The sequence below is a fragment of the Peromyscus maniculatus genome, chromosome 9, assembly GCF_049852395.1.
Source record: "Peromyscus maniculatus bairdii isolate BWxNUB_F1_BW_parent chromosome 9, HU_Pman_BW_mat_3.1, whole genome shotgun sequence".
NCBI classification, from domain to species: Eukaryota; Metazoa; Chordata; class Mammalia; order Rodentia; family Cricetidae; genus Peromyscus; species Peromyscus maniculatus.
In genome coordinates, this window is record NC_134860.1 from 60,621,198 (window position 1) to 60,692,845 (window position 71,648).

The window sequence follows — 71,648 nt, forward strand, 5'->3', positions numbered from 1 at the left end:
TCCCTTTGAGCAGGAGGCAATTGCAGGACTTCTCTGCCACAGCCTTGGCAATCCATTTAGGGATGATTGCCATGAGGTCATTCCCAACTACCTGGATGCCTGCACTAGCTATGTGCTTCTGCCAGGCTTCCCAGTCATCCTGGCCAGAGGGGTCTTCAGTGGACCCCACTGGATACTCCCGATGAAGGACTTATACAGGTCAGCCAGCTGGTCAGGCAGGATGTACCTGTTGGAGTCGTAGGAGACTTGAGTCCAGGTCATACTTGTCAGACCTGAAAAACTCAGAGGCAGCCATGTCCATGCCGATGACACCCTGGTCAGTATAGTCAGCCTTCACAATTGCGGCCTTGAGCAGCTCCAGAGCGTCTCTGTTCTCCAGGTTGTTAGGTGCAAACCCACCCTTGTCACTCACATTGGTGACATCCTTCCAGTGTTTCTCCTTGATGACATTCTTCGGGTTGCAGTAAGCCACTGCTCCAATGCACGTGACTTCCCAAAAACTGGAAGCCCCCACAGGCAGGATCATGAAGTTTTGCAAGGCCAGCCGGTTGCCAGCATGAGAACTGCCGTTGATCAAAGCTGGGAATGGCAGGATGACTTCAGAGTTGCCAGCCAAGTAAAGGGATACCCCCTTTTCCGTGGCACCAGCTTTGTAGACAGCCAGGGACACTCCCGGGATGGCATTTGCACCAAATTCAGATTTATTTTCAGTGCCATCCATCTCGGTTTGTCGGTCTTCTCTTGTTCCACAGCATTCAGTTTCTTGCTAAGCAGAGCAGGTGCAGCAGTTTTATTGATATGCTCAGCAGCACTTGAGACCCTCTTCCTCATGTAGTGCATCTGTCTTATCCTTGTCACAGAGTTCTAGGGCCTCGTAGATGCCAGTGGAGGCTCAGAAGCTTGGAAGAGACCTTCTGAGGTGTGGAGATCAACGTCAACAGTGGGATTCCCCAAGAGTCAAAGATCTCTCTGGCATGGATCTTGAGAACAGACATGGTGAATTTCTGGATCTCCGTACAGAAAGAAAAAAAAAAAAAAAAAAGAGGTTTCTGTAGACACTGAGGAGAACATTGAGGAGAGACATGCACATGACCCCGTTCCTGAGCTGCCAATGAATCCTCTTTTAAAATACACATATTCATTCTATCGGATCTGTTCCTTAAGAGAAACCTGACTAATACAGTTTGAAAGCAACCTTATACAACAAACGTCTCACACAGACGTTGGAAACAACCTGTGGCTATAGCCTGATAACATGTTTGGCTTGCTCTTTGCTGTTCTGGGTGGTAAGGCGACATCGTTCCTAAGAAAACTCTGTTAAAGATTTCCATAGCGAATCTCTCATCCCTTTCCCCACGGCATGCTTCGCGTGCTGCTCTGGGAGTACAGAGCAGAGCCCTTTGTTAGGGCAGACAAAAATCACAAGCACCACACAGGTGACAGAAAGGCTGGCAACCACAAACTACGAGCAGACAGAAGACACCGAGATAGAAGTGGAGAATTCGAATGGGTGCTTTCCCATCATCAAATTAAATCAAGAATCATTTTGTTTTCACTTTTCAATGTGAGACCAATGTGTTCTGGTGCCTCAAAGGTTATCTTTAATGTGCTAAGCAATGCACTTTGATTCTTTGTTGGAAAAAAACAACAGAAGAAGCATTTAATTTGGCTCGCACGTTCAGAAGTTTCAGTTTGTGGTTGCTCAGCTCCATGGTTTTCAGCCTCGTGTCACAGAGGGTGTGTCAGGGTAGAGATGCTCACCCAGTGGGGACAGGATACATCCCCAGTGACCTACTTCCTCAACTAGACCCCACCTTCTAATTGTCCAATTAACTATGAATTCACCAAGGGAATGATGAGGTTAGAGCCGTAATGATCTAATCACTTCTCAAAAGCCATCAGCTGGTCACCAAGCTCTCGGCACATTAAATTTCAGGGCACATTTTTAGATTAAAACCACAACATAGCAAACTGGATGTCTCTGTACCAGGCTTTTTCCTTTGGGCTATGAACCAGCTCCCAAATCATGACACTGAGGCTTATTATTAGTTTTGAAAAGCTTGGCCTTAGCTTAGCTCTTATTTTAATCTGTTTCTCTTTATCCACATTTTGCCTCAGGGCTTTATACCTTCCTTCCTTCCTCTCTTTCTTCCTCTCTCTTCTCTCTCTCTCTCTCTCTCTCTCTCTCTCTCTCTCTCTCTCTCTCTCTCTCTCTCTTTCCTGCTGTCTCCATTTCTGGATGGCAGCTGTCTGACTTCTGGCCCCGGCATGTCCCTCTCTTTCTCCCTCATTCTCTTCTCTGTGCTGAGATATTGTGTACCCTAATAAAATTTGCCTGAAGATCAAAGAACAGAGCAAGCCGATAGATTAAGCATAGAGGCCAGGCAGTATCACCTTTAATCCTAGCACCCTGGAGGCCAAGCTCCATCTGGATCTCTGTGAGTTCAAAACCATCCTGAACTACATGAGATTGATTCCGTCTAGGAGAGAAACAGAGCCAGGCAGTGGTGGCACACACCTTTAATCCCAGTACTTGAGAATCACACACCTTTAATCCTAGCACTTGAGATCCAAAGGCTTTTCAGCTGGAGAGCTTTTTCAAGCTGAGGAGTCTAAGAGGTAAAATGTGGCAGTGGCTTGTTCCTTTGTCTCTCTGATCTTCAGGCAAATTTATTAGGGTACACAATATGTCACCATACTTCTTTTCTTTCTCAAGCCTAGATTTCTCCCCCTACTTGTTCTGCCCATCAGCTCTGCCCATCAGCTCTGCCTATCCCTCTCCTGCCTAGCTATCGGCCATTCAGTTTTTTATTAGACCAACCAGATGCCTTAGGCAGGCAAGGTAAAACAAATGCAACACATCTTTACATAATTAAACAAATGCAGCACAAACAAATGTAACACATCATTACATAGTTAAAGTGATATTCCAAAACACTTCTCCCTTAAAGAACTGCTTCTTTGTTTAATGAGCACCAAATTGAATATAACACATCCATTTTTGCTTGTTTGGGAAAAAAAAAATTTAGATTTAGGAAAGGTTTGTGGTGGGTACACTCACCTGACTGTGAGACTGCATATCCACTCTGCTTTTGTTTACTGCCTCTCTCTCTCTCTCTCTCTCTCTCTCTCTCTCTCTCTCTCTCTCTCTCTCTCTCTCTCTCTCTCTCATATAACGTGTTTAAAATAAAAATCAGAAAGCAATGCCAATTCTGTGAAGTGGGAAGAAAGGTCGGAAGGAGAGGAAGAAAGGAAAGAAACAGTATTGCTCCTCATCACTTGTCCCACGGGAGTGACACCTCTGTGCAAGCTGAGATAGGACTTCAGCTGGTTAGGCTTCGCCTGGGACGCCGACCGCTCCCTGTAACTAGTATTTGGCAGGTATCAGGACTCAAACTGTTTACAGACATGATCCCGTGTAACCCACCACGGAGGTACAGGAAAGACAGCAGTAGCCCAGTAGGTGAAGAAATTAAGGCTGAAGGAGGTTAAATAACTTGTCTGAAAAGAAAAGGTAGCTGGTTTGTAGCTGGGTGGTAGAGCTTGCGCAAGGCCACTGGTTCGACGCTACCCTTCAGAAGAGAAGTAAGTGCCTTCCATGTCATCTAATGACAACACCACCAGAATTAAGTCTAACTTGCTCTTAACCCACCAACAACAACAACTTGCCTCACCTCAACCTACTAGAGTGAAGATGACCTCCTGCTACCTCAAGTAACCCACCCTGAAGGATGGCGGGGTTTAACATCCACCACCCTCTTGCTGCCAGATTCCTTGAACGCAGGCACATCCAGACCTCTTCGTGTTGTTTTGAAACAGATAACAAAAGAATGCATTCACTAGCAAGTTGGGTCAGTGAGAAGCCATTCAGCTCGGTTTGCACGCTGAGCAAGGCGATAATGAACTCAGCTTCCGCAGATCACTCAGGTGTCTTAACTGATCCTCAAATGGAGACATCCCACCCTGCCCTGGTTGTGCTGGTGGGTGTTTTCCCGGTGCTGCTCGCTGACTGAGGCTGGAAAAAAATCTCTGAGCAAGCCCGGGGACTCCGGACTCTTGACTGTGAGCCCAGGGGAGGACAGCTTTGCTGCGTCCACTCACATCTACTGCCCGCTCTAGAGAAAGCACAGCCACGGGGCACTTACTCAGGTGGGTGCAAGATTGAACACTGCACGCCCACTACACCTCAAGTTCATAGAGACAGGCCACCTCCCCCACCTCCCCCACTCACGCTTGCGCTCGTGCACACGCGCGCATCCCGTGCGCACGCTCGGGTCCTCGCCTGGTGGCTCCCGCGCGCCCGCGCAGCGCCGAGCGGAGGGCGGGGAGGGCGCGGCCGCGAGAGGGCGCGGCGAGCTGCTGGCGCCCGGGGCCGGGTCCTTGCCGGGCCGGGGGTACGAGACGCTCGGAGGGACCCGGGGCCGAGGGAGCGCGGCGGGCACGCGCGCCATGAACCCGAAGGCAAGCGGTGAGGAGGAGGACTGCGTGGACTCGGGCGCCGAGACCGGAGGGTGAGCCGGACCAGGAGGGGCGGGATCCCGAGCCAGTGCAGCGCGATCGGGATCGGGGCTGGGACTCAGTGTCTGCGGGCTAGTGGCGTGGTCCGTGGCTGCCTGGGGCAGGGCGGAGAGGGGCGGGAAGGGCCCCACCCTGGGCTGGACGGTGGTGGGACCCGAGGCTCAGCGTCATTCCTCGCAGCCCTGTGGCCCTCGGTGCCAGGTTCAGCCAGTATTCACTGTGAGATAGAGATGCGCCTGCACTTGTTCCCACCAGCTGGGGAACTCGATTTGCTCGGGAGCCTCCCGGGAATCGGGCCCTGGAGATGAGGAAAGCAGGTGGAGAGGGTGGGACACCTGGCACGAATAAGACTCCCCGAAGCCCGCTAAGAGGGCTGCATAGCTCACTTACACTGTGCTGCTGAGCCGCCTCTGCACCCCGCCAGCCTTGGGTACCCGCAGGATATTGTGAATGGGGGTCTTATGTGCTTCAAAGGACTCAAGTAATTAGCTGAAACCTTTGGAGGCTAATTAGCCCTCTCCCAACAGCAGTTTTCCTGAGTAAGACAAAAGAATGCGTTTGTCAGAAGCGAATGTCCCGGAATGGTTTCCACCCAGCCCCTATCTAGAGGATTTTCCTGTGCACACTCAGCACTACATCCAGGATGCTCAGTAGGAAAGGGTGTCTTCTCCTATCTGGAGAAATCCTGCTGGAGGTCAGGGGCTACCCGGACTACAGAAGACCTCGGAATTCCTGGAAGGTGGAGCGGTTTCGAGCTAATTTTAGGATCTGGCAATCTACTGAGGACAGGGAGAGAGAGGCCTGTTCCAGAATGGACCTCCGTTCTGACCTAACCCAACTGAACCTACAGTGGGTTTTCCCTGTTACCCAACTGTGGTAACCATGGCGGAGGAGTAACTTGACTGAAGTCCCCCACCCCACCCACCCTTGCTTTCGATTCAGTTCTGCTGGTGTGAAACTTGTCAATTTAGTTTCTTTCTTGATTTTTGTGGCACTGGGGTTCCAACCTAAGGCCTCATGCACAGTAGACAAGAATTCTTTGACTGTTCACACACCCCCTCCCCCACTGTTACTTACCAGCTTCAGTTGACCATCCTCGGCGCCCCTCTCCTCCGTGAATAGAATGAAACAGAGCAACGTTTGCCAGCTCTTTTCTAACTGCTGTGAAGCAGCCTCTGACCCACTAGTCTTGAACTTGCGCGGCTCTCCTGAAGCAGATGTTTGCCAGAAGGGCCTTGGCCTTGGAGAAGAGGGAGTAAGCATTGGCTTTGAGGGGTGGCTTCACCCCAGGAGGCAGGCCAGCATGGGAGCTACCAGGGACTCCTGGGGAGGGCTAGTTAATGTGGAGACACCCAAGTTCTGTTTTCTGCTTGTCACTAAAGAGTCTTGCTGTACCAGGACAGAACTGTTTCAAGAATTCTTATTGCACCACTAGCAAACTTAAGTTAAAATGTAAAATGGTATTATTTGAAACAGAAGTTTCAGTTCATGCCCCTTAGCCCTGTATTTGCGATCTACTCCGTATACTTGGACTTCTAGCTTAGCTATCAAACCTGCTGTTAGTAGTTGGCTCATTTTCTGGTGTTTCCCCTTTCTCTTCTGGCCAAGTTACGTATAAAGCACACAGAACTCACTCATTAAGTGTTGGCTACTTGCTGTTGCTGTTGTTGTTGTTGTTGTTGTTTGGAACAGGGTCTCCTGTAGTCCAGGTTGGACTCGAAATCACCAAGTAGTTGATGACATCCCTAATCTCTGTTCTTCCTGCCCTGCTTCCCAAGGACTGGGATTATAGGAATGTGCCCCCATGCCTGGATTTTCTTAGTATTGTCGCTCTCCCTTCCAAGCGTCTACAGCTCTTTTGTCTATTAAGGGCAAGAACTGAACATGGCCTTGGACTGTGAGCTCCTCTCGTGGAGGGGAGCTTTCCTTGATCTCTGACTTGGCCATCCTGACATGCTTTTCTGATGCCTACTTTTGCCACACTGCCCTTTCTGCCAGCTCTGCCCTTTCTGTCTGGCATTCCTGTCTACCAGGTGAAATTCTACTCTCTCTCTCTCTCTCTCTCTCTCTCTCTCTCTCTCTCTCTCTCTCTCCCCAGCTCAAGTGACATACCCACTAGGATGTCAGTCCTCAACATGGGGTCCACAAATGGATTCAAGACACATACAAACTAATAGACCTGGTAAAGCTTTGTGAGAAGAAAAAAAAATTTAATTGGATTCTCAAACTAGCCCATGATCCCGTCTAAACCAAGTTAGGGGAGAATGTGGGACACTTCAGCGTCAGCAGAGGCAGTAAGACGAGACATTAAGATGAGCAGTCAGATGTTGGGTATCTTTGGAGTTCAGTGTGGATGGAGGTCTAACATGATGATGTCTTTGGAACTTCCCATGAAGCCCTGGTAGAGATGAATTCAACTGAAGGTCATAGCAAATGTTTACCCAGCATCCACTGCATGCTGCCTGCTGCTCTAAACCTTTGCATGCCTCAGTGGCTCACAGAATCCTTAGCCAGCTCAGCACAGCTGGCTGTCCTTAAGCCCAGACTTGAGAAGCCATTGTGTCAAGATGTCAGGCAAAGACAAGGAAACCGATGGCAGAGCCCAAGAAGGAGGAACAGGCTGTCCTGGAACCCGAGAGAGGCTTAAGTTTTTGAGAAATGAAGGTCAATAATGTCTGACTGAGAGTCTCCTTAAGATAAGGACTGGGAAGTGCCTTTTGATTGATGGAGATACTGAAGAGAGACTTTGACAGTGGAGTGGTGGTGAGAAGCCAGACGAGCTTGGCTCTAGAAAGGAGTGGAAGGTGAGGAAAGGGTGAGAACTGAGCCGTTTGTCTAGAAAAGTATCCAGAAAAATGATGACTAGAAAGGTGTGCAATTTAGAATACCCCCGCTTCAGCCTCCCAAGTTCTGGGATTACAGGCACGTACACCTATACCAAGCTCCATACATTCTTTATACCCAACACAACAGACACACAGATACTTTCAGACACCTTAAGGAGGCTGGTCATCATCCTTCAGAACATCCAGGCCATGCCTTGGTATTGTCATTATTATTTTACAAATAGGATGCAGCATCTCAGTGGGGTATGGCTATGGGTCTGCAGCCCAAGGCTTTTGCATCCTTCCCACCTAGTAACCATTCCCAAGGAACCATTCCGGCTATAATCAGTCCTTGTTTTCTTTTGGAGGCAATGCCGCCTTTTCTAACCTACCTCCACCTCACATGAGCCAAGTCTAAAGGCGGACTAGTAGTATCCTGTGGCAATTGATGTCGTTTGGAAGCTCCGCTGGGAAGCAAGCCTGTGCTTCTGTGTGCTGTTAGGAGAAACTAGCAAGCCACTTTTGGCAAAGTCACTTATGACACAGAATTTCCTAACAGAGGGACAGGCAGTTCCTTGAAAACACAAATAAAAGCCAGTGCCAGCAACGACAGTTTCATTAGTGAGTCTCCAAGACATGGCCTCTACCCTGCTCTTTCACATGGGACCATACCTAGTGAGTGCTTTTCCTTCAGTAGTTTGGTCTGGCATCAGTGGAATTCTACCTCTGTATCAGCTGTCGCCCACCTTTTGGCCCATGGCAGTGTCACGCTTTTCAGGGAACTACAACCTATGCTTTACTGCAGCCTACGGGAAGAGGCGAGCACTGAGAAGCGGAACAGGTAGATGGGAAAGAATAGGTACAATAACATTTTAAATGGGCCAGCATTTTTTTTTTTAAAGGAAATCTTACATAGAAGGAAAAATGACTTTTTAGACCTGTATGAAGTTTGTGTCCAAGGCTAGTTAACGCTGTTACCATGACCTTCAATTTAGTGCACTCAGAATAATCAGGGAAGGCCATGACACAGGGAGCCATGTGTTTGCAATAACAGGAAGGCCAGTTTTACAGAAAGGCCAATTTCAGTCCTTAAGGCCATAGTTTCCTGGAAAGGGGAATCTAGGAAGACATTCCTTTTATAAAATGAATATATGTGCAGATTGCCTAGTAAGACCTCCATCAGCAGTGAACTATCTTAATTACAGGATACCTTCCCATATAATCCTAATGCAATTAATATACAGATATTACATACACATATATACATATACATATATATACATATATATGTGGTGGGAGAAAATAATCCTTGTGTTATTATATGCTATCTACTGTATAGGTTCTAGAATTTTACATCTTAAAATTCCTGTGTTTACCTTTCATGCTCCATGCTGTGTGCAGAGCTAGCCAGAGAACCCTTTGTGATATGAGACCAAGAAACAGAAATCTCAAGCTGTCCCTACCTGTCCTTAAGGGGTGAGAAGTCCTTCAGAGCAGTCTAGGCAAACACCTGATTGTTTTCTGAAACTATTTTAATCTATTTCTTCATGAAGTTGTCTTAGGCTTTACAGTTCATCCTTCACTGGCAATACCATTCAATAATCTTACTTAGAATATGAGCTAGAGAAGTGGAAATCTTGACTCGGTCTGTATTACCAATCATGGTAATTTTTCTAAGGACAAGGAAGTAAATAAATATAAAGCTTTATTCATACAGATCTCATCACCCACTATTCTGCAAATGTGACCCATGAACAACCATGCAGCCATTTCCAAAGAGAAGGGGTTGAGTAAACTGCAGCATGCCACTTCATCTGAAGTGGTAGATATAGGAGCTGCCAAGCAGCTTGTTCACACGGTTAGAAATGAAAAGAGCAGTTCTCTCTATCATTTTGGCGATATGCAGATTATACAAACTTAGAACCAGAAGCTGGAGAGCAAGGTGAAATCTTAGATGCCTCTTCCGTTTGATGTGTTTTAATGGTGTGAGGGCCACAGGGCTGGGCAGAGACCACCCTTCAGTAGAGAGAAGGGGTTGGAGTTTACAAGTCTGCCAGAGACAGGCCAGTTGGCAAGCCTAACCCCAACTTACCATGAAAGTCTTGAGAGATTTAGGGGGACCTCATGGAGGAGTGTCCTTTATGTTAGCACTTATCCTAAAATACTCTCAATGTAATTTTCAGTCTATGTCCATATCCATCTGTGTGCAGCTCTTGACAACGCCCGCCCATGTAAATTTCATCTTTGGCAGACCCTAGCTAAAAAGACTGGCGCATTCTTGCTAGGAGACATAGTAATATTACACTCTCCATGTCCTATGTGGATAGTTGTACGATTTCTGGAATGTCTGGCTCTGATTGTGGTGTGATGCAAGGGCTTTGCTATTGATCTATAACAGTGGATGCTTCTTGGGCACTCATTGTACTTTTTATAGCTAGGGTTTCTCAGCATCGTCCTAATGTGTTGTTTCTGTACTGTCTGGCTCCGGAAAGAATTTCATGTGCCAATACTGGGTGCAGGAATCCTGGGTTTCAGTATGTCACCAGTCCTTGATGCTTTCATTTCCCTTAGCCAATGTGGCACTATGCCCTAGCACAACCCATCCTGCTTCCTAGCTTGTTCATGACCCATCCACGCTGCCCGGTGAGTGCAAACCCTGTCCATTCCTCACTTCCTGGTCTCCTTACCCATAGTATCACTTTCCACTGACTAGGTCAACCGACTAGACTCAGAATCACCTCAGAGACACAGCTCTGGACGTGTCGGTGAAGACGCTCCCAGAGAGGTTCAGTTGAGCAGGCAAGGCCTATCTTGAATATGGGTGGCACCATCGCACAGGCTGAGGGCCTCTATGAAATAGAGAAGATGGAAGTGTACTGCATCAGCACCAGCATCCATCTCTCTCCACTTCCTGTCTGAACACAGTTTGACCAGTTGCCTCACACTTGTTCCCACCTCAGACAGACCCTTCTTCCCTTCCTTAAGTTGCTTTTGTTAGGTATTTTGTTGTCATGACTAATATGACAATTGATCAAATAAAATCGAATTTGACACATGGGAGGGCAGTTTACAAAGAGATGTGCAAATCCCTTTTGCAGTTTTTAATCTTTCCAGTTTGAAACAACAGGATTTTAACTACAAAAATATTTCATTTGAAAAAGAGAAAACCGCCGGGCGGTGGTGGCGCACGCCTTTAATCCCAGCACTCGGGAGGCAGAGCCAGGCGGATCGCTGTGAGTTCGAGGCCAGCCTGGGCTACCAAGTGAGCTCCAGGAAAGGCGCAAAACTACGCAGAGAAACCCTGTCTCGAAAAACCAAAAAAAAAAAAAAAAAAAAAAAAAAAAAAAAAAAAAGAAAAAGAGAAAACCAATGTCCTTTCCCTTCCATTTTATTCCTTCCCAATAGTTCAGGGTGTCATGGTCTGAGCAGTGTAGTAATTATGACACATAAAAAGCAATTTAAACAAAAAGTTTTCTATGCACTTTTCGAATGTAGTAAATGGAGTGAAAATTGGATAATTTAGGAAAGACAACTGGAGACTAAGGTGATAGATGGGGTGTATACCTATAAAATTAAACACAGTGTAGCAGTTTATTTGCCCGACTACATCCCCTGACTGCCAGGCACTGTGAATCCCTGCATCCCTGAGGGATTAATTTCCTACTGAGAATGACTTTGGGGATGCAAGAGAATAAACAGCTTCTACGACAAATTCCTTGCCAAAGAGGAAAGTCTCAACAGCCCTGCCCATGGGGCAGGGACTTGGCAGACCAGGCAGAGCAGGTTCTTCGCAGGAATCCCATTCTCGTTGTGACTGACTGCCAGCCACTGAATTCTCAGCATAAAACCCATATGGACCACTTCTCCTCAACTGTCCTTCCCCACCACAGTCCACGTCCTGTGACTCTCCTATCTAGCAGGATTAGGAATAGAAATCAACTGAAGTGCCCTGTGCTGAAGGTCCCTGCTGGTCAGCCAGTCCTGGAGTGTGGACACAGCCCTACTCCTCAGCCCAATTCTATCCTCCTTCCTCAGGGGTCCCTTCCATCATGTCATCAGAGAAGCATCCCATGTCATCAGAGAAGCATCCCAGGGGTGCTGTGTGAACATTGGGAAAGTGTCCCTTAATGAGAGTGTAACCTTATGGGGAATTGTGAATCTGTTGAAAACTTGGAGGCTTCCTCACCAGAAAAATAAACAAACAAGTCCAGAGGGCTTGAGAATCTCACAGGGTGACCCACAGAGGCCATGCGCAGGCTCCATCCAGCTTTGCCCTCAAAATTTTGCACTAATTTGCACCAGAGAAGCCTCAGCACTGTTTTTCACGGGCAACAGCTTTAGCAGGCAAATGCTACTACCTACCTAATCCCCACTAACAAAGCTTTTAGCTCAAGGGGTTCATTTGGATAAAGGAAAAATGATATCTGATCCTACTTACATCTTACGTTTCAGGTCCGACTACAGCCATCTGTCCTCCACCAGCAGTGAGTATTCTCTGAATGTCCTTCAAAGTTGTCTTTTAAATTTTTAAAATATAGTTACCTCATTTTCCTACTTGCTGTCCTCCTCCCCACCCCTCCCATGTACCCCCAGCTCCCTTCCAAATTCATAACCTCCTCCTTCTTTAACCATTGCTGTTACATATGCATATAGACAAGAAACGTAAATAGACCCTGCCCAGTCCATGCTGTGTTGATGCATGTATGTAAGCTTTTAGGGTGGACCACTGAGTATTAGATAACCAGCCAGGGGGCTTATCCAGGAGAAGACGAATCCTCCATCTTTCAGCAGTTGTTAGTTGCACGTAGCCCCTCATCTAGGGGTGGGTCCCCCATGAGATTTCCCCCATCTATGTTGGATGTCAACGGGTGATGGAGGGGTAGCCATGGTGTTGGGATTTCATGGCTATAGTCTCTCGTCATAGCCAGAAGCCACAGTCTCACTGCAAACTGCCTGGTCTCCTGGTCCAGCCCCTCTCCCATGATGTCCCCTGGGCCTTAGACACAGGAGTTGTGTAGTAGAGGTATCAATTAGGGCTGAGCACCCCACAGTCCATTTTGCTCTGAGTTTTGACTAGTTGTGCTTTCTGAACTGGTCTCCTGCTGCAGAAAGAACCTTCTTTGGTTAGAGTAAGATCTACATTTAACTGTGCGTGTAAAGCTAGGTATTTAGCGTGTCGTTGGGAGTGATGCTGGATTAGGAGAAGGGCCTTGTTATAGGTTCTCCTCTAAGATCCATGATTTCACTAGCCATGTGTAGTTGGCTAGGTTTACAGTAGCAGGGATGATTTCCCTCCTAGGCAGTAGGCCTTGAGTCCAGTTAGACAGCCATTGGTTTCTGCTATGATTAAGTACCACTATTGCACTTTTAGGGCTATCGTGTCACACTGGCCGTTGCTGTGGTTCATAGGTGTCAAAGCCAGGCAGGCTATTAATTGCTTCCACCCCTGAACAGTTTTCATAGTGCTTTCTGGGGCTATGAAAGCTAGTTTCTGGGGGGAGGCGTTCAGCTCAATTTTATCTGCAATCCTCTGGGTCCTATGTCCAAAATGTGTAGTGTCTTTGGCAACAGAGGCAACCAAGGACACTGACTGACATTAGCCTATAGTGTTGTAGGAGCCTTGTGAACTCCCTTGCCCAATAACTCAAAAGGAGGTTTCCCATGCCTGATACTAGGATTTCTATGGGTCTTGGGTGGATTATTATAGCTAGCCCAAAGTGGTATAACTGCATTTATACTGTGTGCGTATTTATATTTATGTAAGCACATATACTTATATGTTTTATATGTGATTTTAGGCAAATGTAAAATAATAATTCCCTGTGCCCTTTCCAAACATCCGTAGTGTTATTTTACCCCTCCTCCTCCCTCTCCTGTATTCATAGCCCTCCCCTGAGTTATCGATCTCTTCCCTGTTTTTTCCATTTTCCCCATCCTGTCACCTCTATCCTGCTATCCCCCTCTCTGGAGCTCCTTCCCACACACACCACGGACATTTTACTTTCCTGGTATCTGCTGTTACTCAAGATTATATACCCACATCTGAATATTTGGAGCTAGGAACCACAGATAAGAGAGAACACGTGGCATTTGTCTTTCTGGGTCTGGATTGCCTCACTCAGTGTAATATTTTCTAGTTCCATCTATTTACCTGTAAAATTTATTATTTCATTTTTCTTTACATCTGAGTAATATTCCATTGTGAATATCTACCATGCTTTCATTATTCATTTGTCAGTTGGAGGGTATTTAGGTTGTTTCCATTTCATAGCTATTGTGAATAAAAACTGCAGTGAAATGGCTGGGCAAGTATCTGTGAAGCAGGAGGTAGAGTCCTTTGGGCATGTGCCAAGGAGCTGTGTAGCTGGGTTACATGGTAGGTTTATTTTTAGCTTTTGAGTGTCCACACTGATTTCCATAGTAACTGCACCAACTTGCAATCCCACCAGCAGTGAATGAGGGGGTCCCCACATCCTCACCAGCATTTGTTGTCTGTTGTTTTGTTGATCTTTACCATTCTGACTGGGGTGAGATGAAATCAGTTGTTTTGATTTGCATTTCCCTAATTGCTAAGGATAAGGAATACTTTGTTGAGATGTCTCTTATTCATTTTTATTTCATCTTTTGAGACCTCTTTTTAGATCTAAAACCCATTTTTAAACTGGACCATTGGTTTTCTTGAATCTTTGTTTTGAGTTCTTTATGTATTCTGGATGTTAATCTTCTGTCAGATGTATGGCTGGAAGAGATTCTGTGGGATTCCTCTTCTTCCCATTCTCTGGGCTTCCTCTTCACTCAGTAAATTTTTTTTTCCTTAACTGTGAAGAAGCTTTTTAGTTCTATGAAGTCCTGGGTAAGTCGAGTCCTATTTAGAAAGTCTTTTCCTGCATCTGTATCATGTAAGATACAGACTATGTTTTCTTCTAGCAGTTTTGGTGTTTCAGGTTTTATGTTAAGGTCTTTGATGCATCTGCAGTTAATTTTATGCAGGTGATAGATAAGGGTCTTAACTCTGTCCTTTTACATGTGGACATTCAGTTTTCCCAGCAACATATGTTGAAGATGCTATCTTTTCTCTAGTCTATGTTTTTGGCCTGTTTGTCAATAACAGATGGCTGTAGTTATATGTGCTCATGTTTGTGACTTCCATTTTGTTCCATTGGTCTATATGTCTGTTTTTATGGAACTACCATAGTTTTTATTACTATGGCTCTATAATGTATCTTGAAATCTAGACCAGTAGTCCTTCCAGCATTGTTCTTTTTGTTCAGGATTGCTTTGGGCTTTTTTTTGTTGCTGTTCCATATAAATTTTAGGATGTTTTTCTCTACTTCTGTGAAGATTGTCATGGGGATTTTGATTAGGATTGGATTGAATCTGTAAATTACTTGTAGTACAATTGTCATTATCACAATCTTAATTCTACTAATCATGAGCATGAGATATCTTTCCATTTCCTAGTGTCTTCCTTAATCTGTTTTTTTCAAAGATGTAAAGTTTTCATTGTAGAGGTTTTTCACCTCCTTGTTTAGATTTATTCCTCGATATTTTCTTTTCTTTGAGGATGTTGTGAATGGGCGTGTGTCCATGATCTCTTTCCCAGTGTGTTTGTTGATGGTTATAGAAAAGCTACTACATAAGTTGGTTATAGACAATAGAAAAGTGGATTTTGTTTCTTAATCCATTCAGTTAAACTGTGTCTTTTGATTAGAGTTGAGGCCATTAATATTTAAAGTTATTACTGAAAATTGTGTTTTGGTTGCAGTCATTTTATTGTGTATGTGTGTGTTGTTGTTGTTTTGCTGTTGTGTTCTAGTTATACTTCATATTTCAGTAATTACAGCTTCATGTGTTTTCTTTGTAGAGAATCTTGACTATGTTCATTCCTCTCTTCAGTCCAAAATACTGTTTCCAGTATTCTCTGTAGTACTGACTTGGTGGGTATGAAGTGTGTTAGCCTATTAGTATCATGGGAAGTTTTCCTTTTTCCTTTAACTATAACAGATAGTTTCCTGGTTGCAGTAGTCTAGATTGCCATCCATGGTCTTTAGAGCTTTTGAGTGTATTGCTCAGGCTCTTATAGATTTGAAATTTGCCATTGAGGAATCAAGGTTGTCTTAACAGCCCCCCAGGGCTCAGTACCACAGAAAGCATCTATGTAGTACATGCTTTGATGGTGAGTAGGGATTACCAAAGGAGTCTTTTCCCAAAGAATGTGATATGGGAAACACTAACCCTAGGCTGGAAGCTCTTCCTTTACCTTAGATATATAACTCCTCTCCCTGTGGAGAGCCAGCCTGATAGGCGTGCCCTGAGCTTTTTCAGCATCCTCTAGAGCATCTAGGAACACCCTCTCCAGGAATCAAATGAACTCATTCCTTAACACCAAGTGCTCCAATCCCTGCTACATGAAGGCTAGGAGAACGCTCGGAGCCTGTGCTGCCTCCAGGGGTTCAGCTGACTCCTCTCTGTACCTTTCTTCTGCTCCTGTCTCTGCAGGCAAATATTGTCCCTGCCCAACTTGGACGGGACACCCTACTCTGATGACCCCTGTGAAGTGTGTTACAGCAGCACTATTACCAACAAAGGCTGTAATTGGACAATTTAGCTATCATTTCTCCACTTCAAATCGAGCTAAAAAGAGTAGACTTTTTAGTGACCCTAGAAATTGTACCGAGTCTGGGGCCTGCTAAGCAAGCATTCTCACTGAGATATACCTCCAGCCTTGGACAGAGACATTTTTATTAGTCCATCTTCCTATTTTTATAATTCCTGGCTTATAAGTGATCATTAAATGTAATAAAGATATGAGTAGAAATGGGTTTTATATGAATACTCTGAACATTAAGAAGTGCTTATACTTAATATCAAAATGTAAGTAAATGTACACACAAGGAATGATGCCTCATGTCTAGACAGGATTTTTAGTAATTAAAAGCATTACATCAAAGTTGTTCATATTGATTGAACATTCGTTTTAAAATTACCTAAAACAATTATCTTGACTTTTTGAGTTAATAAATGCTGAATTGCTTCGCCTTCCCTCATGGTCCTGTTAAACTTTCAACTCTGATTCCCAACTGGATAGACACCTAATTGGCTCATTATGTTTATTGATGTTCTGGCTTGGTTTTCCTCTGCAGTAGGGACTTGGAGAAAAGCTGAGTATCTGGATTGTAATTTAGTGTCCAATTATACTTGGCTATTAGGGGGAACGACCGTGAGCAGTTCCTGATAGTCTAGCCAGCTGAAGACCCAGCATTGCCCCTTGGTTATTAAAGCCATTAGAATCACGAGAACAGTACCTTAGCTGCTGCATAAGCCTCCTGAACCGTTCTCCAGACTGCCATTTTCGTTCCTGTTCGACCCAGACACTACATCTCCTCAAGAAGTTTCTCTAAAACCCCTGCCTACTGCCACTGCTGAATTTGTAGCTCCCTTTGCTGTCCTCCAGATCACCACAGCGAGCCTGATCGTTTGGTTTGGATGTTTCCCTCTCCTCCCTTGTCTTAGTGGCAGTCTGAAGTCGAGGTTCCTCCGGGGCAGCTAGAATCAATACTGAGTCCCTATTCTTCCTTTCCCCTGAAGTTGTGGTCTTCACTCCTCACACACAAGACCTCATACACAGTGTGTGTTCCTACTGGCAACTGTGTGTTGGCTACAAATGATAAAGAAAAATAAGCGTTAAGCAAGTAGAGCTTTATCCTCCTCTGTCAATGGAATGGCCACAGCCAAGGAAGCAGTGCAGCTCTGGGGAGTCTTTTCAGTCATTCTGAGGAGCTTTGGGCTTCCGTCCTTAAAGTTGCCTGAGAGGGACAATATGGCTACTGACGCCACAACCATCTTCACATCCTTATTCTCAACAGGAGAAAGACAAGAGGAAGGTCAGAGTGTTGCCAGTTTTTAGGGTCGAAGCCTGGCAGCCCTAACAAGCCAGGCTTGGCCACCCATCATCAGGACGCCAACTAAAAGACATGGGTAACAGTGGAGAGCAGAGAGAGGTGTGGTTTGGGTTTTGGTTCTTTTCCAGTGTGGAAACACTGGAATGAGGAAGCCTGAGTCCATCGTGAGTTTTAGGTTAAAATAGAGGGCCAAAGGAAAGCATAACTAAGCAGTCTGGGTGTAGTCCTGCCCATCGTTGTCACAACTCCAGTCTCTCCTGCCATGGTTACGGGAACTCTATGGACTTACTTCTTGGGAAGCGAGTTCCTCCTTTGGCACCAGGCTTCAGCTTTTCTGTTCCCTTCCCCCCAGCACAAGACTCCTCGGGGAATTCTGATCTCTTGAGCACTGTCGTGTCAGTAGTTCAAATAACCAAGGGACTGTTGAACTGCATTCCCGCCCCAGCTCTTGCTTTTAAAGTTTTCCCGAAGACATACCCTTGGATAATAAGATAATTTTCTTATCCTTTGAGCCAGATCACCATCAAATGTTTATCTCTACTTCTGAGGGGTCAGCAACCCTCTCCTGATACTAAAGAACACGTGGGTCACAGCTGCCCTGCCTCAGCGCAGCTCCTAGCCAGGAACATAAATCTTGCTCCCCCCACCCCACCCCCCATGCAGAAGGCCCCTTCTGCAGTCACTGAAAGAGAGTGAACTTTCTGAAAAGATTTTTTTTTTAATTAAGCCTAAAGTCTCCCATGGAAAACACAAATATTACCACCACGATGCAATATATTCTTCCAAATAGATCATTAAAATTATATCTCCCATGACATAAATAATCATACTCAAAGGATGGAGCAGGGACAGGATGACAAGTGTGTCATTGTCCTGAAGGTTCTGTTGTGGGGGTTCTCTCCCCGTCATGAGAGCTTGGTACAGTCTCTCTGTATGACCAGCAGGATCAATTAATGCCCTAAACATGCCTGTGTAGGAAGAAATAGAAGAACCTGTATAACACAAATTGCTGAATGGTCTTATTAATAAAAAACCCGGAGCCAGATATTGGGGTGAAAGCTGAGAGATCAGAGGAATTGAACAAGCCAGCCACAAGTTCGCACTACTAGGAAATCCTCAGCCCAAGAGAGAGCTGCTTCCTGTATACTCTGAGAACAGAACAGAGAATTATAGAGATAAGAGGGTAGAAGAACCTGAGAATAGTGGCTTTTGGAAGTACGGAGCAGCGCAAGTTTAGAAATAAGAGATTTAGGGATCCTTTGTTTTGTGCGTTGGCAATTGTTAGGATTTGTGAGAGTCTGGAAATCAAGTGAGCCAGGTTTTAGCCATTGATCTGTACTGAGGCCAAGTTGTTTGTAATCCGAGGAGGATCGAGGGTTGCAAAATGAAATTCCGCTGGAGGGAATTTCTATAAGCTCCTAGAGAGAGGAGAGAGACAGAGAAAGAGAGAGACAGAGAGACAGAGACGACCAGATGGGCTAGGACACAGAGAGGCTGCAGGAGGGCATAAGGAAGAGGCAGAGCACGCACCTCTGGAGGAAAGAACTTTAGGAGAGAGCTGAGAGCAGAAGCTGCAGGACTGCCCGTGGGAGCTGAGAGACAGAGAACAGGGTGGCACAGGCCAGGATGGGCTCAAGGAAGCTGCAGGATCTCTGGCAGTTCCTAGGAGGAGCAGAGAAAAGGGCTGTGGTATGCTGCAGGAGGGAGCTGAGTGAGGGGAAGACTGCAAGTATCACAGAAGCCAGGAGATGAGGAAAAGGTCACAGGCATCACCAGTGGACTGCACCTCCTAGGGGGAGGCGAGAAAGAGTAGCTGAGGGGCGTAGAGTGTTGTTGGGATGAGAATTTCCATTGCGGCATCCCCAAGCGGAACAGGGAAACTTGTCAGAGAGAAAAATGTTGCAAATCACAGAGGAAAGGCGTCCCTTGTCCTTGTGACTGGGGCCCAGTGGAGATGAGAGGAGCTTCCTGGCACACTGGTGTGACTTTTGTAGTAATAGTAGACAAAGCAGGCATCTCCACGGTGACACTTATCTAGAAGAGAGATCTGACTATGTGGGTGTTGTAGGCTTCAGGAGACAGAGAGGAGAGATGGTCTAGAGAATCTGGGGTCAAATCTGATGGATGGCAGGAGCCAGCAGAAACAAATGATCCATACATGCCTCAGGAAAGTCCAGTCAGCTGCTGGGTTCGGAGAGTTCCTTGGGAGGGAAGTCATATAGGCCAGTTCGGTTTCAGCACCAGATAAATGAAATAGCGCAGTAAAGAAACTAGAATGGCCACTCCATGGGTGGAAAGGGGAAAGTTTATTCCAAACTGCCAAGGCTGTCTCTTGGGTAAAAGAAAGAGGCAATGAGGGAAAATTCCTGGGGTTTTAAGAGGACAGGCATCTGGGAGGAGGGGGGACCTGTGAGCTGAGGGAGGTGGGGAGGCTTTGAAGTGTTGTGAGTCGGGATCGAAAGAGCCTAGAAGCTAGCTTAGACCTTGATGTGCTAATTGGTACCACGGCATGTGTTAAGAGCCATAGGTCCGCTTTGCTGGAGATAAAGAGAATAATTCCTTTTAGGCAGGTAGGAACTATTTTCTCTATTCCCAGGGAATGCTGGCTTTTGTCTAAAGTCAGATTTTGGGGAAAGGAATGTCTTGGTACTAGACAAGCTTTTCCACCACTGTTTGCTGACTGCAAACCAAGAATTGCAAGAGATGAGACCTGAGGCAAAGGCTGCTTTTTATTCTTCTCATTGTCCATCTCTGAGGCAAGGAAGATTGAGCCCATGGATAGGCCTCCTCTTCATGATCCTGGAATCTCACTTGCACTCCTATCTTGTGAAGCTGTTCAACCACAGAAGATGTGTAGCTGAGGAGTTTCTTTAACATGTGGCTTTGGGGGGGGGCGTGAATTTTTCCCAGTTATAGATGGTTACTTTACCCTTTATAGGTTGCTGGAGAAAGCCAGATCTGCTTTTGTGTGCTGAAAAGCTCAGCACACTGTGGCCCTAAGAGAATTTCACTGAAAGAAAGGAAGAGGAATTCCATTCACTCTCAGAATTTTAAGCTGTGTTTCCAGAACTCTGGTGAGATCATCAAGCCATGAGGCACGATTTGCATTCTTAAGTGGCTTGAATAAAAGGGGCAAATTTTATAAACAGGATGAAAGGAAAACAATAATTATACTGGGGGGGGGGACTTAAGGGTGCCATGCAATGCAGCTGAGATCTGAGCCCGCGTGATTGGAGATTTCCATTCACATAACGATTATAATCACACTTGAGAATTACTCTTAGCAGGTCCTGGGAGCTTAAAATTTAAAATTTTAGGAACCTGTGACCTCTCTTAGGGCTCTCTAACCCCAGAATAATGCATGTAGGAGATAGATGAAGAACTGGCTATATTTGACCCTCCTAATTTGGGCCTAAAGTAGCCCCAACTACAAACTCAGGACATCTGTTGGCTTTCCTGGCTCCTTATCACAAGAGGAATTGAAAGAGTTATGGGTATTCTCCCATTAGGAAGTCTAGGCATCTTGACTGCTGCAAGGCCCTGAAGCTGGCCCGGCTTGTCATTCCTGCCATGTTGCTGGGCCCTGATGGCCGTGCCTCCTGTCCTGGGAACATCTTTTCTGCAGGTTCTCTCCTTTTGATTTCTCAGGGGGTTCTGCTTCCTCTTGCAGTTCCAGGACACTTACTGGAGCATCATAGGTTACCATTTTACACTGGTTACCTTCGTGAACCCCATAGCTCGTTGGAGAGAAGTGAGTTCACTGTGGTTTAATCACTAGCTTAACTGCTTCCTGAAAAGAGTGGGTGGCAGAGACAGCCTCCTGCCTCGGCTCATGATGTGCAGAGGCTCCACACAGACCCCGTAGAACAAGAGTTACCATTTTCTTCCTGTTTGTCAGAGGTGATCACTTATTGATAGATTTCTCTTCCTTGGAGCCGTTTTTATCAGGTCACTCCCTGAAAAGGAAGATCAGTATTTTGGGAGACCTGACAGCACCAAATTTAACTCTGATCTGTTTGGAAACACTGTAATGATGTTTCCTTTCTGTTTTTAGCACGTGACTGTGATTCTCGGGACAAGTGTTCTTCAGAGTCCTATTCCATAAAATCTAACAAAACCCGAATCTATTCATTATCCTCACGTTGGATTTGCTGACTTCATGATTAGCAAAAAACAGCGATGCCCGCAGATTTAGAGGAAAACTCACATGCCCATCCCTAACACAAGGAAACCATCGACAGAAAACCCTCCAGCTTCCCCCCAGCTAGATGAAGTCAGCTGTGGGACTCCTGTGCCTCCGTTCAGTTTATCACACTTTCCTTGATTTCCTTCTCCCTCCATTTCTGAGGAGCTGATTAACAAGACGAATGCTGCTGTTGGATGTACTGCTGACTGCTTATGGATGCCCCAAGCCGCATTATAGTACTAGGGAGAGGGCACACTCATTTCTGAATGGAGGACATTCTTAGGGTTTTGAATTTCTACTCTACTGTGACACAAGGCTAATTTAACAGCATCCAGCAAGTGAACCCCAAATAAGACCATCTCCGTTTTTCTGATGTTTTAGACCTTGCACTGATAACAATGATGATGTTCATGTACAGGTCTGTTTTTCAAGGGAGAGTCACGGTGAGTTACTGGGAGGCTGGATGACTGCAGCCCTGGACAGGGCTCTCAGGCATGGCTGGTGTTAGTCAATGATCTCAGGAATAGCATGCTTCATCTTGGCTGGGGTGATGGCCACAGAGACCAGTAAGAAACCACTTAGATGCTATTCTCACAGAAAAAGCCATCTTGCTTCCTCTGTGCTCCACAGAAGCTGTCTATTTAAAGACCTTACTTAGAAGTGTCTGCTGCATATACTGGTGTTACCATATGGGATGCCTAAAGCTGCCCCTGTACCTAGCTATGACAGTGTCCTTATTTACTCCCCTGCCCGAAGCAATGGCCTCATTCACACTGAGGGAAAAAAGAATCTGCTGGAGCCAGCTTTTCCCACACCCCCACACATCAGGCCTTCAAGTAACCAGCATAGCTTCAAGTTTGGAGATATTTGTCACATTCCTGGACCTTCCTTTTAAAAATGGAGTCATTAGGTAGTTCATAGAGAACACTCTGATGGATCTGGGTCTTGCAATGATTCAGGCGGAGGCTTCACCACAGTTAGCAGGTTGGGGTAGCCCTTTTGGTCCTACATTTTGTCAGCTGCCCAGAGATGCTATTCATAGCCTGGTGGAACACATGCAGTTACTGCTGCCTCAGATAGAGAATGTCAGGCCCCACCTGAAGTTGCATATAGAGAAAGTTTGAGAAGCCCTGAGCTAGCCAGTGGCGTGTGCTTGTATTTCCTGTACTTGGACTCTGGCTTTGTGGTTCTCTGATTTACAGACCATCTGCTTAGGAGATGTGCTCACTTGATAAATACTTTAATTATTTTTTTTTAACTTTATAAGTAAGTCATTACATCCTTCCACTAAGCAGTGTTTACTTTAAAACATGGAACACATCCCTTATGTTTTTGAGCTCATTTTGACAAATGGCGGCGGCATTTACTTGAACAATGATAGAAACAGCACACAAAATCTCTGAGATAATGAAACACAACCTAAAGCATCTGTATTTGATGGTGTAGGCTTCGTATTTTCTCTGCATGGGAGCTGAAAGCTCGACACTGTGGCTGCTTGACAGCTGATAGGAAAAAGGCAATAAGCCAAGCTGTGTATCTGGAAATCGAAGGTAAAGACGTTAGCACACAGACAACTCCTCTATCCTCTGCTGCGCTCAGATCTAATTTAAAAAATACAGTAGAACCCCTCTGACTTCAAAGGTATGAGATACGGCTTCAGGGTTTTAGTTTTGAACTAACTGCAACTATACAAAACTTCTACCAAGGAAGTAAAAAAAATAAAAATAAAAAAAAAAAAAATGGAGCCAGACTTTCTTGTTTAAATTCTCCCAGAGAAAACCAAGTGGCCCCTGAGGAACATCTGTTTTCTGCCAGTGTTGTCAGGACCCCAAGGGAGGGGTCGCAAGAGAGTAGCTGACACACTTGCACCTGCCCTTGATGTGACTATGACATTTCTCATTTTAGAAAGAATTTTATTGCCCAAATAGTTCATAGCCATTTGTTCTTTGTTTATTTTGTTTTCTTTAAAATCAGAAAATGCAAATTCATAAGAGATTAAGACCTAGAATCCCACCCAGAAAATCCATTATTTGTCATTGTCTGCCTTTGCATATTTTAATGACCATCTATATTATTATAGACATATTTATTAGAATGGAAAAGACAGATGACAGACAGAAGATGTCTTATTTCCCCACTATAGACGTTGTAAATGACTGTGTCTCCAGGAACATCTTTCTACAGCAGTTTGAACACCCATGTAGTATTTATTTCATGGGTCTTAGTCACAGTCACCAGTACCTAAAGTAGACACTGTGGGTTGTATGCCACTTCCACTATATAAACACGGTTGCCAGAAACATCCTTACTCAATGGGGAGGAACTCATAATTTATTTGGATACATCCATTATGAGGGTGAACTTCTGCAGGTAGAATTACTGAGATAAAGATGTGCTGTGTGTGTGTGTGTGTGTGTGTGTGTGTGTGTGTGTGAAGCTCATGACCCCTTCCTCCTCCTCCTCCTCCTCCTCCTCCTCCTCTCCCTCCTCCTCTTCTTCTCTTCCTTACTATGGACCATTTCGCTCTCCCACTGACACTGAAGAATAACCAGATGTCTCATAAACATTGTGATGTAATATGCACAGGGGAGATACACATACATGTAGATACAGAGACAGTGCGTATAGACAAACTGTAGATAGGCAGTGAGCAAAAGTACTCTACAGAGTAGCTGAGAAACAAGGAGAAACAAGCTCTTGTGGTGTGGAGCTCCTCTACATGAAGTCTTTTCTGTTCCCGGCATTTAAAGTTACGATCTTATTCTCCTTCAGGCTCGGATAGCAGTAGTAGCCACAAGACCATGAGGCTATGCAAAGGCTTCATGGAAAGTAGACCCCACTCCAGTGGGCAGTTCCTAATCAGTATCCCTTGGCTGCCTTCAACACATGGTGGGCTAGCAGACCAGAAGGACTTGGGGAATCCTGGGGAATGTTCTCCAAGTCCCCAAATCAAAACTGACAAAATCATTGCAGTGTTTAGATGTAAATCATCTAGTATGTTTGTTTCTAGCTGTATTCGTAGCTCCTCCCACTAAGTAATGGCCCTTTCAGAATCTCTGTCAGGTGTGCCCACCTCGTGTCTTATTTCACTGTTTCAGAGCACAGCCTGAGTGAGGCTCGGACATACACTTAAGGTAAAACGGAGGTCCTGCTTCCGAGTGGAGAAAAGTGTCGTGCTCTCCGCCTTACTGGCTGTGTTCTTGTCCCTTTTTTTTTTTTTTTTTTCTTCCTTAAAAATGTCCTGGTTTCAGAAGAGCTCAGCATGTAGCAGTCCGGGCCCATGCCATTGTCTCTGCACAAACGGTGAAAACTGAGAGCCCAGTGGCTGCAGCTGTAGCCAAGGCAGCTTTTTCACAAAAGCCTGAAAGGGCCCAGGGAGCACAAAGATTGCTGATTGTTCTCTGCCAAGTGAAAATCCAGGTTTCAGCTTAACCGCCGCAGCCTGAGTTCCATCCTGAACTGTTGCAGGACCCAAGATGAAGGGAGGAGCCATACTGCTTACACTATAAATGCAGCTAGGAATTGCCTACTCACTTTGAGACTATAAAATTGCCAAAAATTGAGGAAGTCTAAGATTTTATCTTAACTCTTGGTTGCTTAAGGGAATTGCTCATGAGTTTCTCATTAGTTAAGAGATGCAAATAATTGTCTTTTTAAAACATGCTAAAAGCAAAGAAAGCAGATTATTCATTACATTCCAGAGGAATGGCTCTCCCAGGAAGGAGTTTGTACCCCTTTCTGATGCTGCTTAAAGGGAGAGTGTGGCCCTCTATGGATTTTGTGTTTTCTGTCACTAGGAACTTTTCCTCCTACCCACTGGCCTGTGATTGGTTCAGTGTCAGCCTGTGCCCTGGGCGACTCTCTTGCGTATCTAGCCTGTGTTTTCCATGACCGAGTTGCATGTGTCTAGTTGACATGACAGTCACATCCATATCTGGATTGCTCCATTGCCGGTGAAGCTTTAGAGAGGCAAACAGATTCACCCACCCTCATGTGCCTTTCCTAAAACAGCCCACAGAGCTGGAGATGCCCTCACTCAGGGTCCTGAGCCTCCTGAGTGCTCAGAGCACTGGGGTATTTATTAGTGGACATTCTGGCACTGGAAGGGTACTGAGTGGTTTGTTCAGTTGACAGCTCCTGGTTCTGACTGCTGCCTTGGATACCTCTTCCTATGTGAGCATAGAACTCCTGTTTGCTAAGTAAAGTAGCTGTGACTGCTTATGTCGTTATCTATTGAGTCTCTCTCGCCACACACAAGAGCATAAGCTCTCTGAAGGCAAAGTCTATCTTACTCTCTGTTATATATTACCTAGCACATAGTAGAAGCTTGATAAGCATCCCTTGATTCAATAAATGGTGACAAACTGAGAATGCAGTAACAGCGAGATCAGCTGTTGCTCAAAAATCCAGGAAAGCAGATCTGAGTTTGTCAGATGCTAAGACTAGTTCAGAGGGTCACTTTGGAAGGCTAAATCTCAACACTCAGCTAGACATGGTTGTTACTAAGAAGTAGGTACTATGGAGACTTCCAATCTGTCCTAAAAGGTGGTCTAATGCAGGAAGAACCAGATGGTAGGAGCTAGTGCAGGCAAGGCTAGTAGTGTGTGGCCCTGGTTTGGAGAGAGAGGTGGTGAGGGTCTCTCTGTAGGGGGCATCAAGACAGCCAAGTGGCCATCTAGCATCCCAAAGTCTCGCAACAAGCAGAAAGGCCTTGGTCCCCTCCCCTCTCCTCCATAGCACAAAAGCTGTGTGTGACGTGGTCAGCTGGTTCATAACAGGATCATACACTCAAATTAGGTAAAGAAGCTGGAGAGCAGGTCTAGAGCCCCAGCCAGGGACATTAAGGCTTGGGACAAAGATGGAAGGTTGATGAGGTGACAGCATGGTGCCTGGGGAGACTTGGAGTTCAGATAGGCCTTGCTTTCCTCTAGCCAAAGGGCCTTGAGCAACTCAGCATTTTAGCCACCGAGTAGTAGGAAAGATGCGTCTCTAGCATTTTGTTTCGAAGATTCAATGAGATTGCACAAATAAGGTTTGGGGACAGTCGTAGACAAATAATAAGCACTTAATAAATGTTTGTAGTGGGTAGCCATTCCAGCTTGGTTCTGGAAGTTCCAACCCCCATTGAGACTCCGGCACCGAGAGAGCGCCCAGAGCGAGCGCTGGCCCATCCAGCTCTCGGGTCCCCAGGCGCCTCCCCTCGCCCCGCCTCGTAGGCGTGACAGTTGCCAGAGTCTCAATGGGGGTTGGAACTTCCAGAACCAAGCTGGAATGGCTACCCACTACAAATGTTTGCTATTGTCTTTTTTTTTTCTCTTGAGTTTTGGTAGCCAAAAAATACCCTGGGGGTTTACAGGATCAAAGGTCGTTAGGGGGAAGGGGGGCGTGCAGAAAACCTGGGCTGGCTGCGCTGCGTCCTTTCTCAGAGAAGGCCGGGTTTCAACTCTGCTCTCCTTAATGCCGGAGCTGCTCCACTCTGATCGTGGAACCGCAGGAGGAGCCCTCCTCCTCCTTTCTGGAGATTTGGGCTAATTGGAAGGCAGTCCTGTCCCCGTGGCACCTCCCAGCCTGGCAGGCGGCCTGGGACGGTCTTGTGGTGGTGCTTTTGCTGTGTTTTGCCCTGATGGAACAGGTGCTCTGTGGGGTCCTTGGAAAAGACAGGTAATAGATATGATAAAGGCAGCGCACGTCCTGGCGCAGTGTGTCGAGTGCTTCTCCGGGGAGGTCTAGAGGCTTTTCGTGACAATTAATTATTCACATTTTCTCTCCTTCCCTCAAACACTTGGTTCCCTGATCAGTGCTGTAGAGGCGCACGTGTAATCCTAGTGCCTGATGACAGCTTAGAGCTGTTCCGGGGTCACGGGCAGTGGGCACCAGCGAGCATACACATGTCACTGCCTGTTCTTCAGAGCTGGCCTGGAGCAGGACTTCACCCTCTCCTGCCTCCTGGTTCATGCAGCTCAAGGGCGATTCCGGCCCTGGCCTTGTCTTCCACCTGCTGGATCCTGGCTACATCCTGCTTGCCAGCAGTCAGGGGTGGAGCCCCCGCTCACTCTCCCAGGCTGGGCAGCCTGCCCTCTGCAGAGCTATAAACACACAGCCATCCAGGCAGGCTTCAGCCTTTGTGCCTGCTCTCTGGGAAACCTTTATGTGGCTGCAGGAGGTGGCCTATAAGGCCGAGGGCTTGGACAACTCTAGAGTCTTTGGGAAATTTAGCTCCTGCTCCCCTGGGCTTCTTCATGCCCAGCCTCTCCTGCCCACCTGTGCGCTTTCTTGAAATCTCTGTTCTGTTTTTATGTCCTGGGTACCACCCCCTGTGGCTCTGGCCTGTGCTGCCCTCCGGGCAGGGGGCGGTGGCTGAGATGTAAAGACTTTAGCAGGAGCCAAGAGAGAGGTGGCTTCTGTGAATGCTTGTCCTCCGGAGGAGACCCAGGGCCAGAGGAAAGAAATGCAAATGAATATCTGAGACACTGAGCTGGTGGCTGGGAAGGAGCCTCTGAGAGGGATTGGGAAAGGTGGAGCGGCATAGCCAGAAGGGGGTGGGGATAAGAATGGCCGCTGAGCCTCCCCCTGGGAAGCAGGTGCAGCAGGGATGGGGTGCAGGGGCTCACAGGCCTGTGTGCTGGAGAGAGGGTTCTGCCTCTGCCGCTCTTGGTGGGTAACTGGCTTCTGTGCCTTGGTTTTCTGCTCTCTAAAATGGAGGTAATGATCTCAGCCACTTCAAGGGCTGTACCGGGACTAAATGAGCTCACCGTGCCCAGGTCTTTTACAAAAGAACTCCTGTTGGTTCACTCCGGGCCTCTGGCTATGTGTCCACCCTGTGAGGGGGGTTCTGCATCTTAAAAGGGCCACCTCACTTCTCCCAACTTTCTTTCCCAAGCTTCTTTTCCCAACTTCTGCTCCATCTACTCCTTTTTCCGTGACAGAAACTGTAATTCCTTGACCCAACCTCTTCATCATTGTCTTGTTCAAAACCTTTCTGTCCTTTCCCATTTGTGTTGAGAATTGACTGGTGTTTAGCAGAGTCAGGCGTCTTTGGACTGAAGAGTTCGAGGTGGCCTGGGAGAGAGCAGTGTACATTTGGTAGCTGTGGAGTCTTTCGAGGAGCTGGGGGAAAGGCATTGGTCACACCTTCACTACCGCTTCAGCGGCACTGCTGCTGGTGTGAAATGAAATGGAAGAGGCCAGTTAGGCAGAAAGGGGGAGCCCCGAGCTGGCCAGAATAACCCCCTGACTGTTCTCTGAGCCAGTGTGATGGATTTTCATAATTCCAATCTGAATGGAAACACACACAAGTGCAAGATGTTGTCTACAAGTAGCAGGTCCGCCCTTAGATTTGGCCACCACTTCAGCAGCATCAAAGCCCTATAACCAAGAGTCAGCCTCCTGGAAGTAACTACGGTGCCCGGCCAGGTGGCTCGGCGGTGGGCCGCTTGGTCTTCCCCTTGAACCCGCCCTTCTCTTCTGTTGGCCTCTCAGTTAAACATCACAGAAACATCAGCACGCTCCACCCTCTTGCTTTGAATGTACTGCCCTGTGGCCCTCCAAGGCCACCCCTTGTGCCACCAAAGTAACCTGTGACAATACACCTCCCTTTTTGCTCTCCCCAATTCCACCTGCATCTTCAGTACTGCTACTTAATGATCGACTCCTGTCTCCTCATTCATTTGTTATTTCCCATGTGTCTTGGGTCAACAATCTAGCCCTGACTGAACCAGATCTCGCTTGCCATCTGTCTCTGTCTGATCTAGCCTGGGCTTAGCTAGGGTGGTCCTTCCTGCCCCATTCCCCTCCCAGGCTCAGTGGAGTATTTTCTCCTAGACAACATCTTGCCGTCCTGTGACTGGTTTGGATTGTGGCTGCTAAAAGTCCACTGCCCTGCTTGGACATCATGGGCCACTGCTCACTGTGTGCCTCACAACTGGTGACATTGTGAGGACAGGTCTGGATTCCAGATCAACCTGCCTACCACACTCCATCCCTCTCACACTTGGTCGAAAGATATCTGGATTCACCTAAGACCAATCACATTTAGGTAAAGCCACACATGGCACATTCATCTAGGGTCCTTCACATTTAGGTTTAGGCACACAGAACATTTTGAAGGCCAAGCATCTTTCTCAGGTAAGGTTTTTAAGTGGGCACACACCACTATGGCCAGCAAACCCCCCAAGGCAAAGTATTGCCAGGTTAAACACTCAGCTTTGCAGTTGGAGGCCATCTTTCTTACTTTCCTGTTGCCAAAACACCATAACCAAGGCAACTTAAAAAAGAAAGCATTTAATTGTGGATGGTTCATCATCATCATGATCATCATAGGTAGGAAGCCAGCAGGCAGGCATGGCACTGGAGCAGTAGCTGAGAGCCTGCATCTGATTGGAAGCACAAGGAAGGGGGATGAGAAGAGGGACAGGGAGGCGGGGAGAGAATATGAACAAACTGGGAATGGGCTTAAGCTTTTGAAACCTCAAACCCACCCCCAGTGACACACCTCTTCCCAAGGCCACACCTCCTAATCCTTTCCAAATAGTTCCACTAACTGGGAACCAAACATTCGAATTTATCAGCCTATGGGGCCATTCTCATTCAAACCACCACAGAGGTATCTGCCTGGGAGCACAGGAAGGGTGACTGACCCACTCAAGATTTGTAAAATTCTGGGTAGAGAAAAGTAGCTTTGCCTGAGCATACCTGCCTCACCACTTTACCTGGCTCCTAACCACACCCCTAAGGTGTTGTGCTCAGCTCTGGATGCTCCTCCCTGTATCTCCGACAGCACAGTCCCAGGTTCTTCCCAGTGAGTGAGCCTTGTGCTAGACGCCTCAGCTGCAGACTAGACTGAACGCCCCATGCCACACTGGGGGCTCCCTGCCCTACTCAGTGCCAAGCACATGGGACAACGCCCTTCAAAGTCCGTTACAGGGATAAACAAAACAGACCAAAGAAATAAGCAAAACAAAAGATTGTGGGTGTTTTAGGAAGCACTTGTGGGTAGGGCATTGTGACATTTTAGGAAACCCACAAGTGCCTACTTACAAGCTGTAGCATATTCTGTTGAAGCCTTGTTGAGAGTGATGCTTGGTTCTCCAAGCAGGGGTCTGGTATCTAAAGAAATGAGGCAGTTCGGTTGCGTATAGCTGGCTCTTTCACCTGACATCCAACCAAAGAAACGTGTGTGTGTCTAGTTGTATGGTCTTGTTGAAGGTCCGTGCCATCTGTTCTTTGTTAGAAGTTTGGGAAGGGTAGCAAGGGTTGGCTAAGTGGGTGAAGGTGATGGCTGCCCAGGCTGATGAGCTGAGTTTGAGTCCTTGAGACCCACATGGCAGAAAGCGAGAACCTGCTCCAGCCTGCTGTCTGTCCTCCCACCCAAATATAAAGAAACTTTAAAAAGAACTTCAGGAAGATCCCAGTGGTTACATTTTCTATAGGTAGTCCTAACTTCTTGTTGACCCCCATCCCAAGATGCTATTCTCTTTTGTTCATTAGAGACACATATCACATTGAATTTACATTTTTATATCTGCATTTCCCACCTTAGTCATTAAACTCTCACCCATGGGTATGGTGATTTAAAAAGCCACCACCTGAGGCGACACAGGTTGTAGACATAAGAGAGCATTGTTCATTCAGAGTCTTCCTAAACAGACTCCTAGTGTCCTCCTTGCTCCCTACTGACGCCCTGCCAGATATTAGCTGCTCAGATAATGTGAGAGTGAATAAGAAAAGGGTAACAATAAACTCAACTGTTCCCAAGATGGGTAACAGTTGAGATGAAGAGTCCAGACGAGATTTGATCCAACATTATTAAAGCCCTGCAACAACAGGCACGTGTGTGAAGGGGCTCATGAGCCCACTAGGACTTTCTGAGTCAAGAGACTTGGCTTCTCCTAGCTAGAAGAAACTATGAAACCTGCTGGACAGAACCAAGGTTTTTCTAATGTGGTCCAACATAAAGCAATAGCCCCCTTTTCCTCTCTAGAACTTGGGATCACAAAATCTAAGATCATGGATTCCATTCAGTTAGAATTTGGCTTCTCTTCCTGTGAAGGCAATATATATCATTACTGTTTCTCTTAATGGAATAATAATCACATCATTCACTCAGCTATCTGTCCACTCACATCCACACATCCATCCACTCATGTACCCTTTTATCCATCCACCCACCCATCCAGATATCCACTCAACCATTGGCCCACCTAGTCATCAATCTACCCACCCATCCATCTGTCCGCCCATCCATCCATCCACCCATCCATTCATTCATTCCTGTGTGCCTCAGGTGAGCTTTCTGTGGAGGAGGCACAGGACCCTTTCCTGGTGAGCATCCACATCATCGCAGACCCAGGGGCATCTCAGCCACTGCAGGAGGCCATCGACAAGGTTTTGGCGTGGGTTCACCCTGACCTCCCACTCTTCCGAGTGTCGGAGCGGCGCACAGGCAGGCGAAGGCGGAAGTCCCCCAAGGGTGCGCAGCCGGCAGTGGCTGTGGTGCTGTTCCTGCAGGAGGAGTATGGAGAGGAGCAGATCCTGCAGGTGCACCAGGTGCTGCAGCGGCCGCCCTGGCGCCACCACCACACAGAGCGCGTGCATGGCCGCTTCCTACCCTACCTGCCCTGTAGCCAGGACTTCTTCACTCTGGCTCCTGGGACCCCGCTGTGGGCCATCCGGCCCGTGCACTATGGCAAAGAAATCGTGCGCTTCACCATCTACTGTCGCCATGACAGCTATGCCGACAGCCTCCGCTTCTATGAGCTGATCCTGCGCCGGAGCCCCAGCCAGCGGAAAGCGGACTTCTGCATCTTCCCCATCTTCTCCAATCCGGATATAGACATCCAGTTCTCCCTGAAAAGACTGCCCTGCGACCAGAGCCCAGTGCCCACCGACTCCTCCGTGCTGGAGTTCCGAGTGAAGGACATCGGGCAGCTGGTACCCCTCCTTCCCAACCCCTGCAGCCCCATCAGTGAGGGGCGCTGGCAGACTGAGGACCACGATGGCAACAAGATCCTTCTGCAGGTACAGAGGTCGTCTGACATCTGTCTGTCTGTCTGTCTGCGGGTCTGTTGTGCCAGAAAGCCATGTAGTTAGGGCAAAGAAGAGCGCGATGGCCTTGTCCATCCTAGACCGGGATGGGGCATCCCATACTCTTCCAAGCAGGAGCAGAGGTTCAAAGAGGTCTGCCTCTGGTTCTTTTGGCCTCCATGCAACAGTGCTGGCCTCTGTAGACACATGCGCAGTTCTTCCAGGTGTCACCCCGGGTTGAGCGCTCCTAACACTCACAGCTCTCTGGGTGTGGAAGCACACAAACTTCTCACCCAGGGGACTTCCTGATAAAGAGCCCTAAATCCGATCTTTCACCCCGGGGAGGTTCCCCAGTGTATTCTCCATTTCTACGTGAGAAGCCCAAGGGTTTGAAAATGGTACCGAGTCTGTAGAGGAGATTTCGAATTTCTCTCTGCTGCCCCCACCCTCCACTTTCCACACTTGCTGCCACGGGCCCTTGTCAACATTTGAAGTAGCCCCCCACCACCACCTGAGTGCTTTTTTTTTTAGGGAGCCTATGTTGGGTCCAATCTTTCCAGACTGCTGCCTCTCAAGCCTCCTTTCTCCTGTACCCCCAGCATGGTGTGTCCCACACTCATCAGAGACAAGCGATGACAGTCCAAAACTCAAAATTAAACATGGAAGTTAAAGAATGCCCTACCCCTGGCTTTACCCGACCACTGCTTTCCAAGCCAGGCCTCCTGAGCCCATAGGTCATTCAGTCCCACAGGAAGAGGGCTTTGTTTTCCTGCACTGCTTTGGGTTGGAGACGTAGCTCAGGGGTAGAACACTTCCTACCATGCCCCAACACTGGCCTCTGGCCTCATCACCAGTAAGGCCTCAGCCTCTATGATCCCTTTTCATGTCTGACTGACTACCTGAAGAGAAAGAACCAGTAGCCCCTGGGGATTCAGTGACTCTGGGGGAATAATTGTGCCTGCTGGGATCACAGGTAAAGTTTCACCATTTGGGTTGACTGTGGCTTTAAGCACCAGAACTTTCCACCCCCCCCATGATGAGGTAAAGTGATACAGTTCAGATGACTGGATCCAAACTGCATCCAGGGCACCTTGCTTTATTATTGAATAAACTAAACATTAGCCTTTGCTCTTGAAATGTGTGGAAAAACAATTCTGCATCTGAAGACTGCAAGTTTTTTTATGCAAAGTATGGCAGTTGCACCAGTAAAAGTTAACAAAATGCGAAGGACTATATTTGTACTAAAAGACCCAAATGTATGTGATGGCTGCTGAAGAGATCACTTCCTCTCCAGAGCCATGAATTGTCCTCTCTTGATCCTTCTAGTAACGTAAATGAAAGAACAGCGTAGAAGGCTTGGCCTGGACTCCGCCTCCAAGGAAACACTGAAAGGTGTCAAAGGTCATCTACACATTTCAGTGATTATAAAGTCTGTCTAGGTGCAGGCTTTTGAAGATGAGGAATTGATGGAAGAGAAAGAAAAGTGATTCTTACCTTGGGACTAAGAAATGCAAAACTTCTCTATAAGCCAGTTTAGTGGCGGCATGTTCAATACCTCAGGCAGAGGCAGTAAACACCACCTCCCAGTTTTGGAGAATGGTCACTGTTGACCTGTTCTGGTGCAGAGAACAGCCTCCTGCTGTAAACTGAGGTGCACACCTGTCCATCTCTTTAAGTTACTTTCCAAAGTAAAAATGTATAGTTCTATCTTCAAAAAAAAAAAAAAATAAGATATCAGGGCCCCAAGAGGAAAGGCACTGAAGAAAATACCTTTTATTTATTTATTTGTTTGTTTGTTTATTGGCACCAACTGTTCCTACGCTAGTTACTTTTCTCACTGCTGTGACAGACAGAACCTGAGGGAGGGCTTGTTTGGACTCACTGTGTCGGGAGTGCATGACGGCAGGAAACTTGAAGCTGTGGCCTCAGGAGCACGCGGCTTTCCGCTCACATCTCAGCAGAGCTCACATCTCAGCAGATCAGGAAGCACCGAGGAGCGCGTGCAGGTGCTCAGGCGGCTTTCTCCTTGTTCTCTTTTTATTCAGCATAGGACCCCATCACAGACAATGGTGCCACCACTGTTAGAGTCTTCCCTCCTCAGTCAAGCCTCTCTGCAAATGTTCTCACAGACACCTCCACAGGCATCTCCAGGCATGTCTTTTTTTTTTTTTTAAAAGATTTATTTATTTATTATGTATATACAGCATGTATGACTGCAGGCCAGAAGAGGGCACCAGATCTCATTACAGATGGTTGTGAGCCACCATGTGGTTGCAGGGAATTGAACTCAGGACCTCTGGAAGACACACCAACAGTCAGTGCTCTTAACCTCTGAACCATCTCTCCAGCCCCCTCCAGGCAGTCTTAATCCAGCCAAGGTGACAGTCAAAATTAGCCATTACAGTTCCCTAAAGCTCTTTTCAGATATACTTTTTAAGACAAAATGCTTGTGCCATGGATGTAGTTCTACACTGTGGAAAATCTCGATTGCGTAGTTTCTCAGTTGCCTTGTTCAGATTGAGATCGCATTTCCCTTCTCCCCTCCACTTTGTCCAAACTCTGTGTCTAGGAGCCTCTTCCTCTCTTTGTAACTCTTCCAGCAGAGAAAAAAAATATTTGATTTTTGTTTTTTCTATAAACAACCCAGCTCCTCCCTGAACTCTACATTACTCAAGAAGGAGAGGTATCTAATCAATACGAGGTTCAGACTGGCAATGGTGTCTTCCTTTTTGTGTACTCATGAGCAGATATCACATTTTTTAAAAAAGACTTAAGATGCCTGATAAAGACACATACTTAGCACAAAGAGTAATAGCCGCTAGCTAGATCCATGAGGATCTGAAGTAGAGAGTCATGTTGACATGGCTCAGTGGTTAGGAACCCTTGCCTCTTTTTTTTTTTTTTCAAGACAGGGTTTCTCTGTGTAGCTTTGCGCCTTTCCTGGAACTTGCTTTGTAGATCAGGCTGGCCTCAAACTCACATAGATCCACCTGCCTCTGCCTCCCAAGTGCTGAGATTAAAGGCGTGCGCCACCACAATCCAGCTCCCCCTTGCCACTCTTATGAAGGACCCCAGTTTGGTTCATAGCATCCACATTGGGTGGTTCACAACTACTTGTAAGTCCAGCTCCTGTGAGTCCAACACCTTCTGACCTCTTAGAGCATCCCCACGCTTGTGCACCTATCCATGTACAAACACACACACATAAAATAAGAATAAATATTTCTAAGATTTAAAAAGCAGGCATCCTGCCACAAAGAGTTGCTGTCTGTCAAAATGAGCTTCGAGGCAGAGTCCTGAGAATGTCTTCACTGAGAGATGGCAATCACATGCACAGTGGCTGCTTTAGTCATTTTTGTTCAACCTGGATATTGACCAGACACTCAGTCCTAGAGTACTAACCCAGACACAGCACCCGCTACTGTGACTAACCCTCAAGGCATTGCTCGAATCACACTCTCCTAGAATCTGTAGGTCATGAGGAAATTATATCGTGCGTAACTTTAACCAGTTGGTCATTCAGACAATTCATAGGCTGTCTTCTCCATGCCAGGCACTGTGATCTCTGAATGCAGCCAACCAGAAGTCCCTTCCTTAGTGAAATTGTCTTCTAGCAGGGGAATCAGATAACAAAAAAGAAATACAATAAAAACTATAGAATATGTTAGGAGGGGAGATGCTGGGGGAAAAAATCCACCTATCTTCTAAAACTTCAATTATGAAGTTGATTCTATTCATAAAAGCAATGTTTATTAATCCATCAGAGTCTAAAAGTTTTCAGTTAACTTCAGTCAAGCAAGAACTGTCCTTGTGTATGCTAAGATTTCCTGGTAAGCTATGCCAAAAACTTCGGAACATGTGTAAACATCCTTTGGGATGAAATGATATTCATTTTTCAAATACATTTTTCTGCCTTTGCATAGTGTATGTGATACAAAATACAGTCTTTGGAACGTTCCGAAATGTAGGTCGTTTTTGTCTGAACCTAGCGTGTTGCTTAGCTGAAATCTTCGTTGTGGGAATTGAGTGGATCTGTGACTGCTTAGACTGCTCCAAAGGAGAATAACACCCTGGAAAGCAAAGAAGGTACCTGGGACGGGAAGGCGGGCTGCACCTGAGTCATGGTGTGCTGCCGCTCATTTCCTGTCACTTTCTAAAGCATGAGGTTGCACGGGTTTCCTGTTATATAAATTCCATGTCAACAAGATGGTTTTCAGCGTTCTCCTTTCCTGCAGGGCTGGCATGCATGTAACTGAAATAGAATTTAGCGGTTTATGAGAAACTGCTTCTACTGAAGCACTTAGTGGAGGTTGAGGAAAAGGGTGAAGCTGCCCCTTCTGTGGCAGGGGCTGGGCAGCTCTATATTTTGCTGAGATATCCCCTCCCCAGCAGGCCTTGGTTGAAAGCCACTCTACCCATCCACAGCTGGAGCTGGTGTACTGTGTTGGGCTGACCCAGCCTGACTTTGCTGGCTATAGCTGGTGTACCGTGTTGATCTGACCCAGTCTGACTTTGCTGGCTGTAGCTGGTGTACTGTGTTGGGTTGACCCAATCCATCCTCCTTGGGTATAGCTGATATATAGTGTTGGTCTGACCCAGTCTGGCTTCCCTGGCTGTAGCTAATACACTGTGTTGGGCTAACCCAGTCCAGCCTTCTTGGCTAGAGCTGATATACCTACCACGTGGGCTGAAAATCCCACATGCAAAACTTGGCATCAGACAGAAGCTGCATTTTCTACTAGGGAGGGAAAACTGTCCCACTTTGAGTGGAGGGAATGGCTCTCACTTGCAGAGAAGAGACAAGGTCTCAGAGTTGCAGCTCCATATATCCTGGAGCTGTGGTCTCGCACCTATAGGTATCTCCTCGGTATATTAGCTGCCTTTGCCATGGCTGTGACAAAATGGTGGGCAAGAATGACTTGTCTCTGAGAAAAGGTTTATCCTTATAGTTCAAGGGGAGACAGTCCACCATGGTGGGGTGACAAAAGCCAGAAGCAGCTGGTGACATCACCGTTGCAGACAGGAAGCAGAGAATGGACAGAAAGGGAAGTGGGGCTATCAAACCTCAAAACCCACCGCCAGTGACCCACTTCATCCAAAGAGGCCTTACCTCCTAAACATTTTGTAAGCTTCACCAACAGTGGCATCATCTGAGGACCTAGTGTTCCAACACATGAGCCTATCGGGGACATTTCACATTCAAAACACAGTGCTCACCACAGGTGTAGTTTAATCTCAGATAAATGAATTCTCCCTTCTTCATAGTGTGTGGTAGGTGTTTGTTCTTGATAGCCAAAGGAGGAGTGCACTTAGTTTTCATAGACAAAACTCAGCGCTGAGCTCCATCTTTCTAGAGAACTATCTAGAGAAAGGAGGGATGGCTGGGGTTAAAATATACACACTGGCCTGGCCTGGCCACTGCAGGGTAAAAGGTGGCCTCTATGGGAAAATAGCAATGTATTATATTGTCCTACAATCTGATCTCTTTATAAGAGGAAAGGAACTTCTAAGTTTTGCATGCAGACACATTAAAAAATGACTATGGGCATAGGCTTCTAACCTAGTCATCCAAATCTAGCCAGGGAAGGTCTCAGCTAGACATCAGTGAAAGCAAATATTCCTGTTGGCCTGGTCCTCGTAAGAAGCCATGTGTGCTGTCTGCCATTCAACAATGACCTTACAGTATTTAAAGATACCAGAGATGACCCTTCAAAACCAAGTGTTCTTCTTTAATTAAAAAAATAATTTATTTATTCTTATTTTGTGTGTTTGGGTGCTTTACCTGCATGCATGTCTGTGAACCCCATGTGTGAGTACCCATGGATGCCAGGAAAGGGCATCAGATCTCCTGGGGCTAGAGACAGAGATAGAGATAAGAGAAGATAATCAAACAGACCAAGAATGAAGGCAGTGTGCCCCGAGAACACCTAAGGGAGAGAGTATTTCCAACAGAGGCCATCGTCCTTAGTCTCAGGGTATGAAAATGTCTACAGTAGAAACAACTAATGGGATACTCACTCCTGGGGAGGGAAGAGAGGACCCTCTTCCTAAAACAAATGTTACTATAGTAGCTCCGCACCACAGTTTTCACTGGGCTTTCTTGGTTGAGTTCTGCTGGATGTTAAAATATCACTTTAACCATTTTTGTTATATATCTGCTACTTACACTCACTTCAGAATCCAAACCACAGTTATGGTGAAAGAGTCTACATGCTACATAAATTTATAAAGACCATAAGGTTTCCCTGGGAACTTACACAGCCTCGTGGACTAATAAGCATGTGTATACATAATATTAATTTATTACATTATCCTATGTGTTTGGTTTTGGCTCGGCTTTCTTTCATTAAGCTAGCGTTGCACAGCACTATCCTCAAAGCCAGTGGTTCTCAACCCGTGGGTCACAACCTTTTGTGGGTAGCATATCAGATAACCTGCATATCAGATATTTACATTATGACTCATAACAGTAGCAAAATTACAGTTATGAAGTAGCAACAAAATAATTTTATGGTTGGGGGTCACTACAACATGAGGGACTGTATTAAAGAGTCACAGCATCAGGAAGGTTGAGAACCACTGTTCTGTGCCAAACCGCCATCTTCTGACTCCTGCATGCAGAAGATCACCACCACTGGACCTTTTGACTGTGGATGCTCCTTCATCAAATGAAAGTCTGGGCAGGGTCATTATCCCTCCTCAGCATCCAGCCTCTCTTCCTAGCCAGTTGTAATCTGCCCTAGTTACACATGGCCTAGTAGTTTGGGGACCAGCTAGAGTATCTAGGCTAGGGAGTGGGGACTCCACCATGCCTGTGAGGAAGCTGTCATTATGCTGGGTAAAGACTTTCGGGTGCAGCTGCTTTGGAGCCCCTCAGGCGTCTGCAGTAACTCCTCACCCATGTTCCAGAAGTGAGCCCAGTAAGCTTGTTGGCTCCCCAGGGTGAAATCAAACTCTGGTTTGTCATGGGGACTTCATGAGGAGGGTAGAGACAATGCCTAGTCTCCTGTACTCCCCAGTGGGGGGAAAAAATCACAGCAGATGGTAAATGTGTTTGTTAATGTCACTGTGCCTTGTGGTATTAAGAGGGGAAAAACAGTAAATGACTTTAGTAAAGATGGGTTTGTACATAGAGAAAACACAGGCAAGTTACAGAGGTCTGGGTAAGTTAAAGTGTGTAAAGAATGAGACTTGGAGATGATGGAGATGATATTCAAATTTCTAAAGTCAAAGTCTAATACACTGAGGTTAAACCTCTGCTTAAATCAGTGGAGCCACTGGTGATTGGTTCTTGTTAAAACAAAAACATCCGCACTTAATCCAGTTGACACTGATGACTGGTTCTTGTTAAAACAAAAACATCCGCACTTAATCCAGTTCAGTTGAAGATGTTTGTTTGGCCCCAGCTTCTCCGACTATTGCACAGAGTGACAAGTATCAGACTGGACTAAGTGGTCTCCTGTGTGTTGCACAACTGGAGGCTGTGCTGACGGTCACAGGAATTAAAAAGGAGGGACTCGGTGAGGTCCCAGGGGACTGTCGCCCATCTCAAATGTTCTGTATCTGTGGCACTGCACCTATTCTCTTGTTCAGGAGAGCCGTGGAGACTCCAGCTGGTGAGTCTAACAGTGTCAGGTCTACAAGAAGAGGGTCAACACAGAGGAATGCTTCCTCAGTGCTTTCTGGTGAAACCATGGTCAAGCAAGGCCCTTGACTTATCTTCACGTGAAGGGAACAGCTAGCAAAGGGGAGTCCAGAGGAGCCAATGGTCCCTCCCAAACCCAAGTGACACTGAGGACCTGATCCTAAACTGGCCTTAGCAGTAAAACATGGTGGCCATCCAGAAGCGGTGGTGGCTCACGCCTTTGATCCATCCCAGCACTCTGGAGACAGAGGTGGGTGGATTTCATTGAGTTCAATGCCAGCCTGCTCTACATAGAGAGTTCCAGGACAGCCAGGGGACATAGACCTTATCTCTCGTAAACAAGCAGAACAAAGTTAGTTAATGGCCATGTACATGGTCTTAAACATCCAGCAAGAAAATATAACAAAAGACTTAAATGATTAATGTGGTTTTTTAATAATCCAGTGGATTGCACTCACCAGATAATAGACAACAGTCTGTATAAGATGCCATTTAGACAGCTATGTCTTACTAATGATTTTTCTTCTTGATAAGAGAAATGCTGCCTAGATACAATATTTCAGACCTGAGCTTATTTTCCACACTGCCACCAAGAGAGCTAGGCCCACTATTGTTTTTAACCTAAAAAGACAAATGATGATTAAATGTCTTCTCTCTCTTCCTCTCTAGCAGCCATCTGGGAGGGACATCATAGTGTGACTCTAAGTATCCTAACAGCTATCAAAGTGACTAAAAACAGATTCTGGCTTCATTGCTGTTGAGTCCAGCCTTGTAGATCAAGAACTGTGAGGAGCACAAGTAGATGGATGCTTGTGTGAGCACATCAAGAGAGTCCAATCGACCTTGATTTAAACATAGCTCTGGTTCTGGTTTGTCCTGAATCCCTTCTGCACTGGGTAGCTTTGTGTCAACTTGACAGAAGCTGGAATCTCCTAAAAAGAGGGAACCTCACTTGACAAAAGGCCCCCATCAAAGTAGGACATTTTCTTAATTAATGATTGATTTGGAAGAGCCCAGCCCACTCTGGGTGGTGCTGCAACTGGGCAGGTGGTCCTGGGGTGTATAAGAAAGCAGAGCAAGCCAGGAAGCAGCATTCTTCCATGGCCTCTGCTTCAGTTTTTGCCTCCTGATTCCTGCCCTGACTTATCTTCAGGATTTGCTATGAGCTGTAAGGTAAAATACGCCCTACACACACACACACACACACACACACACACACACACACACACATACACGCACACGCACAAAGAGGAAGATACAAACGATTGAGGATATATTAATAAGGACAAAGAGAAAGTTTCCAGGGCTTGATCACTATTGAAGTCAGTTTTACAGCCTCCCAGTGTTCTTAAAAGATGGGCTCTAATCTTGCACATGAGAAAATGGGGTCAAATCAGAACAGTTTTTCTTTTGGATACAACCTCAGACTCCCACTGAAATTTTGGTGTGACTGTCTTCCTCTGTGTCTGGTGGGATGGGAGAATCCAGAAAGCTAGCCTGCTAATTGCTTTCTCTTCTACCAGATGTCCACCCTTGGCACAGTCCCATGGTGGCAGGAACAGGATTGTATGCCATGAACATGTAGAACCAGGACTTCAGGAGGATATAGAGACTGGAGGCTTGTGGCTCATGAGTCTTGCTGTAGGTTCATGGAAGCCAGAGAGGGAACCTACCTACCTTAAAAGATGGACCATGAATGATACTGTAGGTACATGGAAACCAGACAGGAAACCTACCTGTCTTGAAAGATACTTTGAGGTCTCCGTCTCTGTTCTGTTGCTGTGAAGAGACACCATGACCAAGGCAACTCTTATAAAAGAAAGCATTGAATTGGCGGCCTGCTTACACTTTCAGAGCTTAGTTCAGTATCATCATGATGAGAAACATGGCGGCAGGTATGATGCTAGAGCAGTAGCTCAGAGCTATATCCTGATCCACAGGACAGTAGAGACAGAGACAGAGAAAAACCTGGGCCAGGTGTGGGCTTTGGAAAACCTCAAAGCCTCCCAGTGACACACTTCCTCTAGAAAGACCACACCTCCTAATCCTTCTAACTCTGTCAAAGAATTCTACTCCCTAGTGAGTAAGCATTTAAATATAGGGTGTATGGGGCCATCCTTATTCATCCACCACAAAGGTCTAATAGTGCAACCACTTGTGAGTACTGTTGCTGACCTCTGACCTTCCCCTTCAGTTGCCTAGCTGCCTTGCAGTCAGGCCTTTGGCCCAAGAGCACCCCATTACCAGAGGACTGCAGAGGCAATGAAGTTTCAAGAGGTATAAAATTAGTCAAGTATGTAAGTAACAGAGGAGAACCACAGGCTGGGAGAACTGATAAGAAGTGGTGGGAATTGGCCATGAGGGTTGCAGTCTGAGGAGGGTGGAATTAGATACTGATGTAAGTGCAAGGAGATGGGCCATAGAGCCAACCCCCTTACGTTGGGGAATCCCAGCTACAACAACAGTAAAAGGGATCCTTGTCCCTCCTTGCTGGGACACTTCCCAGGCTCAGTCAACTAGAAAGCATCCCCAAACTACTTGGAATGGAACACCAGTACTCCTGGTGAAAACTCTTGCCTAGTCTTAGAAAACCTTAGAATTAAGACTGAAAATACGATGGTAAATTAACTCATAATACTGGCATTTTTATAGTAAGTTGTTTGGTACTTTAACGATTTGGTGAATTTTGGAGTGTCTTAGTTAGGGTGTCTATTGCTGTGAAGGGACACCATGACCATGGGAACTCTTAATAAGGAAAACATTTAATTGGGGCTGGCTTACAGTTTCAGAGGTTTAGTCTGTTATTGTCGGGTGGGGAACATGGCAGCATGCAGGCAGACATGGTACTGGCGAAGGAGCTGAGAGTTCTACATCTGGATCAGCAGGCAGCGGGAAGAGAGAGAGACACTGGGTCTGGCTTGAGCTTCTGAAACCTCAAAGCTCCCCAATGACACACTTCCTCCAACAAGGCCACACCTCCAATAATGCCACTCCCTATGAGTCTATGGGGGCCATTTTCATTCAGACCACCACATAGAGAATTTAATCTTTAAATCAGGAACTTGTTATTCTGATTTTAAAATGTCACTTATAATTACCATAGGCTCTTTGCTTATCATGGTGCAAGCCCCTAGGTCCAAACCCTCATACCACCACAAAAAAAAAAAAATTAAGTTGAAGCATTTGAGTTAAATTTTAGCAAATGTGTAAAATTGAAGCAATTTGGGAGATAATGGTCACTTGTTTAAATATTTAGTTGATTAAACCTACAAGTTAATTAATTAAGTATTTGACTATAGGTTTTGTTGATAGAATTGCTGTGGGTAAGTCCAGTAAAAGACTGCTTACTTAGCATGGGTAAGGCCCTGGGTCCCATCCCAGGCATCCATCCCTAATGAAAACACAAGTCAATCCACTAAATATATAAATGCATCCAATGCCTTTTTAATGTATTAGAGGAAATTAATTCAGCCTCAAAAGGCCCCTTTAAAGCAGTTCTTGCTAACATTTGCAGATTTGTTAATAGTGTAATAAGATTTGCAAATTGAACTGAAATCAACTATAAGCAAAATGGATAGCTTGGGGGGCTGGGGAGATGGCTGGGGGCTCAGAGCACTTGCTGTGCAAACATGAAGATATGAGTTTGAATCCCCAGCATTCACATAAAAAGCCAGGCATGGCTGCATATGTCTGTATCCACAGTATTGGCAGATAGAGACGGGTGGATTCCTAGAGCTTGCTGGTCAGGCAACCTAGCACAAAGGGCAAGCAAGCTTCTGGTTATTGCAAGGCCCTGCAATAACAAGGTGGTAACACAGAGGAGGATAAAGAGAGTGAGGCAGAGCCCTGCTTTGACCTCCACATGTGGGTACAACAAGCACATAGATGCCCCACCCACCCACCGAATAAAAACTGACATTTCTAATTAACTCCATGTCATTATCATTATTATCGTGTGGTGCTAGAGAATGAACACATGGCTTCATGCTCACTAGGCAAATGTCCTACCACTGAGCTATATTCCTTGCCCTAAATACTCAGCTTTAGAAGTAGCTTTTGGGGGCTAGCAAGATGATTTAGCAGATGTGGTGGTTTGGAATGGCCCCCACAGAATCATGTGTTTGAATGCTTGGCCCATAGAGCATGGCACTATCAGGAGGTGTGGCCTTGTTGGGGTAGGTGTGGCTTTGTTGGGGGAGGTGTGGCTTTGTTGGGGGAGGTGTGTCACTAGTGGGGTGGGCTTTAAGGTCTGAGAAGCTCTAGCCAGTTCACTTCTGCTGCCTGGGGATCAAAATATAAAACTCTCAGCTCCCTCTCCAGCACCACATCTGCCTGCATGCTGCCATATTTCCCACCAAGATGATAAGGGACCAAACCTCTGAAAATGTAAGCCAGCCCCAGTTAAATGTTTTCGTAGTTGCCGTGGTCATGGTGTCTCTTCACAGCAATAAAACTCCTAAGACAGCACATAAAGGCACTTGCTACCAAGCATGATGACCTTGGGACCCACATAGTAGAGAGAAGTTGTCCACTGTTCTCCACACATGCACTGTGGCACATGTACACACACACACACACACACACACACACACACACACACACACACACACACAAAATGTAATTAGGAGGAGCTTTGAGTGGTGTTTCTTTTTGTTGTTGTTGGTTTTGGTGTGTGTGGGTGTGTGTGGGTGGGTGTGGGTGAGAGAGAGAGAGAGAGAGAGAGAGAGAGAGAGAGAGAGAGAGAGAGCAGATCAAGAGCACTTGCATTGATGCTCCAGAATCTGAACTGATCTGAAATCAGTCTTCACTCTGGAAAATGAAAGATAAATTTAACTCCAGTTAGGACAGGTCCAGGTAGAACCAAGGTTGGTCCCAGCCCTGTAGAAGTTCTAAGGACCTGATTACTAAGCCAGGAGAGTTAAGAATCAGTCAACAGCTCTGGGATCCTAGTCTAACTCACTGTGTTCCTGAAGTAAGCCTGTAGGATGGGGATCTGCCCCACCCCCTTGAAGGCCATCTGTGACTCCAGGATTGTCCCAATTTCACTCAGAGACCCCAGGCCCAGATTTGTCCTCCAGCCTTTGTCCCTAGGAGATAAAAATGGCTGATGTGTCTTCAGACAAATGCCTACTCACCCAATGTCAGATCATTGCGACACTGAAAATGCATTTATCATTTATGCCATACAAAGCTGCTTGCATTTTACCTTGCCCTTGGTGAGATATACTTTTTGATATACCATCCTTTTTGAATATTGCTGTGGGATGGTCTGTATATCAAATTACTCTGATTGGTCAATAAATAAAACACTGATTGGCCAGTGGCTAGGCAGGAAGTATAGGCGGGACTAACAGAGAGGAGAAAAGAAAGAACAGGAAGGCGGAAGGAGTCACTACCAGCCGCAGCCATGACATGCAGTATGTGAAGATACCGGTAAGCCACGAGCCACGTGGCAAGGTATAGATTTATGGAAATGGGTTAATTTAAGATATAAGAACAGTTAGCAAGAAGCCTGCCACGGCCATACAGTTTGTAAGCAATATAAGTCTCTGTGTTTACTTGGTTGGGTCTGAGCAGCTGTGGGACTGGCGAGTGACAGAGATTTGTCCTGACTGGGCAAGGCAGGAAAACTCTAGCTACAGAATATCAAGTTCTTCCATCTCTAGGCCCTTCTGTTTCTGCACCTGCTTCTTAAATAATGAGCACTTCAGGGATGAGGTTTTCAAGTTGTTATTATTTAATATTTTCAGAAATGAAAATATTAAATTTCTGGCCAGGAGAGAGTACCTTAGGGTGGATGGGAGTTCCTGAAACACTCCTCGGGCACTTCATATAAACACAGGAAATTTTGGGGTACCGACCCCAATTCTGTGAAGTAGAGACACTGGCATTAGACCAAGCTCAGTAGTCAACACTATCTCCCAGTAGGTTTATGAGGAAAATTAGATCTGTCTTTACTCTTCAGTCTCTCCAATAGCCATGACTACCTGTGCTCTGAGGAAGGCCCCTGGAGCTTTTGTGTAGCTTGGGCTGTGAGAACTCTGGGAGAATTCTTTGTTCTGTGAGAGTCAGTCGATCTCCTCTGATGTAAGCAGTCTTGGTGTTCCGGGCATTCAAGTTACAAATGTATTCAGAAGCTCTCTGTTTTAAGTGAATGAATAGATGAGCTCACAAGAGCAAACTTCTAAAGCTGTAGAAATGGTTGGAACTGATGAGGTTCAAGGCAAACAAGCAAGTTTTGTTGTAAAAACAGATTTGTAGATAAGAACAAGGTAAAAGGTTATGGAGAAGGAGATGTGGCAGTGAAATTCCCATTGCCATGTTATTCCCCAGACAGGTGAACTAAGAAGACAAGTTCACTGTAACTTAGTCAAAATACTTGTGTAAAAATGGAGGAGCGCATGCTAAGTGAACTGCCATAGCTGGAGACTAGACAAAGAGGAAAACCGTGGTCCCCTCCCCATAGTGCTCTAGGTCTCGGTGTTCCAGAGCCAACTTTTGGAGCTGTCACGTTGCAAACACTTCATGTAGATGAGCAAAAAGTGTTCTTACGGTTCTAGAAAGAGTCATGTGTCATCATGAAAACTTATAGCCACTCAAGTCAGCCATTTCAGTGGCCATAGAAACGGCTATGGAACCTTGAAAAAGAAAAGAAAAAGCTGAGGCATGAGCCATCAGAAAGTCAAAGAAGTCACAGCTCTGGCTGGACATTAAAGTCACCCAAGGAGCTTCATACGCCCTGCCTGCTGCCCCCATCCCACCCCAGAGGCTGTTTCTGCTGCTACAGAGTTTTTGATATATTTTTTAAAGCCTCCCAGATGCACTCAGGATTGTGAAGTGCTGACCCATGCCACGGGGATCAAATTCAACTATTCTGTTCCTCCTGGCATATGTTGGTGACAACCTCAGTCTTGAGACATTTTCTCCAGTATCATTTCTGGCAAAAACATGTAGCCATTTGTCCAAATGGCGCTGTGGATTGCCCAAGTTTAAGGTGCCAGGAGTTTACCAGCTGTTGTCTAAGCCGTGATATAAGCCCGGCCAAGGCCAGTGGAGGTTTGGGAGATGTCTGGAGGGTCACTTCATTAGTATTCCTTTTCCGCTGTGGTCAGACGGCCCCGTCTTCCAGTAATGCTGCCTTTGAATTCTAATGGCCTATTTCTAATCTATGGAAGGTGGTAGAGATTCAGTTATTCATGAATGAATGCTTTCAAGTCCAGGGGGAAAAAAACCCACCACAATAACAACAAAACAACACAAAGCTCCCCATGGTTGACGCTTTCTCCATCAGACTAGCCTCTTCCCTCCTCGAGGCAGACTGGGTGGTCCAGTTGAACAGAACCAGCCCTCCTCCCACCCATATGAGGAGCTGGAGGCATGCGAGTGGGCAGCAGGGCATGCCGCCTTCCTGTCCTTGCTGACTGCCTGTTGTCTTTGCCACTATGAGCCATGAAATGGCCAAGAGCCAATGCTCCAGGCTGGTGTTGCCATGGCTTTAAGGAGGGGTCAGAGGAAGATGACCAATGGCCAAGAGCCAATACCCCAGGCTGGTGTTGCCATGGCTTTAAGGAGGGGTGAGAGGAAGATGACCAATGGCCAAGAGCCAATACCCCAGGCTGGTGTTGCCATGGCTTTAAGGAGGGGTGAGAGGAAGATGACCAAACTGAAAAAGAGACAGGCAGACAGTAATCCTAATTCATGCTTAGGTGAGAGGTTGATAAAATTAGAGCATTGATTTTACAGTCTATAGGAAAAGCAATTGGCCAAAGTCAACAAGCTAAAGGCCGTAGGCCAAATATGGCCCGATACCTATTTTTGTAAGTAAATTTTTATTAGAATACACAAACAAGAATGGAACCTCCATAGTGTCAATTGTTTAATAATCAAGTTTTATTGTTGCATATACACACAAAGCAGTTGAAATAACTGCTGTTTTTGTAAATATGTATTCACACACACACACACACACACACACACACACACACACACACACACACACACGGACTGACAAGGGGTCAGGGGGCAGAGGCTCATTCTTTGGAAATGTGGACCCGCCACACTAGACCCTGAAAACACAGCACAGGGGTAAGGGTGGGAATGCACTCTGAGCCTAGAAGGGCAAGGTGCTGTTTTACATGCCACTCCTGGACTCACTGTGATCCCACAACCCCTATCTCCCCTGACAGGCTTCAAGACACTAGTAGCAGGGTTCCTTATACTGGTGCTGGCGGGAGAGTGAAGAATGCCCCAGGGACAATTGAAAGACTGGTTGCTCTCCATATGTACATAACTGGACATTTGTGAGCAGTGTGTGTGTGTGTGTGTGTGTGTGTGTGTGTGTGTGTGTGTGTTTTGATGATTGATGATGATGATGATGATGATGGCGCTCCTAGGAGCTCTCTCCCTCCCTCCTCGGTGTCCCCCAGACCCCCCTTGCTCCATTTTCCCAGTGGTTCCAACTGTTGTTACCCAAAGCAGGTTCCTGAGGCACTTTGCAGACGTTTCTCACATGGAACAGTTGTTCTCTACCATTAGCTGTAGCTGCTGTCTTAGTTTAATACCAGAATCCTTGGGACTTTTTCCTATCAAAACCAAATGACAAGGCCAGGCACAGGGTGGCGCACGCCTTTAATCCCATTGCTCAGGAGGCAGAGGCAGGCAGATCTCTGATTTTGAGCCCAGCCTGGTCTACAGAGCTCATTCCAGGACAGCCAGGATTACACAGAAAAACCCTGTCTCAATAAATCAAACCAAAACAAAAAACCAAGTAACTATTTCATGATATATTTTAACATACATATAAAGCACTTAAAGTGACCTTGATAAGAGTTTTAGAAGCAAGTTCCTGCGCATGCTTTGCAGGTACGGCAGGGGTGAGGGTCGGAAGACAACTTTCAGGACTCAGTTTCCTCTTTTCACTAGAGGTTCTGGGGATCAGACCTAGGCTTCATGCTTGCATAGCAAACACTAAGAGTCACCTCAGCTGCACCCACAATTCATTCTTAAAATAGCACAACAGCAGCAGCATTTAAAAAAACATGTAAATGTCTTTATTAAAAATAAAAGTGGCCGGGCGGTGGTGGCGCACGCCTTTAATCCCAGCACTCGGGAGGCAGAGGCAGGCGGATCTCTGTGAGTTCGAGGCCAGCCTGGGCTACCAAGTGAGCTCCAGGAAAGGCGCAAAGCTACGCAGAGAAACCCTGTCTCGAAAAACCAAAAAATAAATAAATAAATAAATAAAAGTGTTTAAAAATAAAGGAAAGTGTTTAATCATAAAAACAATCAAAGAATAAAACCACAAGTTCCAGGTGGGTTAGTAATATCTGTGATGCTTATGTTTTCTTTAAAGTATTAAGTCCACAATATGTCCAAAGGGCAGGCACTTCACACACAGAGTCATCTGCATGGTCAGTGGGCATGGAAAGGTGCCCTTGAAGTCAGGCATGGTGGTACAGGTCTGTAATTCCAACCCTCGGGGCCGCAGCAGAAGGATCCTGAATTTGAGCTAGCCTGGCTAGATAGGGAGACCCTGGAGACAGAAGTGGCGTGGTCATTAGAGAAATACAAATTAATATAAAGATGAAGCACTATTGCCCACCAGAAGGACTAAAACTAAATGCAATGATAATACCAGATCTTGGTGAAGTGTGTAGTAATTGAAATACATTTAAATTCCTGGCAGAATTATACATTTTTGCCATCAATTCTGGAGTGTTTAAAAGTACCTATTAACACTAAAAATATGCATACCTGGTGCCTAGAAATCCTGTTCCTATTAATGTGCCCAAGAGACTGAATACTTCTTACTGCGCAGAAGAGAGGTGGCCGATAAGTTTTCTCAGCATCCTGTCGCACTTTGCCTCAGAGGAAGGGCAGGTGTCTAAGCAGAGATAGAGAGCAGTGTTCGTGAAGACGTGAATGAAGCTTTGGTGTTTCAGAATAGAACTGGACGTTCCCAATGGCCAGAGCGCACAGGATGGGATTTCAGAAAGCACAGCTGACAGGAAGGAAGAGTCTTACGGCGCTAGCTTGCTAAGGAGGGTGTTAGCCTAGGGCCGCACCCAGGGGTTGCTCTTAGGAATCACTCAGCTTTGGGGAGGCGCCAGAGTGAAGACATAGTCTGTCAGGAGTTCAGCTGGGGTGAATCGTCTTCACTTGGATGACATTTTACCAAAGCTGGGGAGGGAGTACATGCCTCTCTCTAGACCTGAGTCATGCCGCCCGCCGCCATTCTGAGGAGTAAAACTAGCACATTGCTCTAATCAATGGGTTTACAGGAGTTCTCACAGTTCCATAGTGGTGGAGAGGAAAGGGGGTAGGAAATGACACTCTGGATAAATCGGCTTCAACTCCCAGCTTTTTTCTTTTTAACTTATTTTATGTGCACGGATGTGTTTACCTGCATGTAAATCTGTGTGCCACATGAGTGCCTGGTGCCACAGAGCACCAGACGAGGGCGTCGGATCCTCTGGATCTGGACTTACAGACCGTTGTGAGCTGCCGTGTAGGTGTTGGGAGTCAAATGTGGGTCCTCTAGAAGAGCAGCCTGTGCTCTTAACTCCTGAATCGTCTCCCCAGCCCCCTGAAAGTACCGAGTATTCACACAGCCAGTCATCTGCTTCACAGTCTTCCAGCCTCCTGCCTCAAAATGTCAGGCGTCACAGATTGTACCTGGCTGTCTCCACCTAAGTTGACCTTGTCCTTCTCCTCTGACTCCGCCTTTTCCTCCTGACCATTCAAAAGGGGACATAGGCTTTGGCCATCGATGGTATCCTTAGAAAGAATATGGACACCTCCTAGAGGAAGGTGAGCGGAGAGCAAAGCCCACCTTCTTATGGGGAGCCCCTGCTGTAGAGGAAAGCCCTAGGTTCCCATGACTCGGTTACCCAGTTTTTTTGAGGTGCCCCTCATGGTTATTAATCCTTGAGTTTAAAGGTCTGTCTCTGACTTATTAGACAACAGACAGTGCTGTGCAGGCCATGGTTTTGCCAAGGTCAGAGCAGAGAGGATGGCCTTATTCAGAGAGAGGAGGCAGAGGCAGGACTTCCTGACCTTGAACAAGCTGGGAGACACTCCAGGCCCCTGGAAGGGGAACCCAGTCACCTCTACGAGCATTTACAGAAGAAATGCTTCTACCACTTGACGGGGAATGAGCCTCGTAAGAGCCTTTGAGAAAGGTGCTTCGGCTCAGGAGACGGCTTCACCTCACCAGAAAACTGCCTCTGCTGCAGTCTCAGGACGAGCTCATAGCTGGATTCCAATTTCCTGGTGACAGGAGAAGCGCGGCCAGGTCTCCCTGGCTGCTTGCCCTCGGCAGATAATTTATGCATGCTGCTCTGCTCTGTGAGAGAGTTCCTTAAATAGTGAGGAAAGGAGCTTGTGAATTCCAGTGGGGCATCTGGGCCCACACTGTGCCCAAGAGAAGGGAGGGAGGCCATCTTCACACCGGCTCTGCTGTCACTGCTGGGGATCACTGGGGCACCCCTGAGAGCTGGCAGCCAAACACTGAAGGCCCAAGTTCCCGTTTCACTCTGATAAATCCCACGAGGGCAGAGTTTCTGGATTCACTCTCAGCCCCTGTTGTTCCTCGTCAAGTAGACAAGAGAGGCAGGAAACAGAGCCAGCCCCGGGGGAAACACGGCAGAGAGACTCCATCCTTGGCACGGGTGAGCTGTCTTTAGTCAGATGAGATCCTGCTGGCTAAAGCTAGAGAACGGCCCCAGCCTGCAGCCAGGGAGATGCACCGTGTTCCTCGGCGCTGCCTCTAAGATGGTGGTGTAGGAGAGGCTCCACAGCCTCCTTCCCCCCCAGGATGCCCACGGTTGTCCTTAGCACTGTGCCAGCCTGAGTTACACATGCCCAGCAGGCACCGCCACTGTACATGTTGTACTCCCCAGCCAAACAGAGTGGCTGCCAGCTTTCTTCAGAGCAGCAGGATGTGGTGTTTCTCTGGCCTCCTGCCTTCATGGCGTCGTAGAAACTAGAGAGAACACATGTGGGCTTGTGGAAAGCATGAACTCCTCTGCTAAGTCCCACAGCCCACCTGCCTACCATGCTGGACTTTGGGCCAAATTTAACTCCATCGTGCTCCTTGAGAGTGACAGATTTGTATGTCCCTTAGCAGTCACTTGACTGGGAACCTTGATCTTCGGCATGCCCCGAAGCTGTGCCCACTGGCTTCCCTTTTCAAGTCCATCCAGACTGCAGGCTCCCTCACTAAGTGCCGGAGAGGTGCGGAAGCTGTGGATGCACTGTCACTCATGCTTGTCAATAATCAAGCAACACTCGGGTGCCCCGGGGAACTCTGCCTTTCCAGACTCTGAAGAAGTCGCCATCCCTCAGGGCTTCCTTCCCCCAACAAGCTCATCCTGTTTTCTCCCTTACCCAGCCAAGCTTAAGTGATGGTGAAAATTGGTTTGTCTCACAACAGCTAACCAGTCTCCAGTGCACTTGGGCCTTGCATAATATCCTTTAAGCATTCATAATTTAGGCTCTGAGAAAAATATTGCATTGAATGTGTGGTGTACATATGTGTTTTTGTGTGGGTGCACATGTGCACATTCATGTAGAGGCCATGGGTCAACACTATGTGCCTTTCACAAACTCTATCCACCTTTTTTTTTTTTGAGATAGGGTCTCTCACTGAACCTTAGGCTTACCATTTCAGCTAGGCTGACTAGCCATTAAGCTCCAGGGATCTACCCATCTCCCTCCTCAGCCCTGGGATGGCAGACTCGTGTTTTTCTTTTTTCCATGGCTGCCAAGGATCCAAACTCAGGTCCCCACAATTGTGCAGCAAGCACTTGGGCACCTGAACCATCTCTGCTGCCCTGCAGAAGTCGTCTTGCCACTGATTGACTTTAGTTCCTGAAGCTACACGTAATAAAAACAGCTTTGGGATGCCACTGTGACATGCAGGGCCCTGGAGATGGAATAGGGTCAGCAAGTCATGGGGACAAAAGCCAATCAGGCTGTAGACTGAGCAATACAGAGAGAGACACCAAGGCAGACCATCCCAGGAGAGTCTGCCCTGAGTCCATGGCTGAGGACGGACTGTGTGTATCGTGCTGGTGGAGCTTAGGTATCCCCAAAACATAAGAACTGGAGCATCATGGCAGTGGCTTCTGAATGGGCTCCCTGCCTCCATCCAACTCCCTTCCCTCCTACACACCACCATCCTGCCAGGAAGCCGCCTACTTTTGACATGCCATGTCCTGTATTGTGTGTGATTTGGAACCCACCTCCACTGAAGTCTGCTCTGCCCCACTGGGAAGATGCATTCTCTCCCAGTACCCCTAGGGGCCAACCATCCCATCCTTTAGTCTCCTGTTTGTTTTGCCTTCTATCCTTTCAATGATGTTTAAAAAGTAAATTCCTGTGGTCAAACCAGAATCGTTTCCATTGTAGCTGCCCCTCCTTTGCCCATGAAAAGTACTCAATGGATACATATTCTACTGAACAATGGCTCCTAGGTGGCTTGTGGAAACCAGGTACCTCATTACTGGGGAAGGTGGGAGTGTCTGTTATGAAGATGAGTGCTGCAGCCTGCTAGAAGGAAATGCCCACCTCTTCTAGCTATTAAAGAAGATGACAGACGGGTCCTGGGACAGCCACAAGCACCAGAAGTAAAACCCTGGCAGAAACTTTGTTATCTTGGGGATTCATAAATCAGGTGCACCTTTCCTAAATAAATCCAGACCCACTGTCCTCAAACCTATTGTTTAGTTGAAACTTCGAATTATAATCTTGGTTCTGGGCCAGAGGAATAATTGGAAAGAAGCAGAGCGGGTGAAGTGTGTATGATCAAAGGGCCCGGTTTCACGCAGAGGGTACCAGGTCCTGGTGAACTGCTAAGCTGAGCGGGGCTGGTGGGTGAAACATGAGCAGAGGAGATGAAGGGCGAAACTGTCTTCCCTATCAAGCGTCCTCACGATTCATCAGGAAGCAACAATTCCCCTTCTTGTACCTAATTCCTGAAAGGTAAAACGTAGAAAGGAACCTGTAGTTCCTATCAGCATGTAAATAAATGCTGACCACCACCCCCCACCCCCACCACCCCCGCCCCAACACCTTCTCTTTGGTGGAAAGCATACTGCCCATGCTAGATTGTGTCTTGGTGTTAAGAAGTTGAGTGCAGGAAGTTGAGTGTCTCAGGACACTGAGAAAGTTAAGAGTCACAAGGCCCTTTCCAAAGTGATAAAAACAGTAAAGAGTTGCTGGGGAGAGACTCTCTTCCATGAAGCTGCCTTCGAGTTGGGTAGGGATAGCAAAGGCTACAGCTTTCGTGAGTCATCCATCACTCATGCTAGGCCGGGCTTTTGTGGTGATACAGCTACCACGGAGTGGCTACTGTAAGTAACCCAGTGGACTCATTGGCTCACCAAGCTGGACTTAATGTATCATCAGTCCCCTATCTGGTCAAATAGATGTTTGCTCATGTCTCTCCAGGAAGAGTCACAAGACACCTGGGAAACCATACGTGCTGGCATCTGGTCCCATGCTGATGTGATCTCAAATTGTTCAAGCATATCTCGATCTAGGGGTGAGGGGGATACGACTGGATTCCTCATTGTGACAGGAAATCATATTGCTTAAAGTCAACAAGTAAATGTACGAACAGACAAGTCCAAGGAATGAGAAGCCCTTAGAAATGTGAGAGAGTGTGGGCGGCATTTAGTCTTCCCTCAGCTAAAGCCTTGCTGTGTGCACCAAGCTGGAGAGCAGAAACAGAGGTAGCAGAGCTTTGGGGAGTGCGGGGAGACATCTAAGGATTCTCATCTCCATTTGTTGGCTCCTCTGCGCCCTCTTTCCTTGGTACATTCACATGTGGACGTTACACAGTACGATTCCCTGTCACAACGAGGAGCCAGATGTATTTCTCAGTCTTGGAGACAGCTTCCTAGACAGAGAGAGTTAGAAGTTTCCGGTGAATGGCAATATGTTTCGTGCTGCATTTAACAGTGAGCCCCAGTGTCTCCTCTGACTAATGGAGCCCTCTCTCCACAGGCACAGAGGACACACAAGAAGGTCCCCAGGGGCAGCAGAGCACACCGCTCCTCTGAGAAGAGGCCTCATCCCACACCTTCACCAACCATCGACATCGTAAGCACAGCACAGGGCAGCAGCCAGACGGCCCTGCAGAACAGCCCATCCCTGGGGTCTAGCCCGGTGGCCCTGCTTCCCGGGAACAAGCAGGAGTGTACCCCACAGTCAAGCACCTCCAGCTCTGCCTGGTCTTTCCAGAGGAGCAAGTCTTTGTTTTGTTTGCCCAGTGGAGGCCCCTCCCCAACTGAACCACAGCTGCCACTGACTGGTTCCCAGAGACACAGTGCATCTGAGTGGAGACCCGGCCACCTCCTGTCCATTGATGACTTAGAGGGGGCCCAGGAGACAGATGTGGACACGGGCCTGCGGCTGTCCTCTTCAGACCTGTCTGTGGTCTCTGCGTATTCTGCACCCAGTAGGTTTTGCAGCACAGTGGAGTCATCCCTCCCCTCCAAGAGATGTAGCAGCCACTGGCCAGCACACAAGAGTCCCAAGGAAGGACCACTGCCTGCGGCCAGTGAGGTGAGCCCAGATACCTCCTGGGATCCCCATCCTTTCCTCACCAAAGGGTCTCCCAGCCCCGCAGAAATAACTACTACTGCTCTCTCAGCTTCTGGTATCTCCTTGCCCACGGAGTCATCCCCACAGCTCCCTTGTCAAGACTCCAAAGCCACACAGGGTGGCCAAGATGTGCTCCTGCCCCCAGCAACAGCTGGTCCCGAGGATAATGACATGGAGGAGTTCTACATCTGAGCATGTCGTGGTTTTCAGACAGACTCAGTCACAGAAACTTGGGTACCACTGCCTCCTGCTCTTTGTTCACAGGGTGATCTTGGACCCATTTGCCTGCTCTGACAAGAACTTAATTATCTATCTTGGGAGATGGTTAACATGTTTGCCATGTCATCTACCCTTACCTGATAGGTGACATATTTCTAAAGGCTCAGAAAAAAAAGAACCTGACGTTTCTATGGAAATAAATTTTCAACACATTTAAGTCATAAAATCTATTTAATCTATTTTTGAATGCTCAATTATACAATTTAATGTTTCATGTAATTATTTGAAATTAAAAAAAAAATGTAGTCAGCTAGAGCTGATGTAACAATTGCTCATACTATGAAAGTAATGTAACTAAAGCCAAAATGTTGAACGGGAAAAGGACACCAAGTGACTCCTCTCAGAGCTCAGTGTGCAATACAGAACGCATGCCTTCCTGGTTCCCCACAGACAGTCCCACAGGGACCAGAGACCCTGGAATCCTGAAGTCCTGCTCCCAGGGGATGTGCTGGCTTCGTAGGACAGCTGCCAACCTGTGTCAGACAGCAGAATGCCTTGCTTTGAAGCCATTCGGCGCTTCTTGAAAAATCAGAGTTTACACACAACTGCCTAGTAAACCTTATAAGGGTTTAGCATGAGTAACCAATGCCTTGCACACTTACAAAATAATCTGAGTTATGAAATGTAGTTTTGCACACTCTTCCACGGCCGGTCCATGGGAGTAAGCAAGCCTGTAGACCGTCCCCTCTGGACTGATTTGTGTAAGAGGACTCATTGCCTGCAGTTGCAAGTAGCAGGTTATAAAGTGTGATAGGGAAATGTGTGTGAGATTCTCTGACTTAAAAAGCACACTCTAAGGGCTGCATGCATCTCTCCATAAATGACCAGAGCCCTCTTATGTAGCACTGTCTCCAGTAAACAGTTCAAATGTTTGGAAGGGTTTGGCTGGCCTTTGGATTGTACGTGTGAGCACGTGCCCCACTCCCCGAAGCAGGAAGTAACTGCACAGTGCTGCCCCGCCCAGCCAACCTCCGGGTGCACAGAGCCTTAGGGAAAGCGGGTGCCGCAGCCACACCCGCTTTCCCCATCCCACACTCTTGTCTGTTGCTGCCACTGTGTGAATCATGGTTAGACCTCCTGGTGAGGCTATGTCTACAACCCAACCTCACCAATGCCAAGTCCTGGCATTGGTGGCAATGCCAAACTGTCCCTACATTCTGTTTATCCTTGGGGAAGAAAAGCACAAGTGTGCACTGTTCCCTGCCCCAGCGTGGTGCTTCTTGCCTAAATGACTCATGGCCGAGTTTTCTCCTCTCTGGAAGGGCCTTCACCAGCAGCTCAGACACTTTCCAGCAGGGCCTTTGGGCTCCCTTATCATCCATCACCATGGGTCAGCCTCGGCTTCACCATCCTCACATGGAGAGCCTGGGACTCTGCCTGGCCTCAAACACTTTGAACTTCTAGGACTCTGATTTCTGCTCCAATGTAAATAAATAAAAACATGGTCTCTTCTAATTCTGGACCAGGAGTAAGCCAACTTCTGGTCTGAAAAGGGCTAGATGATAAATACTTTAAACTGTGTCAATCATGTTTTAAACTTTATCCACATATGTTGCTATTGCTTCTACTGTAGCATGAAAAATAAAATATATATGAATGAGAGTGGCTGAACTGCAATCAAACTTCATTTCTAAGAACAGGTTATGGTCAGTATTGGCTTAAGCTGGGGGAGCCTTCAAGATAGATGGCTGTGAAAGGCTGATTCGAGATGCCAGGGGACCATCAGCTTAGATTTCTCCAAGCCGACACTGCGGCTGCTGGTGTGTGTGACACCAAGAAACTTGGCTTCTCAGATCAAGCCAGTGACTACAGAGCCACAGGCTCAGAATGCAAAGGGATGCTCCCTGCAATGCTGGTTCCCAGTAAGCCCCTGCAGCCCAGCTCCAGCCCAGGAGTATGGCTCCAGGTCAATAGCTGATGTCCATAAACAGCATGCTAGCATCAGAGATGAGGAAAAATGACTTTGGGGTCATAGCAAGCCTCCAGAGACAGGAAGCCAGTGCATCACAGCAGATGTCAGCGAGGCAGAAGTGAGTGCCCTCCATCCCTGTAATGGCTTCTGTCTTTGTTCTCCATGGCACACGGTTTAGTATACTTGCCCCATGAAGATTGCTTTGGAGCCCAACTCCATTATCAGCATTTCTACCCTTCCTCTGTGAAATGTCCCCCCACAATTCTGTCTACTAAACTGAATGACCCCAAAAAGATGTCAGAGCTACCACATAGAAGAAAGGCCTGTGAATGCCACCCTTCTGCTTCAGACCATGCCCAGCTCCCCTGGGTTGGCATGGGGATGGAGGGGTCTATGGAGGGTCACAGGCGCAGTTCCATTCTGTAAAACCTTGGCTTCGGGCTGTGCTAACTATTACATTCCTCCTGATGCCCATGAGTGATCCTGATTCTTCAAGCTGTACCCCATGATACTGGAATCCAATAGATGACAAATTTGTTCAACTGAAAAATACTGAGACAATCACATAAACTATGTCTCTTCTAAATTAGGCTCAATGATGTAGGGAGTATCCACTTTATCCCTTGCTTTATCTTGTCTAGTGAGACCAATCTCTTATATCCTTGACCTTAAACCACCCCATCATCCCCCAGCAAAGGCTGACTAGTAAATGCCTTGGTCAAGTTCACATTCCATCCCTTATTTGCCTTGATTCTTAGTTGCTGTTCAGGGTGTCGCTTTGTCCTACACTAAGCACTACCTCGTGACTGCTTTAGACATCAGATATTTTTTCATTGTGTCCCCAACTGAACTGACAAACTACAAAAGTCACCTTGAGTTGCATCAGTTGGTTACATGTGCATCAGAGGGACTCATGGGGACAGGGATGACCCTTTTGTGACAGGAAGGGGGTGATACTTGTTGAAACAAACTGGCTTTAGTCCTAGTGTTCCTTGAGTGTCGAGGCCCAAAGAGCAGGGCCATCACAGCAGAGGATTCCACTGCTCCATCTAGAGAGCCCCAGGGGAGACCAGATGTCTGCTTTTAGCCAAGAATGCCTTAAGTACATGGCTGGTGTCTTCCTCCCTGGAAAACCAGGAGAAATGTCTGTGTTTCTAGCCCTTCTCTCTGTAAGGAATGAATTTTCTACTCTGTCAGCTATCAGACGCCTGAGCAGACTCACGGAAATACAGAAAAAAAATTAGGGCAAATCAAATCAACCATGGAGGGTGGTAGGCACAGCTCAGTGGTATCCATCCACCTAGTATACGTGGGGCACTGGAATCGATCCCAGCATCAAAAAACAAAACAAGAGGGGCATGACTCAGTGGTTAAGAGCATTTCTTCCTCTTTCAGAGGAGCTGGGTTTGGTTCCCAGCACTCACATAGTAGCTCACAACCACCCATGGCTCCAGATCCAGGGTATCAGAACCCCTCTCCTGGCCTTCATACCAGGCACGCATGTGGTATACATACATACACACAGTCAAAATACTCATACACAGAAATAAATCTAAAAATAATAAAAATGTAAGCCAACTATGGAGTGCTCCCCCGTTGCACACCCCGACAACAGCACCAACGGCGATTCTTGCGGGTGAACTCCAGGCCTGGATGCCAGGGGACCTCTGGGAGTAAGTGGACAGTGGCCCCCACTTCCCCACCCCAGGTCCCATTGCTTCGTGTGTCTGCTCTGTGCTGGGTTCCACCTCTCCTGGATACCCTGGAAATGCTTGAGAGAGTAACAGGCAAAGCTAATGTTGGGGGAAAAAAATTCTCAGGAGAAATACACTTTGTCACCATTAATTATTGCAACAAATGGATTTAGGAAGGGTCAGGAACATATAGACATTATATGTGAGTGTATTATTCCAATTTTTGCCAAAGGCGTCTTCTAGTTTGGGGGCATAGAGAGCTAGTTACAAATGTCTCTAAGTTTCATAATCCCTCCTAGTAAAGAATGCAGGCAAACATGAGCAGTAGCATGGGGACCTTCAGATCTTTCTAGTGAGTGCCCCAGTCACTTGCTTTCTTTTGTAGAGGTGGAATGCCACTACCAGGAGTAGTATATTCCTTCCAGACAAGCATCTAAGCAACACTTGGTGACAGTGAAAATGCTCCTCTTGTGCCCCATGGCACCCTCCCTGCATGCTCCATTTGGGACTGTCTTGGCATATTGCTGTAATAAACACCATGACCAAAAGCCACTTGGGAGGAAAGGTTTCATTTGGCTTACATGTCCCAGTCCCAGCCCATCATGAAGGCAAGTCACAGTAGGAACTCACAGCAGGAACCTGGAGGCAGGAGCTGATGCAGAGGCCATGGAGGGGTGCTGCTTACTGACTTGCTCTCCGCGCGGCTTGCTCAGCCTGCTTTCTTTTACCACCCCGGGCCCACAGTGGGCTGAGCCCTCCTCCATTAGTCAATCAAGAAAATGTCCCACAGACTTGCCCACAGGCTGTCTGATGGAGGCGTTTCCTCACTGAGGTTCCCAGGTGACACTAAAATGCTAACCAGCGCAGGGACAAAGCTCCACCTCCAGGGACCTGGGCCAGCCCCCACTGATCAATTCCATTCCTTTGGGAGTATCTGTCACAATAACCATATACGTTTTGTGTCTGGCAGAAACCTGAAGGCCACTTAAGTCAGATGTGCCTGTCTCCAGCCCTGAGCCCAGAGCTTCTGGATAGGAGTCATCCCATGCATGTGTGGCTTGCCAGAAATGGTCCCTGCAGGGAGACACTTATAGGCCAAAGGGCCTCCCTGAAGGAGGAGGACTCTGGTGCCGCCTGGCGGCCACTGCTACCAAACACAACAAAACCAGTCCCTGTTTCGAGCAAGAAAATTCTATCAGAACAGGGAGAAGGCATTTCTTTTCCATTTATTATTCTGGGGTTCACTTTCTATTTTGTTTTCCTGCAAAGCACTGAGACAAGCTAAATTATAGAAAGTTAGGACCAAAAAAAAAGGAGTGTACAAATATACCTAGCAATATAAAGGAAATTGTAACTGCTCTAATTTAATGTCCTAAAATCCAGCAAAAAGGAAACGGTAAGCAGCTTTATAGAACTATAAATATACATACACATATATATACATATACGTACATCTGTGTATACACATCCACATGCACATATGACTGAGGAGACTTGTGGTGATTTGTCCCCTTGGTGCAGACGCTCAGAGAAAACCAAGACTTTTTTTTAGAAAAGATTCCTAAAGTCACCTTCTCACCTGGGTTACTACTTCAGTCCAAGTTAGTGGCTTGGAAGGTGGAAGTCACAACAACTGGAAGAGGGGGCACCCCATCTCTGTGCCTCTCCAGACATCCTTCAGCTGCACCCCACCTCTGCGCCTCTCCAGACATCCTTCAGCTGCACCCCACCTCTGCGCCTCTCCAGACATCCTTCAGCTGCGTGGAGGGCAGAGGTAAGACTAACATCCTACCAAGCGCCGCTGTCTCAGCCTGTGTTGGCGGAGGGAGGGTTCCCGTCTGTCCAGTTCCCTCTGCTTCCTCAGCCATTCCCCGCAGTTACAAAGCCAGATCCCATTCGCTAGTCTCTCTAAGCTAGAAGAGAGGCAGCCATTGTAAACCCCCCACCACTGCCTGTGCTGAGGTACCTGAAAGTCCAGAGGAACACCTGTCTCCGTGTTTCATTCATTCATTCAACTATCATTACTATTTACCACTTAACCATAGATTTTAAAATCATCTTCCTGCACATTTCACATAACTAACCACCTCTGTTTAAATCACAAATGGAGTCTAGAGTTTTAGCATCAGAAAAGCCTGCCTCCCATATCTGAGCTGTCGCTCATTGTGAGCAGAAGTGGTCCATCACCTGCAACATAGAGACCTCAGTGGGTCATGTCAAGGCTTTAATTATATAATTTGTGTCAAAGCCCCTCGGTTTTACATTCAAGGGTTTCAGAAATGTGGCATTTCTTTTCTAAAGAATGGCCATAGTTCCCAAGTGTGAGGAGGTGGGGGGGGAGGTTTTGTCTAAGCCAGCTCTTCTAGCATCCCCTTCACCTTCCTCCAGACAGGAAGTCACAGCTGTGATAATGACCTCACTGCCCACCATTTTCTCAACCCTAGTTCTGTTTCGTTTTTCCCTGTCTGCTTCAAGCCATCACCAGTGAAGCCAGACCCGAGGACAGTCTATTGTTCTGTACTGTTCCTTCTCAAACCCCTACCTCTGAGCATCCCTTCCCCAATCATCTCCTCCTTGCCCTCTCCAACCCTTCATGCCTATAGGAGCTGCTTGCCATCCTTGGACCATCTCCCTGCCTAGCCCATAGGGGCCCAAGGTGCCATTGCCTGCTGCCCTGTAGCAACCTTTGACCCTCTGGCCTATGACCTTCATCCGCTCCCAGCCCTCCTGTAAGATGTTCTGTTGCATCTCATAACTCCAGACAACACTGAGCTATGTCCTCACTCACATCTTCTACTATTCAGCCTCTTACAGGTTTCCATGATCTAACCCTGTCTCGTTTCCCAAATGGCTCCAAGTCACCTTGTATTGATTGTTCTGCTCTCAGAAGCTAACCTGGCCCCACTCAACCAGGGCCGGGATGGCCCATTCCTTCAAGGTCCCTCCTTATTGAATGAGACACAAAGGCATGAAGGAACCAGGATAATGAGTAAAATGGATCCACAGGCAACGCCTTCATCCTTGGCAGTGCTGGAAGCCGAAACTCAAGCTGGCAGAGCGGAGGGAACCAGTGTGAGCCACAGGTTCCTTGTCTTATTTCTTCTCCAAAGGTTACATTGCACATCCTGTGAAATGGGCCTCCTGTACCAAGAGCATCCTTCTTGCCCCTGTCAGGCCCTGGAGGTCTCCTTGGTCATAAAGCTCAGTGGCTTCCTGGGTCTGTGTTATCATCCAAGCTGTTCCTGCAGACCTGTGGGGACCCACTGGCCCTCCCGGTGAGGTTCAGCGTTCACGGCTCTGCCCTGTCATCAGAATTGTCCCTCTGCCCTTGCCAGAAACAGTGGCCTTGCAGCCCTCCCTAGCCCTCGCAGCTGGGTCACACTGACCATCCCAGGCAGCACTACTGGTCACATTCTGTCCTGCACCCTCCCCAGCCTGTGCTCTGAGATGTCCCATTCTGTATGTCTCAGTCTTCTTGTACTGTCCTGTGTGCCTGCCCTGTCTCCCCCACACAGTCCATCACATTTCTGTAGGTGCTACGCCTCGATTTTCAGCTGCTTGCCACACACCCATGTTATGACATTTTCCTGTGCCTCAAAATCCACCCCGCCAAGCACCACAAACAACTACGTATCACAAAGGACTTCCTCAGCTCTTCTCTGCTCCTGGTCCTGGTCCTCAGTTCTGCCAAGGGCCTTATCTCCTCATTCACTTCAAACACCAAGAGTGACGCACTAAGACAGCGAACTTGGCAGAGTTGTGGAGCCCCCCTGAGACTCGCCAGCTGGCTGTGTGACCCTGGTAAATCACCCCTCAGCCTTGCTTTCCTCATTTGCAGAGTTACGGGGATCCAGTCAGGACTCAGGTGAAGCAAAAGAGGTACTTGCATTGGGGGCAAGCTTTCAGAATTTGGGCCAGAAACCTCAGCCATCAAGATTAATATGCTCAGGAATAAAGCCTTTTTCCCAGGTCACACACAGCTTTCGTCCACCTTTAAAGTTAGCCAAGGTTTTAAAAAAACACCCAATTTATGTGTATCTGTGGCTTTAGCACTGATTATCGCCACTGGTTTTGGGATACCCCATTATTCTGTTTACATGACTCTATCCCCGGAAATTTTTTAAACAGAGCTAAAGTTTATGTATATTCATCACAGAACAGTTTATAATCAAGCCATGGGGGCAGGGGGAGAAACCTGAATATTCTATGGCTCACACATTTGGAAAGAAAAGGAAATTATGGACACAAACACAAGAAATAATGCTTCAAAGGGTGTTAACAACAAAAGAGAAAGCCTGCTCAAATTTTAGGGTTAAAAAAAAAAATCAATATGTTGCTGAGCAGTGGTGGCACACGCCTTTAATCCCAGCACTCAGGAGGCAGAGCCAGGTGGATCTCTGTGAGTTTGAGGCCAGCCTGGTCTACAGAGTGAGTTCCAAGACAGCCAGAGCTACACAGAGAAACCCTGTCTCAAGAAAATAAAAGAAAGAAAGAAAAGAATATGTGATACAGGTGTGGTAGTACATGCTTGCAATCCCAGTGCTTAAAAAGGGGAGGTAGGAGGATCATGAGTTCAAAGCTAGCCTTGGGTACACAGCAAGCTTGAGGCCATCTTGGGCTACATGAGAGTTTTTCTCAAAATAAATTAATAAACAAATAAAGAGGAAGTAACATACACTGTCTAAGATGCCCTTGATTGTATAAAAGCAATCAGAGGAAGACACAATGTAAAGAATCACTACTGGACTAGGCCCTCTGGATATGGCAGATAATTGTTTGGGTCGAACTGTTTGGGGGACACCCAGACAGGGGGATCAGGATCCGTCCCCAGTGCATGGGCAGGCTTTTGGGAACCCAGTGACTGTGGTGTGAAGCCTTGCACAGCCTTGGTGCGGCGGGGAGGGGCTTGGACCTGCCTAGGCTCAGTGTGCCGGGCTCTGCTGACTCCCCATGGGAGACCTTGATTTTGGGGGATGTGGGGATGTGGGGTGGCTTGGGAAGGAGGGCTAGGGGTGGGAGGAGGGGAGAGGTGGGATCTGTGGGTGGTATGTAGAGTGAGTAGAAAATTTCTTAATAAAGAAAAATGAAAGAAAAAAAGAATCAGTGTATCAAAGTAGAAATTGCTTCTGGAATCATGAGTCATATTTTTTTTCTATTCATTTTCTTTTTTGATTTTGACATATTTTCTATAATAAAAGTATATATAGTAAAACAAGAGAAACCTAACCCTTGGACTCTTCAGATGGCATCACCAAGTCTGCCTGACTTTTGTCTGTGTTCTCTTTAGGCTTTGAGCTTTGTGCTCCCCCTCTCCCTCCCAGCCTAGGTACACAGACATCACAGACTGGTGGGTAAACCTGGATCCTCAAATCTTTAACCATAACCAGTTCCTTAACCTTCTCTGACTCAGTTTCCTCAGCTGTCAACTGAAGCCATCAAATGCTTCACTGCACCGTGTATGTGTCTTCATGGTACAGAATCTATCTGAACATGTCCATGCCTGTTAGATCAGTGACCATGTCAGCAGTAAGGCCACAAAGTGGCCAAGTCCCCACCCCATGTCACCCTGATACATAATGCTCCCAGGCCCTCACTGGGGGAGAGGGCCCACAACTGTGACTACAGTGGAATGTCACAGTGACACACAGGACAGTGGCTTTTGGTCAGAATAAGTTTGGTTTAAAGGACACAAGGTGTGCTTTTAACCTCTGATCTGTTGCTTGAGAGCCATGCATTCTCTCTCTCATGTCACTAGGAGCTGTGTTCTTGGTCTCCAGGTGCATCATGGTCCTGGGGCCAAGTCTTCATGGTCCTAGCATCCACCTACTTCTCTCCATCTATGCCTGCAGCCAATTTTTAAATATTTTTCATGCCTCCTTTCCCAAGACCTTTCCCAGACCTCTTGATAACTGTTAGGGTTGTCTTAGTTAGGGTTTCTATTGCTGCAGTGAAACACCATGACAAAAAAGCAAGTTGGGGAGGAAAGAGTTTATTTGGCTTATACTTACTCATGTGGTCCATCACTGAAGGAAGTCAGGACAGGAACTTAGACAGGGCAGGAACCTGGAGCCAGAGGCCATGGAGGAGTGCTGCTTACTGGCTTGCTCTCCGTGGCTTGCTCAGCCCACTTTCTTATAGAACCCAGGACCACCAGCCCAGGGATGGCACTGCACACAATGGGCTGGGCACTCCCCATCAATCACTAATTAGGAAAATGCCCTACAGGCTTGCCCACAGCTTGACTTTATGGAGATATTTCCTTAATTGAGGTTCCTTTCTCTCAGATAACTTTAGCTTGTGTCAAGTTGACATAAAACTAGCCAGCACAAACTGACCCCCTTGTTAACGTGATACACAAAAACATCACTGTTAACCTACAACCTTTCCTTTCTTATTCTCTCCCAAGATGACACGTTAATACTGATATCACAACATAAAACATATAAAATATAAAACATTTCACAAACTTAAAAAGTCCCACAGTTTTTATAAATTCAAACACTTTAAATTCAGTCTTTTTACAAACAAATCAAAGTCTCTTTTAAAACTTAAAATCTCTTTTAAAATTCAGTCTCTCAAGTACAGGCTTTCTAAAGTAAAAAAAAAAAAAAAAGTATATACATACCTCAAGAGGGAAGAATCAGGGCAAAGTCACAATCTGAACAAAGCAGAACCGAACTCCAACAGTGTAAATAACTCAATGTCCAATGTCTGGGATCCACTCAGGGTCTTTGGGCTCCTCCAGGGGGGTTGGGTCACTTCCCCAGCTCCACCCTCTGCAGCACACTCAGCTTGTCTTCTAGGCTCCCGCAGACTCCACTCCACAGCTTCTGCTCTTCTTGATGTCATCCCATGGCACTGGCATCTCCAAAATGCTGGGGTCTTCTCCTGCAACTGGGCTGCGTTTTCACCAATTCCTTCTCAGGCTCTCTTCATGGTTCCAAGCCTCAGCTCTTTTCTCCATGATTCCTTCAGTCCTAGCCTTCAACTGCTGCTGAGGTTGCATCTTCCCTAATGGCCTCAGCCACTCCCCGCGACCCCTTCATGCCTTCAAAACCAATACTATCTGGGTGACTCTTACACTACCAAGTTCAGCTGCCAGGGCAAGGGACAACCTTGGCCACCTCTGGACCACAGCTTCTGTGTGATGAGTCTGAGGAAACACTTCCCAAAAATGTGGGAGCCCACAAAGGTTTCCTAGTGAGATCTGAGCTTGCTTTATACAGCAGGGTTGCATTAGGGGATGGCTGGACCATGTGCATGGTCACCAAGTGTCCGGGATGGTCTGCTCTTGGCTGTGCTGGGGGAGGTCTTTTGCTCCACCCCTTGGCATCCCTTTAAAAGCCCTTTAGTAGAGACAGAAGGGGCTGGTGGGTTTGGACCCAGGCCCTCCCGAGGCTGTCCGGTGTTTCTATCTGTCTCTCTCCTCTATACATCTATCTACATATTCCTCATTTCTCCTTGCTCAAGAGTACCCTGGGGGAAAAAGAGGGAGCTGGTCTCCCTCACCAAAATATTTCACCTTAAGGATGCTTGTTAATCACTACTAATTTCTTAGCCCCAGCTGACCAGCATCCATTGTCCCAGCAAAACGACGGTTTCACTTTCCATGGTGCTGGTCTCATGTTAATCACAGCCCGTTCTTCAGGTCTAAGCTGACCAGACACCACAGACTCTTCACACGAAAGGCCTGAAAGAATCTTTGCTTCCCTCTGAAACTTCACAAGCCAGGCCCACACTGTCTGCACTGTTCTCCACATTCTCATCTTCCAAGCTCCCACAGAACAGCTCACTGAGCTCTCAACACTCAATGGCTTTTCTAGCCCAAAGTTCCAACGCCCTTCCACAATCCTCCCCCAAACAACATAGTCCCGTCTATGACAGCAATACCCTACTCCTGGTACCAACTTGTCTTAGTTAGGGTTTCTATTGCTGCGATGAAACATGGCCAAAAAAAGCCAGTTGGGCAGAGAGGAAAGGACTTATTTGTCCTCAACTTCTGCATTATCATCTATCATTGAAGGAAGCCATAAAGGGAACTCAAACAGGACCTGGAGGGATACGTCAGCCTCCCCTAAAACTGGCCCAGCATGTGTGCGGCAGGGATGAATGACCTGTCCCTTGCATAGGACAGAAATAAGCCAGGGTTCCACATCTGCCAGATAGTGGAGGGCACAGAGATGAGGGAACTTAATCACTGTGCTGGTTAGTTTTTCTCTTAACTTGACAAAGTCATCTGGGAAGAGGGAACCCCAGCCAAGAAAATGATTCCATCGGATTGGCCTGTAGGTGAGTCTGTGTAGCATTTTCTTGACTAGAGATTGATGTGGGAGAGCCCAGCTTTCTGCGGGTGGTGCCACTCCAGGCAAGTAGTCCTGCGTAGTATCAGAAGGCAGGCTGTGCAAGCTGTGGGGTGAAAGCCAGTAAGCAGTGTTCTTCCACATTCTTCGCTTCAGCCCTTCCCTTCAGGCTCCTGCCTTGGCTTCATGATGGACTGTGGCTGTGAGATGAAATCAACCCTTTCCTCCCCAGGGAGCTTTTGGTCGTGCTGCTTTATTACTGAAACAGAAAGAAACGAGAACATTCCTCAGGGAGTGGTGTTTCTTTCGAGATCAGTAAAGGTAAAGAAAGCCATGAAATGGGGAACGAAAGCACAGAGTATTACGACCAAGGAGATGTGTATACATGGACTGGACAGATGGGCAAAGGGGCCTGCATTCTGGACAGTGTCCTAAGATTGTCCCAGGCAGAGTTATGGATTACAAACAGCCTACTCAGGCACACTGTGTTTAAACAGCAAGGTTTTATGAAAGAAATAAATTAATGTATCAATTTTCTGGGAGCCAATGGATTGGGTTTGGGGGGGCTACACATCTGGGAGCCATCCCTCTGCTGTTGTCACTGAGTGGCAGTCCCATAGCCAAGGCCACCATGGCCTTTTCTAAAATATGTTCTGCAGATGTTAACTTCTACCCCTTGCTGTGAAATAGAAGTGTCTCCTTCCTGGAACCTTTTCTCATGATTATGTGCTGGCTTCTAGTGGCCCAGGGCATGTACTCTGCCTTCTCCACTGAGAAGCAAGTCAGGCAGAAGGGAGAAGATTGCCAAGGGCCTGGCAGCCACAGTCATACAAAGTGTCTGCCACAGAACGGCATGAGTGATGTCTCACGCATGCTTAAGATATGTGATGCTAAACATGGACCGGCCTCTCATGACCGGGCAGTCCCCAAGAGCCACACAGCTCGAGGAACCCAGTCTTGAAATATTAGACCTGGAAGAAAAGTGACCTGTGGGAATGAGTGGTAAGAGAACTCACCCTGAGAGTGAGCGGCAGCCATGCTCCTCGGCTGCACCCACAATGTGCTTGCACAGAAAACGCCCTTTAAATGAAAGGCGTAACTTACCAGCTGACTGATCTGGGAGGTCAGCGAGTGGCACAAGGGTTGGTCAGGTAGGGAATCTGCCCCAGACACTCCAGGTCACCAGCTTCCCCTCCAGGTTAAAGGTGTTTCGAACTTGGTGTAGAAGAGCTAACCGGGTTTGAAGTAACCTCGGGTGGTGGTCAGGTGACCTGATTTAAAAAGTTTACTGGGAGGTATTTCTAGGGAAGCTATTGTTTTGTTAATACTTCAATCAACCTGATTTTAGGGGCTGGAGATCTATCTCAGTGGGTATGAGGACCTGAATTCAAACCTATAGCAACCATGTGGAAAGTGGGGTATGGCTGCCTCTGTCTGTAACCACAGCTTTGATAGAGCAGAGACAAGTGAGTGTTAGGAACTCACTGGCAAGCTGGCCTAGCTAAAACAGCAAGGTTCAAGTTCAGAAAGAGGTCTCTCTTCTGAGGAATAAGACAGAGAGGAAGAGAAGACACTTAGCATCCTCCTCTGTGTATGTTTGCATGTGTGTATGTAACACACATACACCACAGTCTCACACACACACACACACACACACACTCACACACACATCATATACACAGAGTCACACCACAGACACACACAGTCACAGACACAAACATACACCACAGTTTCACACATACACCACAGTCTCACACACACACACACACACAATCACCACAGTCACACACACACACATCCCATAGACATGCACACCCCATATAGACAAAGACTCATGCCACAGACACACACAGACACAGACACACACATACACCACAGTCACACACAGACATCCCATAGACATATACACCCCATATACACAGAGTCACACCACAGACACATACACACCACACACCACATTCACACACATATCCCATAGACATAGAGTCACACCACAGACACACAGTCACAGACACACACACACACACACACACACACACACACTACAAATTTTTTAAAAGGCAATTTTAGATTCAAAGTAAAACTTTGAGGAGAATACTGAAAATCGACATTTTCTCCTCCCTCAGACATGCACGGATATCCCCTCACAGGTGACCCCTGTTGCTGGCACCCCACCCCCATCAGATCGATGCATTTGCTGTCATCGGAGAGTCTACACTGTGGCATTATGCTCGCCCATAGTCCACAGCATGCAAGAGGAGTCGGCCCAGTCAGTAGGTTCTGTGGTTCGCACTAGCTGTGATGACTAGGTGGGTCCATCACTGTGGTGGCACTCAGACTAGTGACTGCGATAAATCCTTCTGTGGTCCCCATATCCCTCTCTGCTCCCAGCACTCACAGCCACGGCTCCTTTCTCTCTCCCCAGTCTCTCTCTCCCTGTGTGACAGATGGTTGGGCTCCAACAATGTGCCTTCAGATCAGGTTCACTCGCTCTGCGCTACGCTTTTACGTTTCTTCCCTCTCTTCCCACCTCTTTTCGGTGCTGAATAATGGTCTATCGTCTGGATGTACCACTGTTGATGCCCTTCTTCTACTGGGACATGCTGCTGTTGTTGTTTGGCAGGGTAGGATGGGGGGAGGTTGAGAGAGAGTCTCATGTAGCCCAAGGATAGCCTCCCACTTGCTGTACAACTGAGGGTGATCTTGAACTCCTGTCTCCACCTTCTGAGCGATACAGTCATAGGTTTGCACCACCTCACCTTGTTTATGTGGTGCTGAGATCTGAACCCAGGGCTTCATACACGCTAGGTAAGCACGGTGCCAGCTGAGCCACATCTCCAGCCCCCTTCCCTTTCGGTTTCTTGAAACAGAGTCTTGCTATGTAGCCCTGGCATGCAAACCAGGCAGGCTTTGAACTCGATGAGATCCTCTGCCAGCCCACCCCGCCCCAGCTTCCACGTGTGCACCACAGCCAGTTTCTCTTTCACCTACTGAAGGATACCTGGGTGCTTTAGAGTTTTGGCAATAGTGGAGAAAGCAAACAGTGTCATCCATGTGCTGGTTTCTGAGTGCAGATAAGTTTGCAGTCTGTCTGCTGGATGCCCAGGCGTGTGGTTGCTGGATCACAGCCCTGCACTGTTATATTTTGCCTGTTGTCATTTTTCTGGCCTGCACCTTCAGAGTACAGTTCTCCCACCACCTGGGGCAAAGGCAGTCTATGCTAACAAAGGAGGAGCCAGAAGCCAGGGGGACCTGGGGAGGCCCTGGACTGCACAAGCCACACTTTTGTTGAAGGAGAACGATTTCTCTCTCTGCCTGTGCTACTGTGGTCAGATGTCTGTTCCAGCCAAGCTTAGTCCTAACCGGTGTGAAAACCTCTCTTTGTGGCTGGAAGAGCACCATGTGGGCAACAGCCTTGGTTCTAGGAACACCTGTGAAAGTCACCTTAATAAAAAATACACCTTGAGTTAAGTTCCATCTAAACTTTGAATGTTTTACATTTTCTTTAAAATAGCTGTCTCCCTCCAAATGAATCTCGGGGCAAAGGAGACTCTGCACTCCCCTGTGAGGGAAGAGACCCAGGGCCCTTCCTTCCTCCTTAAATGCCCAGTTGGGGAAGTGAAAGGACCATCTGGGTCTGGGTACCTGCTGGGCAAGAGATGTACTTTCTCAGCAGAGACTGAATCCATTTGCTTTTATGAGAAGGCATTCTCCTCCTTCCCTTGAAAGTCCTATTATAAAAACAATTAGTCTCCTTAA

General features: G+C 47.0%; 1 protein-coding gene and 1 pseudogene across 1 annotated transcript; one reads left to right on the top strand and one right to left on the bottom strand.

The window, feature by feature from the left end:
* LOC102925397 (alpha-enolase pseudogene) overlaps positions 1-995 on the bottom strand; it is a 1,594-nt pseudogene extending 599 nt beyond the window's left edge.
* Positions 996-4,306: 3,311 nt separating this feature from the next.
* Positions 4,307-57,585, top strand: Fam124a (family with sequence similarity 124 member A). The gene is made up of 4 exons (XM_006984286.4): positions 4,307-4,511; positions 11,796-11,827; positions 31,714-32,447; positions 55,105-57,585. The coding sequence occupies exons 1-4, from the start codon at positions 4,450-4,452 to the stop codon at positions 55,894-55,896; spliced, it is 1,620 nt and encodes a 539-aa protein (XP_006984348.3). The 5' UTR covers positions 4,307-4,449; the 3' UTR covers positions 55,897-57,585.
* Positions 57,586-71,648: the final 14,063 nt, after the last annotated feature.

What these genes read in the sequence shown, in the direction of transcription:
- Fam124a (XM_006984286.4), top strand. Translation starts at nt 4,450, where the DNA reads ATGAACCCGAAGGCAAGCGGTGAGGAGGAGGACTGCGTGGACTCGGGC. An exon ending in TCGGGCGCCGAGACCGGAGG is followed by an intron (nt 4,512 to 11,795) that starts GTGAGCCGGACC and finishes CTTACGTTTCAG; the next exon opens with GTCCGACTACAGCCATCTGT. An exon ending in GCAACAAGATCCTTCTGCAG is followed by an intron (nt 32,448 to 55,104) that starts GTACAGAGGTCG and finishes CTCTCTCCACAG; the next exon opens with GCACAGAGGACACACAAGAA.